General features: G+C 38.6%; 2 protein-coding genes across 2 annotated transcripts; one reads left to right on the plus strand and one right to left on the minus strand.

The window, feature by feature from the left end:
• Nucleotides 1-23,975: 23,975 nt before the first annotated feature.
• LOC104094123 (pollen receptor-like kinase 3) lies at nucleotides 23,976-26,774 on the plus strand. Its single transcript, XM_009599988.4, has 2 exons — nucleotides 23,976-25,422; nucleotides 25,922-26,774. The coding sequence occupies exons 1-2, from the start codon at nucleotides 24,147-24,149 to the stop codon at nucleotides 26,488-26,490; spliced, it is 1,845 nt and encodes a 614-aa protein (XP_009598283.1). The 5' UTR covers nucleotides 23,976-24,146; the 3' UTR covers nucleotides 26,491-26,774.
• A 292-nt stretch (nucleotides 26,775-27,066) lies between these two features.
• Nucleotides 27,067-29,459, minus strand: LOC104094124 (protein DEEPER ROOTING 1-like). The gene is made up of 6 exons (XM_009599989.4): nucleotides 29,211-29,459; nucleotides 29,048-29,120; nucleotides 28,477-28,964; nucleotides 27,671-27,839; nucleotides 27,450-27,505; nucleotides 27,067-27,364 (listed from the first exon to the last, which is right to left on the minus strand). The coding sequence occupies exons 1-5, from the start codon at nucleotides 29,214-29,216 to the stop codon at nucleotides 27,486-27,488; spliced, it is 756 nt and encodes a 251-aa protein (XP_009598284.1). The 5' UTR covers nucleotides 29,217-29,459; the 3' UTR covers nucleotides 27,067-27,364; nucleotides 27,450-27,485.
• Between the last annotated feature and the right edge of the window lie 42,630 nt (nucleotides 29,460-72,089).

Below are 72,089 nucleotides of genomic sequence, written 5' to 3' on the forward strand. Positions count from 1 at the left end.
GCGAGTGCTATCTTGTATTTGCGATGCTGGGAGGGAGTTGGGGCAGCTTTGCAAATGCGAAGCTTAGGTTGCTTTTGCGAGGGGTCGATCCTTCGCATTTGTGACTTCCGCAATTGCGATGACTCTGTTGCAATTGCGAGATCTGAGGCTTAACGGCTGGTTGCATTTGCGATCAGCTATTCGCTTTTACGAATACTGCTGTTGTGAACAATAGTTCGTAACTGCAATATCAGCAGCTGGGTAAAAGGCAAGGATTTAGGGATTGGCTTATTTTATTTAATCTTTGAGACCTAGACCACATATAGAGGCAATTTCGGAGATCAGTTTCTTTCCAACTTTATACGTTAGTAACTTTAACTTGTTATTGTTCAAATTCCATTATTTTTTATTGATTTTCATGCCTATATCTATGTTTTCATAAAATATAAATAGGGTTTTTGGGTAGAAATTTAGAATTCCGTATTTTAAAGATTCAGACCTAGATTTGAGGTCGGGTCTCGAAACAAATCACATATTTGGACTCGGGGGAGAATGTGTAAACATGATTTGGTCCTAATTTTGGATTTTGACTATGCGGGTCTAGGTTGACTATTTGTTGACTTTTGCAAATATGTTAAAGATCGAACCTTTTTTATATTAGGGTAGTTTCTAAAGCTTGTTTTAACTTATTTGAACATTAATTGGCTAGATTTGAGTAGTTTGGAGGCTTGTGGTAAAGAAAAGGCCGTATTAGAGAGTTGATTTCTGCCGAAAAGAGGTAAGTATCTTGGTTAACCTTGATTTGAGGGAATTAGGATGTAACTGCGCCTAATTGCTATGTGTTATACGTGTTGGGGGCGGCGTATATGCAAGGTGACAGGTGTATATGCATTTGCTATAGGTTGAGCAAGTGGGTAGAACTAGTTATTTACATTTTGTTGCTTTATGTATTATGTTTTTCATGCTTCATCTAGATTGTAAGATTCATTGACTATTTCCATTCGTATTAATAGCCATGTTAAGCTAGTTGTGACATTGGTTAGTAATACTATTGAATTGTTGATTTGGCTATTGGTGCAAAGTGATGATTATTCCCTATGTGGCAAGCTTTGTTTAATCACTCTTCTCGATATTGTTAGTGCTTCCCGCCTTGCTTGGTATTGCTTTACATGTTTATGCTTGGTGAGGAAGAGAGAGTTACACGAAGGGTATTTCTGTGTTTTCTTTATATATACATATATATTATTGCATGAAGGGTGTTACCGTGCTCGAAAGAAAAAGTGAATATGCACGAAGAGTGTTTTCTTGCTTGCTATTATGTTATACTTGTGAAGTTGAGAGTAAAAGCACGAAGGGTGGTGCTATTCCATTTGTTGATATCTCTTGTTTCTTATTTTTCTATATAGGTCGGGATTTGGCTATGTTGTTTCGTGGTTATTTTTGAAAGGCTTTTTTCGAGTTGCTTGTGGAAGCATAAACTATGGTTTATTTTAGTCATTTCTTTCTTTATTTTTTCTCGTTCTATATCTTCTTGCTTTTATACTTGTTATCTCTCTCTCCTGATATTTATGGTGTCATCTTACTTGTTATTTTACTTGGTATCATGTTGTTATATCTCTCATTATTCTCATTACTTAAAAGCATATGCTTATCTGTAGGTGTCTTGTATTAGCCTCGTCACTACCTCGTCGTAGTTAGGCTCGACACTTGCAGAGTACATAGGGTCGGTTGTACTCATACTGTACCTCCTTCACTCAGGTAGTGAAGATTGTAAGGAGGATTGCCGGCATTAAAGGCCAGGCGAGAGAGACGACATGTAATAAGAGGCCTCGTCATTTTGGATATTTTAGTGGTGCCTCGTATAGAGGCAGGGGTCCCTTTGGTAAAGTCCATTTTATCAGGCCGGTACAGTCAACACTCCTTGTCATACATGGTACATCAGGGAGCCATATTGCTTTTGGGCCTCGTTCCAAGCAGCCAGCATTCAGTGCACCTCCAGCTCCCATTAGTACACATCCGATGCAAAGTTACCATGGTAGTTATTTAGGTCATCAGGAACAACTCTAGGTTCAGCAACCACATCAGCAGAGAGGTTGCTCTGTGTGTGGGGATTTGAGGCATGTCGTGAGGTTTTGCACTAGGTCTCAACACAATATTCCAAAGTAGGATACTCGTGTCATGATCCCGACACCAGTTGCTACACCACCCACTCAGCTAGCTAGGGGAGGGGTCAGCCAGCTAGGGGTGGAGGCCAACCAGCGAGAGGTGGAGGTCATCCAGCTAGAGGTTGTCCTATAGGTGGATGACAGACTTGTGGGGTTCAGCCCCGCTGTTATGTATTTCCGGTAGGCTTAAAGAAGAGTCATCTGATGCAGTCATTACATGTATTATCTCTGTCTTTCATAGAGATGCTTCGGTGTTGTTTGATCCGGGCTTTAAATATTCTTATGTGTTTTCATATTTTGCATCACACTTGAGTAATCCTTGTGATTCTCTTGATGGTCTTGTTTCTGTGCCCACAACGGTTGGAGATTTTATTGTAGTAGATCCAGTGTATCGGTCTTGTGTCGCTACTATTAATGGTTTTCATACTAGAGTTGATCTCTTATTGTTTGATATGGTGGATTTTAAGGTTATTTTTGGTATGGATGGGTTGTCCCCATATCACGTCATCTTGGATTGTCATGCCAAGACCATGACTTTAGCCATGCCGGGGTTGCCTAGATTTGAGTGGAGAGGAACCCTCAGTCATTCTACTAGCAGAGTGATCTCAATCTTGAAGGCTCAGCTATAGTAGAGAAGGGGTTATTAGCATATTTTGCTTGAATTTGGAATTCCAACACTGATATTCCTTCTATGGATTCAGTGCTGATGGTGAGGGAGTCTCCAAAGGTATTTTTTGCAGACTTGTCGGGCATGCCACCCGATAGGGATATTGACTTTTGCATTATTTCGGTTTCGGGCATGCAGCTTATTTCTATCCCACCGTACCATATGACTCCAGCCGAGTTGAAGGAACTAAAGGAGCAATTACATGATTTTCTTGATAAAGGATTTATTGACTATTGGCATTTAAACAAGGTTACCATCCAGAACAAGTATCCATTTCCTAGGATTGCTAATTTATTTGATCAGTTTAAGGGTGCCAAGGTGTTTTTCAAGATTGACTTGTGATCGGGCCGTCTTCATGTGAAGATTAGGGCATCAGATGTCCCTAAGATAGCTTTTAGGACCCATTCTATGATCATTACGAGTTCTGGTGATGTCATTTGGTTTGACTAATGTTACGAGCCTTCATATATTTGATGAACCAAGTGTTCAAGCCTTACTTAGATTCCTTTGTGATTATTTTCATTAATGATATTCTGGTTTACTCTCGTAGTAGAGAGGAGCATGAGTAGCACCTACGGATTGTACTTCAGACTTTGAGGGATCATCAGCTCTATGCCAAGTTTTAAAAGTGTGTGTTCTGGTTAGACATAGTTGCTTATTGGGCCATATTGTGTCTTGTGATGGTATTAAGGTGGAACATAAAAAGATTGAGGTAGTTCAGAGTTGGCCATGACCTACTTTAGGTAATGAGATTCAGAGTTTCTTGGGTTTGGCGGGCTACCATCGCCGCTTTGTGGAGGGGTTTTCATCTATTGCAGCCCATTGACCAAGTTGACTTAGAAGGATATTATTTTTCTCATGTTTTGATGAGTGTGAGGAGAACTTTCAGAAGCTCAAGACTGCCTTGACTAAAACTATAGTGTTGGTATTGCCCTTAGGTTCGTGGTCTTATATTGTGTATTGTGATGCTTCACGTATTGGACTTGGCGCAATATTGATGCAGGATGGTAGGGTGATTGCCGATGCATCTCATCCGTTGAAGATGCATGATGAGAACTACCCCGTGCATGATTTGGAGTTGGCAGCTGTTGTGCACGCGCTCAAGAATTTGAGGCACTACTTATACGGCATGTCATGTGAGGTATAGATCGATTATCAGAGTCTCCGGTATCTATTCAAGCAAAAGGATCTAAATTTGAGGCAGCGAAAGATGGTTGGTGTTTATGAAAGTCTATGATATCACTATATTGTATCATTCGGGGAAGGCTAATATGGTGGCTGATGCCTTAGGAAGGCAGAGAGCATGGGTAGCTTGGCATTTATACCAATTGTGGATAGGCCATTGGCTATGGATGTTCAGGCCTTGGCTAACATATTGACGAGGTTCGATATTTCGAAGCCTAATAGGATTCTTCTTGTGTTGTGGTGCAGTCATCTTTGTTAGAGTGAATCAAGGCTCACCAGTTTGATGATCCTCACTTGTTGGTGTTGAAAGACACGGTGCAGTAGGGTGGTGCTAAGAAGGTTGTGATTGAGGATGATGGTGTTATGTTGCTTTAGGGTCAGATTTGTGTTCTGAATGTTGATGGTTTGAGAGAGTTGATCCTTGAGGAGGCTCATAACTTACAGTATTCTATTCACCCAGGTTTCACGAAGATGTATCGTGACTTGAAGATGTATCCAACCCTGATCCTTGTCCTCATCGATGCTCGAGATCAAGGTTTTCGTTACCCGGTGTTGGAGCCTGATTAGTCCTCGATAGATTCGGGGCCAGTACAACCACATGAGGTGATTTAGAGTAAACTCTAGCCCCTCGGCCTTGCTAGTGAAGAAGCGCAACATGACTACTATAAGCCATAGAGAGGGGTGGATTTGGCCGAGGGTGACTTGATATCATTTATAGAGATCAATAATCACTGGGTCGAGGGGACCCAATGTAAAGGGGTAAGTATAAACAATTAGGAACCCCTCCACATAAGCGGTGATGCTCTCTTCGGGTCTCGTTTCGGTCTCGTTAGTCTTAACTTAGTGAGGCAGGGTTGTCCTATGCATTCCCTATATACCCAAGCTAAAACCATCGGATAACATCCCAAGTTTATAATGATAGAACTTAAAGGACATGGTATGTTAAACATGGAGACTGCAGTAACAAACCTAAGTATGGCATGATAGAACTCAAATGATATGGCATGATGACCAGAAGAACCTAAGTAGGATAGCAGAACTTAGAAGGGTGCTGCATGTTAAGCATGATGACAATCACAAAATCTAAGTACAGAACTATCACATGCCAAAACCAAGGAGCGCGACCGGTGCTCAACCGAGTGAACCCGACCGAGCAAGCCTGTTAGATTTCATTCTACCCAAACTCATCCACGAATAGAGATAATACATATTTTCATTAATTAGACGAAAATGTGTTCATGTCTACAATACCAATTCATTTCCAATAGTTTCATCATTTTTAAAGTCTCAAATGGATAAGTAATACAACAACAACATAACATAGTTTGTCTTTCCCCAGCACCAATACACAACCCACACTATGTCTAGGGAGCCTCTATATATAAAGAAGAGTACAATGATAATGCCGGCAACAATGCCCCGGCTATACCTCAAGCCGAATACACAAAGTACAAAAGATACATGACCCCGGGATGAAGTGGGGCTCACCAAGTCAGTTGGGAAGAAGGTGTACTTCTATCGCTAATCAATATCTCCTGATGTGGAACCACCTGCATCCATTTAAAGATGTATTGCCCCCGGCAAAAGGGACGTTAGTACCGTCGAATAGCACTAGTATGTATAACTACTATCACTAATCAATATCTCCTGCTGTGGAACCACCTGCATCCATTTAAAGATGCAGTGCCCCTGGCAAAAGGGATGTTAGTACCGTCGAATAGCACAAGTATGTATAACTAAACACCCTCTCAATAGTATGATAAATCATACAAATAAGATTATCATAATATCAATGAAAGCCTTAATCAACATCAAACCTCAATTTAGTATCGAGACAGTGTTCAAATTAATTTCCATATCTCACATTGGGAGATTTTTAGTATCGATATACCATTGTCCACAATACCATTATTCACAATACCATTATTCACAAAACCAGTACCACCGTACTCTTAGCACGGAGTTCGATCATGACCCAATCGGCTAGGTCATCTCATTAGAGACATCAACAAAAATTTCTCTCAATATCAATACCACCGTCTTTAACACGGAGTCCGATCACGACCCGATCGGCTAGGCTATCTATTAGGGACATCGACCACAATCACAATTTCAATTATAATTTCCAGCACAATCACCACCATGTGTGCGGCATGGTGTCCGATCACGACCCGACCGGCTAGGCTGTCTTATTTGAGACATCAACCTTTTTATATCAATCATCTCAATTCATATTACTTTCACATCTTTTCATTTTATTTGCACTAATGGCCATAATTATAAGATCATTCTTGGCACATTGGCCATATTCAGTATTTCATGCCCACCTTATCAATTTTAAATATCATTATCATCATCAACAACAAATACAATTCAAATCAAGGTATGTAGTACACATGTGAGCAACTGAGAGTCTAAGTCACATAGAGATATTTTTCACAAAATTTGGCATAATAGCCTTCATTTGAACTTGACTTAAAGTCAAAACATTATTAATGCACAGCCCATATTTTTACACATCCTCAATTGGTAACATAACATGAATAAAGCATTTGGGATGCTTATTGAACATATATCTTTCAACCCAATCTTACTCGGAATAGCCAGTTTCATAATGAATCACTCGGGACTTACATAATTTACATGAATATCGTGGGATTCAATTCTAAGAAAAGAGTTTAGCCAACATACCTCACTTGAGCTTCCTTACACTCTAAATGTTCCGAAATTCTTAGCAACCTCAATATATTTTAGAAATATAACAAATTGCACCAAAACTAGGAAGATGATCATGGTTCTAGCTCACTTGAGCATTTTATCAAACACTAGGTGTGCATAAGGTTTCAATGTCCTTTTTATGAAAGATTTATCATCCCGCAACCCAATCTTTACCATTTTTAGCTCAACAATCTTCCTACACCCTTTGATAACACATGCATGTAAAATAAACAACTCTCATACCCAAAATTTATCTTGCTAGTTACTCATTTTCAGATGATTTCGAAACTAGGGTTTAGGGTGTAGAATCTTACCTCTAGGATGAAGACCTAGTTAGCTCCCCTTCTTAATCTTTCAAATCTTGAGCAAGAATTGAAGAACAATTATTGAAGAACACATTCTCACTCTAGGGCACTCTCTCTCACTCTAAAATATCATATTGTGTCTCAAAAATAGCCCAAAGAGTGTATTTAACGAAATCGGGTCGGGTTTTAAAAACCCAAAAATAGAGCTCAACACGTAAGCCTAGTCCGGCACAATGAAACATTATTTTCTTTGCAATCTGTACCGGGCTTTACACTTAAGTACTTCGAAATTTTTCGAGGTATTACATTCTCCCCAGCTTAGGATCATTCGTCCTCGAATGAGGGTAAAAATCCATCATTAGCATCTTATGCAACTCAGTTTGTTTCATACCACATTCGAGCAGCCCCAAATTTGACTAACTCCCAAAATTTCGCCAGAGTTTCCCTTGTAACTAGGCCTATCCACCTGTCAGAGAGCCCCAGAAACACATCCTAACAACATATACGTACTTCAACGATGTAACATAATACAAAATAACACAAAATGTGGTCTCATAAGCAATATATATCCAGAAAGGAACACCCTTAATGCCAATTGTTCACATGATACAAAATTCATAAAAGGTAAGTTTTATAATTTTCCTATATCACAATTTTATAAATACATGGTCATTCAAACAAATAAGGATACTTTTTCTTCATTTCTTTCCTCGGCATCCCAAGTAGCCTCTTCAACCTGTTGGTTTCACCACAACACTTTCACGGAGGAAATTTCTTTATTTCTCAATTTTCGGACTTGCCGATCAATAATAGAAACCAGAATCTCTTCGTAAGTCAATTTCTCATTTACCTCAATAGACTCAACCGGAACAATGAGTGTCGGATCTCCAACTACTTTCTCCAACATAGATACATGAAACACCGGGTGTACTAATGACATCTTAGGTGGTAGCTCAAGCTTGTACGCCACCTCACCGATCCTCTGAATGATTTTGTACGGTCCGACATACCTCGGACTCAATTTTCCTTTCTTACCAAATCGCATTACACCCTTCATGGGAGAAACTTTCAAGAATACCCAATCATCTTCTTTGAACTCCAAATCCCAACGACGAACATCCGAATAGGATTTCTGATGACTCTGAGCAGTCTGCAACTGCTCCTTAATGATTTTAACTTTTTCCATAGCCTGATGCAGAAGGTCTAGCCCTATCAAATCTACTTCCCGAACAACCCAATGGGAGATCTACATCTCCTACCATATAAAGCCTCGAACGGTGCCATTTGAATGCTAGCATGATAGCTATTGTTGTATGCAAATTCTATGTGTGGTAAATGATCATCCGAGCTATCTTTGAAGTCTAGAACACAAGCACACAACATATCCTCAAGCGTCTGAATAGTCCGCTCTACCTGCCCGTCAGTCTGCAGGTGAAAGGCTGTACTAAGATTCACCTGAGTACCCAAACCTTGCTGAAATTTCTTCCAAAAGTTAGCAGTGAATTGTGCTCCCCGATCAGAAATGATGGAAATTGGGGTGCCATGCAACCTGACTATTTCTTTGATATACAACTGATCATACTGCTCCACTGTGTCGGTAGACTTAACCGGCAAAAAGTGTGTTGATTTCGTGAGTTGATCCACAATCACCCAAATCGAGTCAAACTTACGTGGGGTGTGTAGTAATCCAACCACAAAATCAATATTAATCATTTCTCACTTCCACCTTGGAATTTCTATGTTTTGTGCCAACCCACCGGGCCTTTGGAATTCGGTATTCTCTTGCTGACAATTCGGGCATCTTGCCATAAAGTCCGCCACATTCCTCTTCATAATACTCCACCAATAGACTTCCTTAAGATCATGATACATTTTTGTAGAACCTGGGTTCACGGAATATCTAGAAGTGTGAGATTCAGTCAAAATTCTTTCACGGAGACTATCCACATTTGGAACACATAGTCGCCCTTGGTACCTTAGTGTACCATCATCCATGCCAAGAGAAAAGGCCATGGTCTTATGTTTATGAATCCCCTCTTTCAATTGTACCAACAATGGGTCACTGTATTGTTTTTCTCTGACTTCCACTACAAGTGATGATTCAGCCCTATTTTGCACAATTACCCCTCCTTCACTAGAGTACGCAAGACAAACTCCCAAACTAGCCAATCGGTGAACTTATTTGGCCAATGGCCTTTGATATGCCTCCAAGTGTGCTAAGCTAACTATAGATTTTCGGCTAAGAGAATCTGCCACAACATTAGCCTTCCCTGGATGGTATAAAATATCAATGTCATAATCCTTGAGTAATTCAAGCCATCTTCTCTGCCTCAGATTTAATTCCTTTTGTTTGAAAATATATTGAAGGCTCTTATGGTCCGTGAATATATTCACATGTACCCCATATAAATAATGACGCCAAATTTTCAATGCAAATACCACCGTCGCAAGTTCTAAATCATGTGTTGGATAGTTCTTTTCATGATTCTTTAATTGCCTAGAAGTATAAGCTATCACCTTTCCATGTTGCATTAATACACACCCAACCCCGATTCTTGAAGCATCACAGTATACCAAAAATCCATTTATACCCTCTGGTAGAATCAACACCGGTGTCATAGTAAATCTTGCTTTCAATTCTTGGACACTCTTTTCACAAGCATCTGACCATTGGAACTTAATTTCCTTCTATGTCAATTTAGTCAATGGAGAGGCAAGAGAAGAAAACCCCTTCACAAACTTTCTGTAATACCTAGCTAAGCCTAAGAAACTATGAATCTCTATTGGAGTTGTAGGACTCGGCCAATTTTTCACAGCTGAAATTTTCTGAGGATCAACCTTAATTCCCCCACTAGAGACTCCATGACCCAAGAATATAACCGATTCAAGAAAAATTCACACTTTGAAAACTTTGCATTTAACTGGTTCTGCTACAGGGTTTGCAGAACTACCCTGAGATTATCGACATGATCTTCTCGACTTTGTGAATATATAAGAATATCATCAATAAACACTATCACAAAAGAGTCGAGGAATGGCTTAAAAACTCGATTCATAAGATCCATAAAGGTTGCTGGGGCATTTGTTAGCCCAAAAAACATCACCAAAAATTCAAAATGCCCATACCGGGTCCTAAAAGCTGTTTTCGGAATATCCCATTCCCTGATCTTCAATTGGTGATACCCGGATCGTAAATCAAATTTGTAGAAGTACCTATCACCTTGCAATTGGTCAAAAGAGTTATTTATCCTTGGTAGTGGGTACTTATTTTTTATTTTTACCTTATTAAGATGACGATAGTCAATACACATTCTCAGTGACCCATCTTTCTTTCTTACAAAAAAGACCGGTGCACCCCAAGGCGACACACTTGGCCGGATGAAACCCTTTTCTAGCAAATCTCTTTATTGTTCCTTTAGCTCCTTCAATTCTATCAGTGCCATTCTGTAGGGTTGAATAGATATAGGATGTGTGTCTGGCATCACATCAATCCCAAAATCAATCTCCCTGTCTGGTGGGATCCCAGGGAGTTCATCCGGAAAGACTCCCGGAAATTCATTCACAACAGGCACGGACTCAAGTATAGGTGCCTCGGCATTGGTGTCCGTAACCCGGACCAAATGGTAAATACATCCCTTGTTGATCATCTTTGTGGCCTTAAGGTAAGAAATAAACCTACCTTTCGACACTACATCATCACCCTTGCACTCAATAACTGGCTCATTTGGAAATTCGAACCTAACAGTTCTGGTTCGGCAATCAAGCTTGGCAAAACATGAATAAAGCCAATCCATCCCCATTATCACATCAAAATCGACCATTCTCAATTCAATAAAATCGGCCATGGTACCCTGACCACGCAACGTGACAACACAATCCCTATAAACCTGCGCGGCCAAAATAGACTCACCAACCGGAGTAGATACAGAGAACGGCTCATAAGGTTGGTCTGTTTCTATCCCAAATTCCATAGTAACATAAGGTGTGACATATGACAAAGTGAAACCGGTATCAATAAGATCATATACATCATGAGATTGGTCGGTTAATATACCTGTGACAACATCTGGAGAAGCCCCTGAATTTTGGCGACCCCTCATAGCATAGTTGCACCATGCCATGCGGGTGTTGGAGTGCCTCTAGCTAGAGGAGGTGCTACGGATGTAGTAGCTGCAGAATTGGTTGGTTGTGCCATGCCCTTGCCCGCACCCTAGCGGGACGAACGATAATCCCTCTGAATGTGACCCCTCAATCTGCATCCATAGCATATGGGTAAGTCTATGTAGCATATTCCTAGGTGCATCTTTCCACACCTAGGGCATGGGGGCTTCCTCTGCTGCTGGAATCTACCACCATGACGACCCTGTTGATTGGATCCCTTGTTGCCCTGATTAGGCCTGAAACGGCTCCACTGCTGCTGCTGACTCTGAAGATTGAGCAAAGGACTGTGATGGCCCTAACAACCCTCCTCTAAAGGCTGACCTGTCGCCACCAGAAGAACCACCAAAGTTGCCCGTAGACTGGGCCTTATTACTACCCTCTCGCTCTATTCTGTTCCTTAATTTGCGGGTCTCTATGGCTTGAGCGAATGCCACCATCTTTCCATAGTTTATATCAGAATTCAAGGCAGCTGTAGCAGCCTCATTAATTACCAAGGGACTAAGGCCCTATACAATTTAGCGAACTCTCGCCTCCATAGTGGGAAACATGTAAATAGCATATTTAGACAGGTACTCGAATCTCATGTGGTAATCCCTCACACTCAAGCTACCTTACCTCAGGTTCACAAACTCAGCAGCATGGGCTGCCTTAGTCTCGGCAGGCAAGAAATGATCAATGAAAGCATAATCAAACTCACCCCACATCGCCGGAGAGCTCCCTTCTCCTTGGGACTCCTCCCATAGTTCAAACTAAGAATATGCCACCTCTTTCAGGCGGTAGGAGGCCAATTCCACTGCCTCTGTCTCAGTAGCACACATGACTCGGAGAGTCTTGTGCATCTCATTAATGAAATCCTGGGGATCTTCCTCTGGGTTAGTACCCGTAAACGCTGGAGGATCCAACTGGAGAAACCTGTTTACCCTGGAACCAGTAGAATCCCCTGGCTAACTGGAAGAAGTGGGTGCAACATTTGACCTATAGGTCTGGGAAGCCACTATTTGAGCCAACATCTGTATGGCTCCCCTAAGATTAACATCAGAAACACCAGAATCGGAAGCTGGAACTGGAGGTGGAACTAGTATATCAGTTGGAGGGATCGTTGCATCCTCAGTAGGTGTAGGGACAGGTGCGGTCTGATTAGTTGTAGTAGAGTCAGTCAGTGTAGTAGCTGGAGGAATATTCTCACTCCTCGGGTACTCACCCGCATCATCAATTATAGGATCAACTGTCACTCTTGGGGTGACATTGGCTCTTTGGCCAGTTCTTGCCTTCTTCTTAGGTGCCATGCACTGAATATTAGAGCAACTCAGGAGTTAGAGGAGGAACAATCTTACAACCAGCTTTATCGCACGATCAAGGACATGAAGGAAGGGTATTATTCCTAAATGCCCATGTAGCATCCTAATTATAGATGTGGTCGACAACACACCGATAATAAGGACTCTACTAGACATGGTTCTGAGACATCCTAGGACACTTTAAAAACTTAGGCTCTGATACCACGTTTGTCACACCCCAAAACCGAGGAGCACGACCGGCACTCAACCGAGTGAACCCGGCCGAGCAAGCCTGTTAGATTTCATTCTACCCAAACTCATCCACGAATAGATATAATACATATTTTTATTAATTAGACGAAAATGTGTTCGTGTCTACAATACCAATTCATTTCCAATAGTTTCATCATTTTTAAAGTCTCAAATGGACAAGTAATACAACCACAACATAACATAGTTTGTCTTTCCCCAACACCAATACACAACCCACACTACGTCTACGGAGCCTCTATAGATAAAGAAGTGTACAATGATAATGCTGGCAACAAGGCCTCGGCTATACCTCAAACCGAATACACAAAGTACAAAAGATACAGGACCCCGGGATGAAGTAGGGCACACCAAATCAGCTGGGAAGAATATGTACTGCTATCACTGATCAATATTCCCTGCTGTGGAACCACCTGCATCCATTTAAATATGCAGCACCCCCGACAAAAGGGACGTTAGTACCGACGAATAGCACTAGTATGTATAACTAAACACCCTCTCAATAAATGATAAATAATACAAACAAGATTATCATAATATCAATGCAAGCCTTAATCAACATCAAACCTCAATTTAGGATCAAGACAGTGTTCAAATTAATTTCCATATCTCACATTGGGAGATTTTTAGTATCGATATACCATTGTCCATAATACCATTTTTCACAATACCATTACTCAAAAAACCAGTACCACCGTACTCTTAGCACGGAGTATGATCACGACCCAATTGGCTAGGCCATCTCATTAGAGACATCAACCACAATTTTCCTCAATATCAATACCACCGTCTTTAACACGGAGTCCGATCACGACCCGATCGGCTAGGCTATCCATTAGGGACATCGACCACAATCACAATTTCAATTATAATTTCCAGCACAATCACCACCATGTGTGCGGCATGGTGTCCGATCACGACCCGACCGGCTAGGCTGTCTTATTTGAGACATCAACCTTTTTATATCAATCATCGCATTTCATATTACTTTCACATCTTTTCATTTCATTAGCACTAATGGCCATAATTATAAAATTATTCTTGGCATGTTGGCCATATTCAGTATTTCATGCTTACCCAATCAATTTCAAATATCATTATCATCATCAACAACAAATACACTTCAAATCAAGGTATGTAGTACACATGTGAGCAATTTAGAGTCTAAGGCACATAGAGATATTTCACAAAATTTGGCAAAATAGCCTTCATTTGAACTTGACTTAAAGTCGAAACATTATTAATGCACAGCCCATATTTTAACACATCCTCAATTGGTAACATAACATGAATAAATCATTTGGGATGCTTGTTGAACATATATCTTTCAACCCAATCTTACTCGGAATAGCCAATTTCATAATGAATCACTCGGGACTAATATAATTTACATGAATATCGTGGGATTCAATTCTAAGAGAAGAGTTTAGCCAACATACCTCACTTGAGCTTCTTTACACTCTAAATGTTCCGAAATTCTTAGCAACCTCAATCTATTTTAGAAATGTAACAAATTGCACCAAAATTAGGAAGATGATCATGGTTCTAGCTCACTTGAGCTTTTATCAAACACTAGGTGTGCATAAGGTTTCAATATCCTTTTTATGAAGGATTTCATCATCCCACAACCCAATCATTACCATTTTTAGCTCAACAATCTTACTACACCCTTTGATAACACATGCAAGTAAAATAAATAACTCTCATGCCCAAATATTATCTTGCTAGTTACCCATTTTCAGATGATTTCGAAACTAGGGTTTAGTGTGTAGAATCTTACCTCTAGGATGAAGACCTAGTGAGCTCCCCTTCTTAATCTTCCAAATCTTGAGCAAGAATTGAAGAACAATTATTTAAGACCACCTTCTCACTCTAGGGCACTCTCTCACACTCTAAACTATCAGATTATATCTCAAAAATGGCCCAAATAGTGTATTTAACGAAATAGGGTCGGGTTTTAAAATCCAAAAATGGAGCTCCAGAACAAGGTATACGATTGCATAACCGATATGCGGACCGCATATCGGTCTCATAATTGGTTACAAAATAGCCAAAAGAACTGTCTGTGTATGCGGTCCGCATAACTGTTATGCGATCGCATAATGCACCACATAACAGTTATGCGATCGCATAGTCGACCGCATAGCTGCTTCCAGAATGGCCCTCACCTGCTCCCTTCTGCGGCCATTATGCAGCCCACAGAGTGATTATGCAGTCACATAATGGACCGCATAAATGCACTTTTTCTGTGCATTGTTCAATCCAAAAAGTCTATAATCCTTGGCTCGCAGGCTCGCCGCGAAGAATTTCTATAATCCTCAACATGTAAGTCTAGTCCGGCACCATGAAACATTATTTGCTTTGCAAATTTTACCGGGCTTTACACTTAAGTACTTCAAAATTTTTTGGGTGTTACAAAAACTTAGAAGAACGTGATATAATGAGTCATAAGGACTTATAATAAAACATTAAGTGGAATAGAATTCATAATACAACGTGATGAGCATGAAGGTCATAACAGAGCATTAGGTGGAACAAAATGCAAAATGCAATATGAAGATTATGAAAGTTGCAAAAAGACATTAGCAGAACTCAAAATGTAACATGATAATCATAACAGAACATTAGATCAAGGTTTGAGGTTTTAGGCAAAAATATGAGAAATCATCAGGGTAAACAACTTAAACACATAGGTTGTTTAATACAAAAATTAAAATTAGTAAAGTCATACAACTTCCTAGTTAACATTAAATAAATACAACAGCCTATCATAGATCATTAAAAGGTCATAGTGAACAAAAATAAGTGATTAAAGGCTGAATAAATATTATAAACAAAGTAGTTAACAGGAACACAGTATCATCTTCATGATTTTCGAATGAAGCAATTAAAAGAGAAAGGATGGGGGTGTACTGACCTCCTCTTGAGCAACAAACCAAACAGGATTTTAACTTAGCCGTATGAGAATCAAAGTTTCAAACTCTTGAGCAGTGGAGGAACTCGGAAATAGAAGAGAATAGAAATTAATCATAAAATAAACCTAGGCTTCTAAACCGTTTATTCGTATAAGATTTTGATTCTTGTTAAGTTAGGTAGGTCTGGTTCGTGAAAGCATTTAAGGCCCTTATTTATAGTGGCCACTGAACCTTAGGATTTCAGCAGATTCAAGTGATGGTAGTGGAGAATGACGACCACTAGATGATGCAAGCATATCGAGTGAAATTAGGGGAAACAGAGATGGATTTTACCTAAGTGATGAGAGGTCGGTTTATGAAGATGAAGACCCATCAGATAAACTCTATAACCCAAAGGTCACTTCATTTGACACTTGGTAATGAGTTATCATGATGAAACCTATACAGAAGCTCCATGCATGCCCCGATTTGATGGATCATGAGAGATATCAGATGATTTTAAGTTTCATATTTTGGTCTGTGATTTCATAATTGGGGCTTTTGAAATTTCATCACTAAAACGAAAAGAAAACAACATGCTTCATAGCCAGGGACAAGATGAGTGGTTCTGTATGTTTGATTTGAAAGGACAAGGAAGAAATCGGATTAATGGTGTTTCGAGCTTAGGGTTTCAGAACTGGGAGTTTTAATTCGAGTGATTGAAAGAGGAAAATAGCAGCGGGATTCATGGATAGGGAGGCAGATTGAGTGTTTGGTGTTTGATTTGTGTGACCTTGCTCAAATTTATGCATGGATTTGGGATTGATAGACTAGAGACGGATGAGAGAAAAGAGAGAGTTTAGGGAAAGAGGGCGGCGGGGTCAAGGGAGAAATGATTTAGGGTTAGGGGTTTAGGAGGCCGTCTCTAGGGATAAGGTTAGGGTAAACGCTGACAATTCTAAGTTTAAATGTTTTATTGAGGAATTTTGGTGGCCGTTGGATTCTAGTGATCCAACGGCTATGATTAATTTAAAGAGAAAATAGAGACAAATTGCGAGTCGTTGATCCAAAGAACAGACGGCTTAGATCAGTCGTGTTTATTTTGTGTGTGTTGGAGATGGGTGACGTGGTGCACTGCTATTAGTTTAAAGGGAGTGGCATGGATTTCCAAGGTAGATTGTAGAGGTTGTTTGGAATGGATCAATTTCGGATTGGGCTTGATTTTTGGGCTAAAATTGATTTAAATAGTAGCCATTTTGTATTTAATTGAGGAATTGCAATTGTAACCTTTAGTTTTTAACCCTTTTAAAATTAATTTAATTAAACTTAAATAATTTCTAATAAAATGTAGTAAAGTTATAAATATCAAATATACTACTAATTATTGTAATTAATTGTTTATAAAATACGTTATTTTCTGAATTGCAACACTAATTTCGAACCTAGTAATCTAATTAATCATGAATTTTAAGAAGTAATTCGTTAAATTAATCATAAAAACTTCTATGGCATATTTAAAAATTATTTTACTAATATTAAAATTGTAAGTACATTTGTAATTACATATTCATAATGCTGAATGATTAATTTCAAAACTAATACTTAATTAATTTGTAAAATAGATATTTATTGATAAGAAATACTTTCAAAATATTTATTGTAAATTATTAAGTATAAGTAAATTAATTTTAAAAGGGAGGGTCAAAATTAACCGTCAACAATTGGTATTCTTGATTCTTTTGGAAAGTTGTGGCGTATGTGCATTGTGGTACGAGTTGTGATTATATTATGATATTGATACACATGCGGTGGTATAAGGCTAGGGGTCGATATACATGCGGTGAGATAAGGTGGTCTTGATATGCGTGTTGCTAGTAGGGGAACTACTTGAAGCCACGAGGTGTGATAAGGTGGACTAAAACGCGAATAGCTATTTCGGAAAAATAATTTTTAAAACTAAATTTAAGGCTCCCGCGGTGATATATGAAAAACTTGTGATTGAAATTGAGAAATGTGAATACGAGGCGGTACCTGGATTGTGATTCTTGTTGTACATCTCATGTTGAAAGAAGTTATTGGCTGAACAGCTCTTGTTGCTCTTATTCTTCCTTGTCTTACCAGTTTTGTTCGTATTTGATTATTTGGGGTTACTATTGTTTGCTTCCTTCTTGTTTTCTTTATGCCTAAAATTCTGTCATTAGTTTACATTATTAAATTGCTTCAGTATCATTCATTTCTCCGCTTTCCATTACTTCTCATTATTATATTTTTTTTTTCTATTTATTATGTCCTAGTAGGTGTCTTGACCTCGCCTCATCACTACACTACCGAGGTTAGGCTCGATACTTATCGGGAACCGTTGTAGTGTACTCATACTAAGCTTTTGCACATTTTTGTACAGAACCAGATAAGTCCGCCCATGCCGGATGCTAGAGGTTGATAGAGTAGATGCTTTTGGAGACATCAAGAAATTCCTGCTCGACGTCCGCAAGCCTCGGAGTCAACCTTTTATTTTAGACTTCTACCGTTTATTTCTTATTTCAAAACATTATTGTATCACGAGACTATTAGTACTTTCTTGCAGAGCTTATGACTCTGTTCCACCAGGTTTTGTGGAAGTGTTAGCTATTGTACTCTTGAGTTTTATTATAATAGTGTAAAGGTTTAATTTGAGGTTTTAGTATTATTTACGCTACTTCTTTGTGCATGTTGGGATTACCTAGTCTTAGGGACTAGGTGCCATCATGACATCTTATGGTGGGAAACTGGTGTCGTGACATGGAGGCTATTGCATTGCCAACCAATGATGCCAAGGTGGTGGCCACATTTTTGAAAAAGAACATATTCTCAAGGTTTGGGACTCCACATGCTTTGATTAGTGATGAAGTAACACATTTCTGCAATAGGTTATTGAATAACCTTCTAGCCAAATATGAGACTCGCCATAGAGTTTCCACTACATATCATCCGCAAACAATTGAACAAGTTGAAGTGTCTAACAGAGAAATAAGCAAATACTAGAGACAATAGTGAGTGTGAACAGGAGGTATTGGGCTACAAAGTTAGATGATGCCGTGTGGGCATATAGAATTGCATACAAAACGCAAATTGGGGAATCACCGTACAAGCTTGTGTATGGGAAGGCATGTCACTTGCTGGTTGAACTTGAACATAAGGCGTATTGGGCAGTCAAGAAGTTGAATATGGAATTGGAAGCTAGGGGCGAGAAGAAATCTTGCAGTTGAATGAGTCAGATGAGTTCAGACTGCACTCCTATGAAAATGCTAAGCTTTACAAGGAGAAAACCAAAAGATGGCATGACAGGCATATCAAGCCTCGTCACTTCGAACCAGGCCAAAAGGTACTATTGTTCAATTTCATGCTCAAGCTATATCCTGGGAAATTAATATCGAGGTGGTCAGGTCCATTTGAGGTGGTGAAAGTCACCCCTTATGGTGCAATCGAGTTGCGCGCTTTAAATGGAGAAATATAGTTTTTGGTGAATGGGTAAAGGGTCAAGCACTATTGGGGAGGTGTCATTGATCGTCAGAAGTACAAAGTGATATTCGTTGATGAGTAAGCAAGGCCCTGCGTCGTGCCGCGATGTTAAATCAGGCGCTTGTTGGGAGGCAACCCAATTTTTATTGCTTTCGTAGATTAGTTTTTCTCTTTTGGTTAAAGTAGAGTAGTGTTTTTATTTTCTATTGTAGTCTTAGAAATCGTAGGTAGGAGTGGTGTGGAATGTTTAGTAGCCGAGTGTTTTTGTATGCTAGTTTGGGCTAAGTGTGGGGTGGATTGACATCCCCCGAAGCTTGTTTTCAATGTTAGGAATGCCATAACAAGCCTATCCACGACCTTTGTATGAAATATTTATGTTGTATCATCTTGTTAGAATAGGTTAATGTCGCGTATTAGTTTTAGTTATTGGGGGTGTGTTCCTCGCTTACCATACCACTAAGCCTCATTGTTATAATCGACCACTTGCTTTTTTATGGTAAGATATTTAAAATATAATTGTGTGGCATGGGAAAATCTTGAGTACCCATTACCTTTGGGGTGAAACACTTGGGTGTTTGTTGGACAACTATCGTGAGTATATTGCATAGAGCCTTCGGTTCTAAGTGTGGGGTCATCTTAGACTTCGACTTTAACCTTAGGCAGATTCCTTGATTAGTCCTCTACTACTGCTCCTCCTCCTAAAAATCACAAACAAGGCGAGGGATCGTCGAGGCAAGCAAAAGAAAAATGAGTTGCTGAGGGGTCCGTAAGGGCACCCTTGGGAACACGACCCAAATTGAATTTGATTTAGGAGGATGTTGTCCAATGGTATCACAACTTTGATATGTATGGGAGATATGTATCTGAGATAGGGATCAATCTGACCGCTTTGGATAGGAACTTCCCTGAGGTGATAGCAAGGTTGAAGAGTTTGAAGATGGATAAATTGCTTGAGTGTCCTGGACATGCAAACTTGAGCATGGTGAAGGAGTTGTATGCAAACTGGAACGAGCAAAGGTTTATGTCATGGGCTAGAGTAAAGGAGGTTCCACTAGACAGGGAGTCGTTGTGCAAGTTCTTAGGATTGACTGTCCCAACCCGAAGATTTTTTCCAAAGTTTGTGAAGTGCCCGAGCTACACTACTATTCGTCACACTCTTTGTGGCGTAGATTCAAATACCAAGTGGACAAGGACCAAGGGTGATACCCATAATGAGCTACTCTGGGTTGATTTCAATAAGATAGCCAAGGTGTGGTGGAATTTTGTGCAAGGTAGATTGCTGCTTGTGAAACATAACACTGAATGCACTCGTGCTCGGGTGTTCTTGATTTTCTTTCTGATGATTGGGAGGCCGGTCAATGTTGGTGAGATCATTCTTGGAGAGATGGGCCGCACACGGTTTGGGTGGAAGATAAAGAGGTATTTCTATGGTAATCTTCGGACACAGTATATGCTATCTCGTGAGGTCCCTAAGTACCCTGGGTACGATGACGTGGTGAAATCTCCGAAGGGTTTGATGGGCATCACATCATTGCTGGATACCACTACCAAGCTGAGACCAGTGGCTCGGAATAAGCGTGAGGAGAACTTCAACAGAAATATCTATGGTTCACTGAACTTGATGATGAGCCGGATGGGAGTGACTGATGAGGAACGGACACCTGCGCAATGACTTATCTTGCGTTTCGAATGAGATGTTAGGGATCGCGCCTGGCAGTCCCATTCACCCATACGATGATGAGAATATAAAAAAGGATCGGATGATGAGGGCGATGCTGCTGCTGAGGTTACGAGGCTGATGGCTTTGGTCCCGCTTGGTGCAGATGATGATGAGCCCGACGCTTCAGCTGGTGGGCGTTCTGATGATGAAGGATCCAAGTATGACCCGGATGGGTCAGAGTTGTGGGGAGTTTTTCTCTCCACCTTACTGTTTTTTTGATATTTTATATGCATCACGACTATGCATGATATGAGTATGGGACGGGGGAATTACTTTCTGAGTAGTGTAATGGTATAAACATTGTCATTATTTTTCTTTTTAATAACCTGTAGTTAGTAGTAGTGTAGCTTAGAGTAGTAGATACATATTGAAATATAACCCAAAAAAATGAAAAAAAAAAAAGAAAAGCTCAGACTTCTCCCAACGATGGATCTCTTTGACAACTTTCTTAAGGGATTAAGGTCCGATTAAAAATACCAAAAAAAATTTCTTTTGCTTTTATTAGGATAATTAGGTAGTAATTCCCTTGGTTTTTCTTTGGGCGCCGATTCTTTTCCAAGGGTGCATCTTGAATAGGGTATTCTGATTTTATATTTTTAGGAGTAGGTTAGAAAGAAAAGTGAGTTGTTCTAGATACTTGTTGACATGTTTGGTGCTTATACAATTAAGCTATGGCATGCGCTTTGTCTTCATGTTGTATTTTATTTGAAATGTGATGCCTAAGTGAAAATGAATAGCCTATTATGTGACGTCTTTTCTCAGTTGTTTGACTCGTATGACATTTAGTGCATTATTGCTTAAAATTCTCAACAATGTGTGGTTGCTTGACTTGAGAGTTGAACATAACCGTCTTGATTGAGTTATGTTCAATGTGTGTGAGGTGTTGTTAATCATTTGGAACTTCTTTGTGAGAGTGAGTGACTTTTGTTCGGTTGTATGATGTCCTTAAAATATGTTCAAAATTATACTTAATGTGTGAACTGCATTTATATTCAGTCTCTTCATTATTGGTGGGGGCACGTGGTCTCATGACGGATTGGTAATGTTGTTAACTTCTCTTGTTGGGTGATTACGCGAGTAAAGGGTTCTTAGTGGTAACGAGTCAGCTCTTGAGGTAGGGTAGTTATGGGTAAGTTGTTTGAATTTGTTGAATTAAAACGTTTATACTGTGGCATGTTAAAACGGGAAGAATGTAAATTTCGTACGCTTATGCTTGATTATCGGTATCGACCATAGTCTAGGGTAGAGTGTATGATTGAAAGTGAGTTGTTCCTCCATAGTTGAGGTTTGTTGGGGTATAATTGAGAGTTACATTGCTCGAGGGCGAGCAAGAGTCTTAGTATAGGGCGTTGATATTCGCCTTAAACTATATATACTTATATGCATATCGCCTCACATTTTATTCATATTTCATGGCTTTTGTATGTGTAATGTAATGATTTATGCTCATTCGACCATTTTTATGTGTAAGAGTCACCCGGAAGCAATGTGGGACGAAAGGGTACATGTTGAAGCAAAAAAAAAAAAAGCGAAAAAATGCCCAGTCTAGCGCCCAGGTCGGCGTGTCGCGCTGCCTAGGCGCTAAAACCAGTCTTGAAACATTCTGGGCAACAGCCCAACATAGGGCCAATGCGATGCGCTGCCCTGGACGTTAGGTGACGAGATTTTTTCTCACTTTATTCGGGACAAGCTCTTTTTCGGTCATACACACCCCCAACTCAAATAAAAAGAAGTCTAAACCTATTTTGGAGGGGGAGACGCCACTTTGAAAGGAAAACACAAGCACGAAACACTCGGGAGCAAGGATTCTCAGTTTTTCTTCATCTTTCTTAGTATTTACAACAATTCAACACTTGTGATACTGTTTAACATTATCATGAGTGGCTAAGATCCGTTAGTTCTGGGGCTGCGATTTAGCCATGAATATTATTGTTCGAAGTTGACTTTACCTTGATTATAATTTGCTAATATATAGTTGTTTCTTCAATCCTGTGTTTAATTACTTGATTGTCTGGCCAACAGTTGGGTTATGTTTACTATCTATGCTATACTTGGGAAAGCTACGTCTAAATTAGAGAAGAATTGAAGAGGGCATGATCTTAACTCTAAGTAGAGGGCGGATATGTGGGGGAGGGATTTCTGGCTAGGATATGAATATACTTAATCAGCATGCTTAATTTAATATCGGGATCTTAATGCGTTCTTGATAGATTGATTCAATAAGAATATATGCGTTAATCTATTTTGAATAGGCGCAGAGTAATTCAGGAGAAAAGTACGAGATCAATTACTCGATTAATTAGCAACCATAAGCGAATTGCATGAAAGGGAGAGTTAATTAGAACACAATAGGATTGGTGAATCGATCACAACCCTGGAATGTTTATCTCTACTGAATTCTCAACAACCATTTTCTGCTTGCTTAACTAGCTAATTGTTACATTCTCTGCATAGTTATAATCACACCATTCAATTCTGATTAACCCGACTAAGTAGCAATTTGAGTGAAATTAGTGGGTAGTTAAACACAAGTCTCTGTGGGTTCGACACTCTACATATATTACTTGTTGACGACGTATACTTGCACGTGCATTTGGGAGCAACACAAGGCTCTTGCAGATGCTGCAACTGAAATAACTCAGACACAATCAGTTCTTTTTTAGCTTGGCTTTCAAGTCCCACAAGCTCCAACTCTATGGTGTGACAATATTAGAGCTGCTTATCTCTCCATTAATCCTATTTTTCACTCGAGAACCAAATATGTGGAGATTGATTTTTCATTTTGTGCGAGACAAAGTTGTAAGGAAATCTTCAAATTCAATTCCTTTCTACCAAAGATCAATTGACAGATACATTTACCATGCCAAAGATCAATTGACAGATACATTTACCATGCCTTTGTCTGCGGCGAGATTTTAGTTTCTCATAGACAAAATAAATGGCAAGTCCACCTTGACTTTGCAAGGGGATTGTTAGACCATCCTGATCTTCTCACCATTTGTATTAGATTCTCTTCATAATGATATGGGTGTATATATAGTCAAATTTTCCCTAATTAGCGACTATGCCTCTACACCATAGACAAGGTAAATGCAAGGTCCACCTCTCTTTCTATCCATCATTCTGAATCTGTTCTTAGACAAGCATTCTGTGTCCACTAGGAGTATTCAACTCTGACAACAAATCTTTGTCAAATATTACACCACCCACCTTAGTTCCCTCAAACACACACCATGACACACCTATTAAGAAAAAAATCAGAGAAATTCTCTCTCTATTTACAGCGGCACATTGTTTCTCCACAATTATGGCCGCTGTCCTCTTCCCCTACCTTCTTTCCTTAATCTTTTTCCTCCTTTTTCTATCACATCCACCTCCTTGTTTTTCCATTGGAGGTGATGAGGCCCTGGTTGAATTTAAAGAATTGTTAACAAATACCTCAGCTCTTGATTCCTCTTGGAAAAAAGGAACAAATCCTTGTGACAATAACAAGAAATGGGTTGGTGTTCAATGTGATAAAAATGTTGTCCAAGGTCTAATTCTTGGTGGATTTGGCCTCTCAGGGGATATTGATGTTGATTCATTGGTTAGCCTTCAAGGCCTTAGAGTGCTCAATCTTGCAAACAACTCTTTCTCAGGGTTCATTCCTGAATTTTTTATTCTTGGTGCCCTTAAGTCTCTATTCATTGATGGGAATCAGTTTACAGGGGAAATCCCTGGGGATTTCTTCTCCAAAATGTCATCTCTCAGGAAAGTCTGGCTTTCGCGAAACAAGTTTTTAGGGAAAATTCCTGATTCTTTAGCTAGTTTGAAATATCTTTTAGAACTTCACCTGGAGAATAATGAATTCTCAGGAACAATTCCATCTTTGTCACAGGGGACTCTGATATCTATCAACCTGTCAAACAATAAATTACAAGGTGAAATCCCACAAGTTTTGTCAAGATTTGGTTCAGACCCCTTTCAAGGAAATCCAGAGCTATGTGGACAACAATTAGGGAGAGAATGCAAGGCTGCAGCCTCAGGGGAAAAATCTGAAGGTTCCAGCATAAAATGGATAATTATAGGCTTAGTGGTTGTTTTGTTATTGGTGGCTATATTTTTTAAGACAAAGCGCAAGGAAGATCACTTCGAAAAGCTTGAAAAAGAGAACCTTGATGAATCTGTGAAGCTGAATATTCCAAGCTCAAACAAAAGAAGCATGAGCTTGCGCAACTCCATGCGCTCATCAAGGAGAGGACGCTCGCGAAGTGGCAGCGATATGGGTGATCTTGTGGTGGTAAATGAAGAAAGAGGTATATTTGGGTTGCCTGATTTGATGAAGGCATCAGCTGAAGTCCTCGGGAATGGAGGATTAGGATCAGCTTATAAGGCAGTACTGGGAAATGGTTTGTCACTCGTTGTGAAGAGGTTGAGGGAGATAAACAAATTGAATAAGGAAAGCTTTGATACAGAGATCAGAAAGCTTGCCAAGTTAAGGCACAGGAATTTATTGCAACCATTGGCATACCATTACAGGAAAGAGGAGAAGCTGGTGGTGTCTGAGTACATTCCAAAAGGCAGCCTGTTGTATTTGTTACATGGTATGGACTTCTTTGGCTCTCTATCTTTTTGTAATTGTTAAGGAGTCCATGAAAACAGCCCATTTTGTGTACAACTTATCTTGATGCTAGCTTCTTTTCTTCTTTTCATGTGCATAAGTAGAGATTATCTCATGATGGAGATATCATTTATCTTTATCAAATTAGTCTGTTATTTTTTTCAAGTTCCTTTGGAATGATTCTTTTTAAAGTCTCAGCATTCACATAGTTCATAAAAATGTTCTTAGATAGCGCTAAACATTTGCATTATTTCTTGTCATTGATTCCCCCTCCCCCGGAAAAGAAAAAGATAGAAATAGTGCAACTGTAGATGTTTGAATAATTATGAAGTTCCAGAATTTTGTTAAATTGGACTCTTAGAGTGCCTCAAAGTAATTTTCACATTATATATTTAACATGTCCATTTCGGAGCTGCTTCTATAATATATACTCTTTTTGTGTTTATTTATCTTCTGAGATCTTAGCCGGACGGAATTTTCAGGTGATCGCGGCATAGCACATGCTCAGTTAAATTGGCCTACTCGCCTGAAAATCATCCATGGAGTTGCCAATGGAATGAAATTTCTTCATTCTGAGTTTGCATCATATGATGTACCTCATGGGAACCTTAAGTCTAGCAACATTCTTCTTACTGCAAATAATGAACCACTTCTCACAGATTATGCTTTTTACCCACTAATCAACAATTCACAAGCTGTCCAATCCCTTTTTGCTTATAAATCACCTGAAGCCATAATAAACCAACAAATCTCTCCAAAAAGTGATGTCTATTGTCTTGGAATCATAATTCTTGAAATCCTTACTGGGAAATTCCCTTCACAGTATCTCAGCAACCAAAAGTGTGGAACCGATGTTGTGCAATGGGCGCAGTCAGCAGTTGAAGAGAAGAGAGTATCAGAAATGATTGATCCACAGATAGCAACAGCAAAAGATTCTCTTGAAAAGATGGAGACGCTCCTTTATATAGGAGCTGTTTGCACTGAAAGCGACCACGATAAGAGAATTGACATGAAGGAAGCCATAAAGAGGATAGAAGAGATAGAAAGTTAACTGGATGGATTTCAACTTCTGAAAAGTGATTTGTTAGCCGGGAGGCTCAATTTCTCCGGCTAATGATCAATGCATGAGCTCTACAAAGAATTAATTAGTTGACAAAGTGCTTGTTTATGACTACCCAGTAGAGGCTTATGAAGGGCATCTTACAAAGGAATCTCTGAAGATCATCAAAGAAGCCCCGAGGCCGAAAGGATTTGTTGTAAAAGTATCCAATTAGATAAAAAACTAAGATATAGTTGCGGATTTTATGTTACATGGATGCTTCATTTGTTTTGAAATATCTGTGTCAAACTGGTGTGACATGGTTGCGGATTCTTCAACATGCACTAAGTGTTACTAAATCTGAAAATAACTCTATGAAAAATCACACACTCATATCGGATACTAATCATTCTTGAGACCATGTAACATAAAGCAATTTCAATTTTTCTCTCTATAGTTTACTGTATTCAGATTACCGATGCAGATATTCTCTATGTAAAGCTTCAATCTTACACTTACACATAATCTATCTCTTTGAATTGAATAGAATATGGATGTTAAAATAGTGACTATATTAGAGTAAAAGTAAAGATTACCGTCTCTGCGGAGCATCAAAGAAGCCCACCTTTTATTAGATCTGCTAAAATATTTAAAAATACACCCTATATTTTCTCTCATCTTGAAAACACTAAGCTTACAACCTGGAAAAAGCAGAAGCCATGGAAAAAAATCATGTCCCATTAGAACAGGACCGTGAATGAAGTTTAGTTTTGTCGTGGGATGGTGCCTGTCAACTCTTCCATATCATGCAGTGGCAACATATTCACCGCTACCAAAATCTTATAAGAATTTGAATTTTGTACAGCCAAAAGGAACAGAATTGAATCTGCAAAAGCAATAAACATTGATGAGAAGTTTTGATGGATAATGACTGATGACATACAAATACAATATATCAAGTTTAGTGTTACCTCATCTTTCCAAGAACTGGCTATGGAATAGATCAATCATATCTCTAGTACAATAACTGCACAACAAGAATGAACAAAGTTTACATCCTCACAAAGTTATTAGCCCCAAAACTAGAAGATTTCATTTGTTTAGGTATTCATCCTGAGAGCTTCTTGCAAGTGCTTGTCATGTTAATGTAAATAGTAGATGGAGAGTTATCTATGTTCATCATTAAACTTACAATCAGAATCAGAGTTGTCCCATTTATTTCTATCCTTCACAGTCTCAAATGCTTCATCTTCACTATCAATCTCAAGTATATTTCCATTGTCCAAGTATTTCTTTTTCATGTCACCCCTTGGACTGGATGCTTGCCGGAATATCTTTTTGTGAATTATGGCCCTCAGAATCTGCAGATAGCATTATTTCTCACCTTTAAAATAAAATCACTAAGTTTATTTGTGAAAATAAAATCTGCATAAGAACAGAAGATCAATACATAAATAGATGAGGTCTCCTTAAAAATATGTTGATGAAAGGATCAACTATTCACAACCAAAATTTAAAGCAACTATAAGTACAGTTCAAGATTGATTATGTCTATCATTGTCTACTTGAACTTTGAGATCCAGGACGATTCCTTGAAAAAACATGCTTGACCCAGCCAAAACATATAAATATCCAGCACATTAATCAACATGCTGCAAAGTTTGTAAACATGTAAGAAATAAGAAAAGGGAACAGTTACAAGATTAATGTCATACCATATGCTCCCTCTCATATTTTTTAATACACTTTGCTTTTTAATCTTTTACGAAAAGAATATTTAGGAACTTTTTAAATTTGAACTTTTCATTTTACCACTAGCGAAATGCCCTTATAGCCACATAAATATAATGGCACGTTTAGAAATACAAGTTTTAAGGATACTTTTGGCATATTGCAAAAGTAGTTCTTTTAAATACAACCGTATGAAATGAAATGGAGGGAATATAACATATCTTTTGTAAGGTTTTTTTAAAAGTTCAATTCATAGAGTGTACAAACCTTCTCCAATCTTAATTTCTCAAACTTTGACTGAGAAATGGGATCTCTCAAAAGAGGGGGGGAAGGGACTGTGAATCGACCTCTGCAGGCAAATGCCTTCTCAAGGAGATAAGACAATGTCTTTGTACTTATGCCACTGTTTGTGTTTTCCAATTGAACTTCTTGTTTTTTGCCACATACAATACTGTTACTCTGCTTGAGATGATTCTCTTTATCATCTTCCAAACTTTGTAGGCAGTCAAAGAATTTCTCGAGATCCTTCGTTGAACCTTTAGCCGGATCAGGGGAAGTACTATCACACAGTAGTAGTTTTAGTTCTTTTTGAAGTTCTCCAACTTCTTCAGGTGTAAGCTCTTCTAGGTGATAAGGCTGATGATTCAAGTTCCCAACATCTTTATTCAAACTGTTATTTCCAAATGTACCAATAGCAAGAAGTTCAATAGGCCAGTCACTGAATTCTTCTCTAATGGGTTGATGCAACATATGATCTATTTTAAGGACAAAACACTTATTAGAAACACACGAAGGATCAAAACTAATGAAGAAATCAAAGGAAATCATGAAAGCTTACTTGTAACTCTCACTGCTTTTTGTTTGTTGGTCCCTTGCTTTCCATTCTTCTTGCTTTGGAACCAATTAAAGATCTGCAATCAACATAAATGATTATTTTCAAGGTAAAGAATACAATCGTCATTTTTTGCTATACGAGTGTTAAATTTGTCCAACTTAATCACCTTCATTCTTAGGCTCTGTCAATGTGATTAGGCCGGGCTTATAGGAATGTTTGTTTGAAAACAAATCCCGTAAGACAAAGGATGCTGAGCTTCTTGACTTTTATATAGAGATGGGATAGCACGGATTTCCAGAGTCATTGTCAAGATGGAAGCATTGGTTCAATGTCCCACACGGCTGTACCTGCCGACTTTTGTAGTGTCTTCTTTCCATGGCATTTTCTTCGACTTAACAAGGTTTTCTTAGGCCTCATGTGTTTCCATTTAATTTAACGGAGGTCTCGGTCAGTATGTGTGCTTGTTTTTTAGATCTGAATTTTAATCCTTTAGATCTTAACCATTAAGTTCATTTATTTTTAAAATTTTACAATTAATTAATGGGTCTGAATATATCTTAATGACTAAGATTTATAACAAAGTCTTAATATCATTGAGATGTTGTATCTTCAAGAATTTATACAATAATGACATTTCACCACTACTCCATACGCTTTCATGGCTAAACACCATCACACTGCCATTGATGTCCACCATTATCACCTACCGCCGCCGCCGCCGCCCATTATAGACTACCACCACCCCCACCGGCACTCATAACCATCATCATTAGTCACAACCACCATCGCTGTCAATCACCACACTCAGGTGTCACCACCACTAATCACCATTTACTACCATCATCACCAACCACCATTGCCATAACAACCACCCATTACTACTAACCATTATCACCATCAACTACCATTATATATCACTAACTACCGTTGCTAGTCACAACCTCCATCAACCACTGTTGTTAACAGCTACTACCATCCATCATCACCATTAACTACTACCCACAACCATACCATCAGCCAATACTACCACCAATACAACCCCAATTAGCACCCGCAACCAGCAGCGCTAGCCATCACCACCATCAATCACTATACTTTTTAAAAATATTTTTTAATGTAATATTAGATTAATTAGTATTTTATTTTGAATTTATATTATTAATTTTTAAATAAAAATAATTTTTATACCTTCAGATGCTAAGAAAACAAACAATCTTAATTATTCAGCATCCAGTTCTTAATTAACATCTTAATATTCGATGTGTATTCAGATTCAGGCGTCTAAATCTTATTGCGCATCTTAATATTCAGATGTGTATTCAGATTCAAACGTCTTATTCTTAATAAAAACAAATGAGGCCTTAGTATAACATGCAAATCGAAACCCTACCTAAATAAGAGATGCACCACTTCTTGATGCACTATTAGTATTGAAAAATAATTAAGATAACTAGGTTGAAGTATATGTGTCTGACGGGCTGGGTCAACCCATTTACGGTACAGACCTAACTAGACCGGTACAAGGGGGCTATGTTACGGCAGGGGGAGGGGGCCTATTGCGATTAATTCTTAGGCACCGGGTCTTCGGTGCTCGATAATGTGTTACCGATTAATTAGCTGGCTCCCGCCCGATATTAACAGTCCAATTTTAAATAAAAAAGTGATTTGATCCATTGGCAATGTTCAGAATTGGCCTTGACCGTTGCTCAATGGTCATTTTTACTAAAATAGGCACTTTTGGCCTCCCAATTTTAGAAAATACCCCCCCCCCCCCAATTCTTAAAAAATGAATAATTAAACCCTTTATTCTTTTAAAAATCTATAAATAACCTCCCTCTTCTTTGTTTTTTCCTCGCAACTTTTTGTCACGATCTAAAATCTCACCTCAGGTCGTGATGGTGCCTAGTCGTACTTGCTAAGCAAACCAACTCACAATCAACATAATAAAGTCCAATTTTTTTTAATTAACAGAGTTACATCATAATAAAAGCATGAATAATCTCAAAGTAGTAAAGTATCTGATACAAGTATAACATGGTCTATGCACGACCAAAACAGTACAACCCCCAAGAACTAGGTGACATAAGTACACAAGCAACTACCAAATAAGTACAAGTCTAAATACATGATCACAACTATGGGTGAGAAGGAAAATAGAAAAGAGATAAGTAAGGACGGGGATTCCATGTGTTGTGGGTTGAAAAAGTATGTCAGCTCACCACGAAGTCTCCAATACACACTCCTACTTAGCTAAAAGGGTACCACAATAACAACCTCAGAACCTGTTAAAAAATGTACAGGATCGTAGTATGAGTACACCACAGTCGATACCCAGTAAGTATCAAGTCTAACCTAAAAAAAGTAGTGGCGATGCTAGATGCATCTGAATACTTACAACACGGCAATAATAACAAGCATGTAGCTGATATAGTAAATATCCTCATGATCAACAAGTATCAAGATATAAAACAGTCGAAAGACCTAAAGCATGCCTTTTCGATTCAACATATAATCATAACGCTGCTCAAGTATGGCAAGTAACGTTGGCATTCTTCAATCAACAGAGTCGGGGCTCCTAACTAGCATGTTTACATGGCAAGCAATAGTTAGCATTTAAATGAATGCCTCTAAATGAATCAAGAAAATGAATGCATGCTCAAACTGTTACAAGATCTATGTACCCAGATACAAGATCCATGTATCCCGATACAAAATCTATGTATCACAATAACCCGATAAAAAATTCATGTATCGGCCCGGTATAAAATCCATGTACCGACCACGCTTACATGACCCAAAGTAGCATGGGCTATCACCTAACTCTGGAGGGATGGTACCAAATCCAAGCGCAAAGAGGAGCTTAATAGCATCACTCATAATCAAATATCCGCCCATCATGTCTTGTGCCATAACTGTATTTCAACTGCACCACCTTGCCTCTCGTGCCACAATTTCAATCCAAATCAAGTATCTAAATGTTATATTTATGCATATGCCTATGAATTAATTGAATAAATATGCACAAAGACTTAACCATAATCATGCGGATATGTGCTTATAAAATTTCTATTTGATTACAGATGATTCAGGCAGTGCAACATATCAAGAACAAGTTCCCATTCCTTCATAAATAATCATAAACCTAGGCATGATCTCTAACATGAATAAGAGAGCTAGCGTAGTCATATAAGCCAAACAAATCATTAATCAAGATGAACACATAATCACAACAAGGCATAAAGTATATTAATTCTACCCCATGCATGATATAAACTTGGTAAGTGCATATACGCTTGCTACCACGTATATACATCACCTCCGATACCTTAAACTCATAACAATCAAGTCAAATCCTAAGGGTTTCCCTTTTAACAAGGTTAGCCAAGAGACTTACCACTTTCTGGGCTAGCTTCAACCACTAATCACGTCAAAACTTCTCTCTAACTGTCCAATCATGCAAATCCAAGCCAAACATCATCCAAGGAAGTCAAATAAGCGATCCAAATCCATAAAGTTTTGACCTTTGAAAAATTTCCAAAACATCAACAAAAGTCAACCCAAGCCCGTGTGCCCGACATCCGAAATCAATACCAAAATTCAATGACCCATAACTTGCCGAGTCTAAATAAATAATTAGTTTTCAAATCCGGATCCAAATCGATGGTCAAAATCCCAAAATACACTCTCTTAAAGTGTAGACAAAAACTCTCAAATTTCCTTTCAAAATTCCATGTTTAATATGTAGAAATCCATGTAGATCCTTAAAATATAATCATAAATAGGTAAAGATCACTTACCCTCTTTCCTTGTGTGAAAATCTCCATGAAATATTGCCCATCCCCAACTCCAATCTCTCATTCGCGAACGTGCTCTACCCATCGCGAACGCGTATACCAACTCTCACCTAATGCTTCCTCAACACGAACGCGTATCTTTACTCACGAATGCACTTCACAAATTCATGCCTGCCAACATCTCCTCTTCGCGAATGCGAGCACTTTATCACTAACGCAATGAACAAATCACTGGCGTCCAAAACACATTACGCAATCACGAAGCTTCTTCCACGATCATGATGCTCATCGAATGCACTAGAAAAACCAGCAATGCAAACTCAACCAAAATAGTCCGAAATTATCTCGAACCACACTCGAGCACCTCGGGACCCCATCCAAGCATACCAACAAGTAAAAATAAAATATCTAAACTTACCCAAAGGCTAAAAACACCAGAATTTACATCAAAACCGCGAATCGAAGATCAAAATTATTCTCTTAACTTTCAAACATTCTAACTTTGCCGAACTCGTCCGGATTATACTTAGACATTCCGGATCACAACCAAACATTGCACACAAGTTCTAATCAACAAAAAGAGCCTATAAAAGGTCTCAAAACCACAATCCGAGTACGATAATACCAAAGTTAACTCCCTGTCAAACTTATGAACTTTCCAATTCTTCAAATTGCAAACTTTCGACAAAAAGAGCAAATGCCTTCTAGGAACATCCAAATACAAATACAAACATACACACAAGTCAAAAATATCATAAACCTATTGCAACCATCAAATCCCGATTTCGAGGTCTTTTACTCAAAATTTAGACCTTGGTAAACTCTTCTAACTTAAAACTTCCAAATTGAGAATCATCCTATCAAATTAATCTCGAACCCTGCGAACATCAAAACCAACCATATACGCAAGTTATAATACATCATATGAAGCTACTCAAGGTCTTAAACTGCTGAACAAAATACTAATGTTCAAAACGATTGGTCGGGTCGTTACATTCTCCCCCACTTAAATATTAGTTCATCCTCGAATGTGCCGAGAGTCGTTCTAATGTTGCCCAGACTGTATAGATCATCATACATGTACCCATGGGTGATCTCACATCACCTCACTCCATATAAGTCCATTAACAGAATCTGACTGAAGATTCTTCCTTCCACTTTAGCTTACAGTCCTTAAAACAAAATTCCAATATCCAGAACTTCTTCCTAGCTCTGATTCTTGCATATATCCACTGTATCAATCTTAACCATCTATATCAAACTATATATATCCTCCCAAGATGTAACCACATGACATACCCCATCGCTCAAATGCTCTTAGCAATATCTCTCTGACCATAATAGTTGCCTATTACCAAACCCGATACCGGTAATATACCTCATATCAAATAGAACCTCTTTCCAAACCTTCACAACTCTGCTAACGATGAAAGGGACCTACAGAAACTCATAACCACTTGTCCAATTAACAAGCCATGGAGTTCTTTCCCCCGGCAAATACCACTACTAAAATCGGAGCTAACAAGTGACATTCTACTTCTAAACACACATTATCCAATTTCGATTGCACTAACTTTACATCTAATAACCTCATCTCAACCAGTACAAACTTCCGGACCAACAAGCCATACCAACTCTCATCTAGAACCGCATACGACACAATCCATGCACGAAACAAGCGACAACTCAAATGTAGCCAATTACGAAAAGAGAACCAAATGAGAGATTTGTCCAACAATCCTAGTAGATAAAATCACAAAAGCACAATGCTGTGAATCCCTTCCACAAGGAATAAACAATACACCGGAGTAAGCAATATAAATTGCATCCAAACAAAACACTACTATGGCATGCAACCCGATCCAATCATCATACCGCTCCACAAGGGAATACTCATTGACCTAAAATCATCATGCTTACCAAATACATGTTTATCAACAACTAGCACATACCGTGCATAAACATAACCATGAGTGACAAATAGCATAACATGCTGCATAAATGATAAGCACGCCTGAGGTGCAATACGCAAATCAACATCTTAAGAGACATCTCGCTCATATAATGTCACGAGGCCAAAACAGAACTACAACATGCGTATAAATAGTCAAGTAGCTTCACAATCCATCATGGCATAAGAGACTAACACATGAAATAGTTCAGGGCAAGAATATGATCCATTCTACCCGATGATATGTCCATAGCAAAAGCTGCGCCGAGTAAGCAAATTCAATCTAGTATAGAATACTCATCATCATTAGGCCTACCAATAGGGCCTAAAACGGATTCTGATCATCCCAAAATAGGTAAATAACATCCTAAAATCTACAATGATCTCATCAATGACACATACAATCAACTGTCTAGCCCTTGATACACTTTCACAATCCACAACTAATGGAACAATCTGCCTCCACAAGATCAAGTCACAAAACCTCAAGAATACAAATCTCCATACTTGATCTCTATATATCTCTCACTTAAATGACTAATACATCACGCATACACAATTGCCTTTACAGGAAATATTTTCTTAAACATTCCGTACCAAGTAGCAACAATCCAAACATCCACGGTCACCATCCACACGATCTCTGTAGTACTCGCCAAACATCCGCAAATCGACACAATGGGTCTCTACCACACACACTCTCCTCAAGCGATACAAGATAGTGCTAGCATTCTCTTAAACATCTGAAATCCTCCATGCTCTCTAGAACTCATGACATTCCTCTCAAAACCAAATCTCAACCTTGTCCATTAAATCTCAATATCACACGGCTAACCGCATCTATCATATCTCAACACAAAAATACGAGAGTCCCATTATAAACTTTGAATCACGAATATGATATACACTCCATCGGTCAGAAATCTTCTGCTAAACTCAGTTTTGGAAAAAAATCACAACACACAATAACCTCCCCATACGCGTAGAATACATCAACCTCAAGTCGTGACAAATCATCACCACTATTTGAAATCTATTTACACCTAACCAAGCCATCAAAACTGAATCTCTCTAAATCAACCAAGTCACGCAGATTGCCAGACGCGAAAGGTATTGCCACAAAACATCTATAAAGTCCTATTTTACCAAAGGAATTGATCATCTCTATTGCCATACTAATCCAAGACACTACTAAACGGAACCAACTTCTTCAGATTAATCATGACCCACCTTCATGGAAACACTACTCTTTTCCCAATATACTATGGACCTCGATCGAAGCTCATCCCAAGTGATCCTTCTGTGAAAGCTTGTGGTCCTAAGACTCGTAAGCCACTTTACTCTCTCTTATAAACCCAATAGTACCTAAAATTGCTCTGAAGAGATTGAACTCACTAGAACCACTCTCGATAGCCACCCAATCAATGCTAGACACGAATATATAGCCAACCATGCCGAACGATTAGTGCTGTGTTAGCACATGAATACTCATGAAGAAACAACCAAGCGAACCCTTTCCCTTACATACTATATCCATAAAGGACTATCCAACTTGAGCCATTCCATAACCTACATATGACAACTAGGTGAAATACAACACGCCTCCAGCAAATTCCATGCTCGAAGTCATCCTTAAGCCATAACTAATCCACACGCGCCCTGAAGTCCAGAAATACAACCACACATGACCACGTGATTCAAACGTCAATGATAGGATCCCCCACTTGGCCTTCCGCCACAATCACATAACCCAAGAACACACGATGACCGTTCCTCCTTGATTACCATGACCACACACTATTACTCATAAGCCCATGTTGCACTAATCATAACACATTCTAAATCATCAGCCCAAATGTATAATCAACCTCGTGATAGTCATGTAATCTTCCTCGAAGCATGATTCAAGAAGTCCACGTAGGAATAGACACATTTCGAAGTAAAGCACTCACCCCGTATTGCTCATCTTTGACATGCTAATAATCAGACACCACGAGTCATGCCTACTAATGTCCCCCTTCATCCTCCATCACCGAAAATGCTGCCTCAAATCACAATATTTCTCTACACCATCCGTACGAACAAAATACCATAAACTACGAACCTTCTCAATGATCATCTTCGTCGAACCATAAACACGGGAAATATATATCCGACACTAAAGTTGCAAAACACTGTTTCACTAAGAACCACCTCCCTAGAACCACCCCACACACCATATCCCTAAGGACATGCAAATGTATATCATCATACTAAAGAGCTCTAATACACTCAAAAAAGACAACCGTGCACACAAGCATGAACTCCATTATGTTAAAAGCTGCCCAAATTTCATAATTCTATATACCAAGGTCAGAACTTTAATAGCCAAATGCCTATGGCAAAACAAATGCCAAATCCAAATCATGAACCAGATAGTTCCCTCATGGGGATTCAATTATCGAGACACGCGAGCAATCACCCTACCACTCTGCACTAATATTGTGCCAAAACTAACACATGAAGTATTATAATATATCATGCAAGACCCCGAACCCGTAGGCAACACCAATACTGGGGTAGTTGCAGATGGAAACCCCCCATAAAGCGATGATAGTAGTCAACCCTCAACGCCGGATAAACATCCCATACCACAGGTGCAACATCACCACAAATTATCGTATCTTAAATGATAACGAGTCTTCAATATTGCATGCAAACAAGTATGAGGGAATTGAAGATATAGGCATAAAGTCGAGAAAAAGTCGCACGATATGGAATCAAGAAAGGAAAATTTCCTAACATCCTGTAGCTTCTCAAAGATAAGTACAGACATCTTCGTACCGATTCATAGGAATATACTAGACCTGCTCGTGACTTGTGAGACCTATATGAAATTAGAGCTCTGATACCAACTTGTCACGACCCAAAATCTCACCTTAGGCCATGATGGTGCCTAGTCGTACTTGCTAAGCAAGCCAACTCCCAATCAACAGAATAAAGTCCAATTTTGTTTAAATATAGATTTATATCATAACAAAAGCATGAATAATATCAAAGCAGTAAAGTATTTAATACAAGTATAACATGGCCTAAACACGATCAAAACAGTACAACCCCAAGAACTAGGTAACACAAATACACGAGCAACTACTAAATAAGTAAAAGTTAGAATACATGATGACAACTGCCTGCGAGAAAGAAAATAGACAATAGATAAATTAGGACGGGGACTCCATATACTCCAGGTCGAAGCAGTATGGCAGCTTACCATGAAGTCTCCAATGCACACTCCTACTCAGCTCAAATGGTACTGCAATACCAGCCTCAGAACTGTACAAAAAGGTGCAGAAGCATAGCATAAATACACTACAGCCGGTACCCAATAAGTATCAAGTATAACCTAAAAAAAGTAGTGGCAAGGCTAGATGCATCTCAATACTTACAACATAGAAATAGTAACAAGCCTGGAGCAGGAACAATAAATATCTTCATGATCAACATGTATCATGTTATAAAACAGACGAAAGACCTAAAGCATGCTTTTCCACCTTAACAGATAATCATAACACTAGTCAAGTATGGCAAGTAAGGCTGGCATGCTTCAATCAACGGAGTCGAGGCTCCCAATTAGCATGATACATGGCATGCAACAATTAACATTTAAATGAATGCCTCTAAATGAATAAAGAATATGAATGCATGCTCAAAACGGTACAAGATCCATTTACCCCGATACAAGATCCATGTATCCTGATACAAAATTCATATATCATAATAACCCGATATAAAATTCATGTATCAACCTGGTATAAAATCCATGTACCGACCACACTCATATGGCCCAAATTAACATGGGTTATCACCTGACTCCAGAGGGACTGAATCAAATCCAAGCGCAAAGAAGAGCTTTATAGCATCACTAATAATCAAATATCTGCTCATCATGTCCTATGCCATAATTGTACTTCAACCGCATGACCTTACCTCTCTTGCAACAATTTCAATCCAAATCAAGTATCCAAATGTAATATATATGCATATGCCCAAGAATCAATAGAATAAAGATGCACAAAGACTTGTACAATAATCATGCAGATATGTAAATAAAATTTCTATATGACTACAAATGATTCAAGAAGTTCAACATATCAAGAACATGTTCCCATGCCTTCATAAATAAGAGCTCTAACATGAATAAGAGAGCGAACGTAGTCATATAAGCCAAACAAATAATTATTCAGGATGAGCACATAATCACAACAAGGCATAAAGTATCTCAATTATACACCAAGCATGATATAAGGTAAGTGCATATACGGCTCGCCACCACGTATATACACCACCTCCAATACCTTAAACTCATAGCACTCAAGTCAAATCCTACGGGTTTAACTCTTAACAAGGTTAGCCAAGAGACTTACCTCTTTCCGGGCTAGCTTCAACCATAAATTGCGTCAAAACCTCAGTCCTTCAATAATGCAAATTCCAGCCAAACATCATCCAAGAAAGTCAAACAATGCTATAGGAAGCGATCCCAATCCATAAAGCTTCCATCTTTAAAGAATTCCCAAAAGGTCAACCGGGGCCTGCGCACCCAAATTTCGAAATCATTAGCAAAATCCGATGACCCATAATTTAGCGAGTCCAAATATATTATTAGTTTCCAAATTTCGGTCCAAATCGATAGTCAAAACCGCAAAGTGTATTCTCTTAAAGTGTAGACAAAAACCCCAAATTTCCTTTCTAAATTCCATGTTTAATATGTAGAAATTCATGTAGATCCTTGAAATATAATCACAAATAGGTAGAATTCTTACCTTCTTGCTTTCCTACGCGAATCGACTTTTGAACGGCTCAAATCTAGTAAAAAATAACTCAATAACATCAAATAAAGCCAAAGTGTTATGAAATAAAAGCAATTTAGTAAAACATGAACAAGAACAAGTTATGAAATAAAAGCAATTTAGTAAAACATGAATAAGAAATAGAGATAGAGAGAAGGAAGAGTATTTCTTCTTCAATTGTGTGTATTTTCCTATCTATTACAAGGCCTTTATATACGCATGAAAAGTGAAGAAAAATATGTCATTGAATATGTCATTAAGCATAAAAATATGTTATTGAATATGTCATTAAGCATTTGAGAAGATCATGGAGGAAGAATAGACATCCACCATAATTTGATTTTTCTTATAATACTCCCCCTTGGATGTCCATAGATAATGTGCCTCGTTAAAACCTTATTAGGAAAAAACCCTATGGAAAAAAAAATCCTAGTGAAGGAAAAAGAGTACACATGTTTAGAAATACGCTTTTGATTGCCTCGTTAAAAAAAACATACAAGGAAAACCCAGTGGGACAAAACCTTGTAAGGGAAAAAGAGTACAACACGCATTAACTCCCCTTGATGAGAGTATCAATTCACATCCTTGAGCCTTCGCATCCCAATCTTGTACACTAGTTTCTTGAAGGTTGACGTCGGTAGAGATTTGGTGAACAAATCAGTCATATTATATGCGTGAAAAACAACTCCGGTGAAATTTGTTTTGTCCTATCCCCTTTTATGAATCCTCTATTCAATTGGGCTAAGCATGCTGCATTGTCTTCATACAAAATTGTGGGTAGTTTGTCACACTTCAAACCACATTTGTCTCGATAAGGTATATTATAGACCTCAACCATACACATTCTCGACTTGCTTCATGAATAGCAATTATCTCAACATGATTAGATGACGTAGCCATGATTGATTGCTTAGTCGATCACCAAGATATGGCAGTGCATCCATATGTAAACACATAGCCTGTTTGAGATCGAGCCTTGTGTGGGTCAGATAAATACCCAGCATCGGCATAACCAACAAGATCGGGACTGCAATCATTGCCATAAAATAATCCCATATCGGTAGTCCCTTTTAGATACCGCAATATGCGTTTGATTCCATTCCAATGTCTCCTTGTAGGAGCAGAGCTATATCTTTTTAAGACATTAACTGAAAAAGTTATGTCAAACCTTGTAATGTTAGAAAGATATATTAGTGCACCAATTGCACTAAGATATGGTACTTCGGGACCAAGAAGCTCTTCATTATTTTCTTGAGGTCGGAATGGATGTGCTTTATCCATATATAATCGCTTTAAAATTTTTGTAGTGTATGCTGATTGATGAACAAAAATTCCATCTTTCATATACTCAATTTGTAGACCAAGACAAAATTTTGTCTTTCCAAGATCTTTCATTTCAAATTCTTTCTTTAAATAGTTTACTGCTTTAGGAAGCTCCCTAGGAGTTCCAATGATATTTAAATCATCAACATACACGGTGATTATAATAAATTTAGATCTATATCTTTTTATAAAGACACAAGGACAAATTGAATCATTCTTATGCCCTTCTTTCAACAGGTACTCACTCAGGGGATTATACCACATGCGCCCTGATTGTTTCAAAACGTATAAGGATTTTTGAAGCTTTATTTAATAAATTTCTTGGAAACCTTAATATGCTTCAGAATAATTTAAATCCTTCAATGATTTACATTATACGCATATCACGTTTTTCTTGTATTGCCAGATTAAAACCTGAAATGGCGACATCCACCACAGGAGAACATGTCTCTATATAATCAACGCTAGGATATTTACAAATCTTCTTGTGACACAAGTCGTCTTTATGTCTATCGACTTGACCTTTTTTTTGCACAAGAACACATTTATACCTCCACTGGCTTTATACTTTCAGGTGTTGGGACTATCCGTCCAACTTCATATTTTTCAGGTGAAATCAATTTTCATTGCGTATTTTTCATTTGACCAAACTGTCCAAATTTCATGACAGATTTGAGCTCAAGATCCTCGTCAATATTAATAATATTGAGCGCTACATTATATTAACAATATCGTCGACGATCATTTTATATCAGTTCTACTATTACCCAATAAAGACATAACTTATTGAGATCTTTTGATCTTATTATTTTTAGGTATCTGAAACTCTCCCATGAGGTCTTATGAAGTGTTATGTCGTGGTGCTCTTTTAGAGCACTTACCTCCTTATTATGACCATCTTGAACATTTGCTCCTCTCCTTCTTCAAGGAGTTTTATCTTTGGAACTGATTAGTCTATTATGCTTCATGCATGCCATAGACTTTATTCATTATGAACTTTATTTTATTTGGAGCATTAGCAGCTGAATATGACATTTAGCTTTGGGTCAGCAAATACGTCCGGCAATATTTTGCAAATGAATTATCACTTAAACTTCAAGTTCACATTTTCTCGTACGAGGATCTAGATGCACTCATAATAATTCATTACATGCATTACTTTTTCACCTGCCTATTTTCTCTCCTATTCTTGGGATCACCAACACATATCCCTAGCCTTATTTGGGGATCCATCTTTGTGCATTGTGGTGGAACAATTAAATCATATAGCACATTCATATTTCTAGATGGAAATTATTTGGTTCCTGACCCTGAACCGATTGTGATAGGGAGAACTTATCATAACTTGGCTAGATGCGTACAACTGTTGTTGTATATTAAATAATACATCACATATCAAATTTTATTTTGGCAGTTTTGTTCTCATAACCAATGGTTTAGATATAATTGGAGGCATACAATTTTTGCTAAACCAACTTGGATTTAAATCAGTATTATCAAGATAAATCATCATGATTTGTATTCTGGAACTGTACTATAATAATTTGAGCAATCAATCTTGCAAAAGTCAAACTGCAAGTTGATAACAAATGCACATGTTACCATAGAATAGATACATCTATTAAAATCATATAATAGTAAACGGTCCACATGAAAGGTGACTGGGCCCATATATTTATCACCTTTTATTCCTTCCAGAAATCAAGGGATTCAATCCCAACCTTAACTGGTATATCATGAGAATAAGCAGCACAATTGTTGAAGAATCTTATATTTCTTCAATATATGCCAATTAATTTTCAATTAATTTTTCGCATCATGAACCGAGATGGTCAATCGGTCATGCCAACTAATATTTATTTCAGTAAACCTCTAGTTTACTTGTAGCTTGTGATTGCATCATCATGCTTATACTTGTGTAGTACAAATAGAAGAAAAGTCAAGTAACCTTTCATATTTACCCGGTATGATTATAGTAATATAAAGATATTTAATCTTCTTTTCATTTATAGTCTCAATATGCCAACCACTTTGGCTAATATATTTGTAAATCAAAATGTTTCTTTTGAGACTTACTACAATATTAATGTCATGAACATTTTGATTCATCTTGGTAGTAACAAATTAGTTCTTTCAGAGCTCTTAACTGCTTTTGTACTACAAGATCTTTTATCACACCATCCATATAATGAATGTCTCCTTCACAAAGAGAATCATATCATAATAATTGTTATGTTCAAAATCATCATAAGCAAAATAATTTCTTGCTTTAATTTTGCTTTTAACAACTTTCATAAGGCATGACAAAATATTTTTGGCGTATCACCTGTATGCGACCAATGATATATTCATGTAACTACACAGTAATATTCATTATCTTTCTTTGTCTCAAACCTCCCTTAGAGGGGAGTTGTGGTATGTATCCAATCATGTATTGCACGTCTTTATTCATTACTTTTATTACATACTGCTACATTCACCTTCAGGAATGAGTCTGCATTCTCAATGCTTATCACAAGTCACATTCTCTTTAAAAAAAATGGAGTATAATTATTGTGACATGCTTTATAAACTTTTCATACCATTTTTATGGTAAATATTTCCTTCACCTTTTTGAAGGATTACATCGAGAACCCTAATTGTTCTCCTTTTATAGTTACCATAATGAAGACAAATTATTATTTCGTCCCTTGCCATGTCTTCGTACATTCATACAATCATGAAAAATTATTTTGTCGTCTTTCAAACTTATCATATATTGTTGCCATATTCGCTTCACTGAATGGAGCATATCAAGTAGGGCGGGCTTCATGATTCTTTCATCGATATTGTGCATTGTGACTCAAATCCAATGCCTTACCCATATAAAGGCATGTTAGGCAAAATATGTTGGGACTCAAACCCAACTCTTATCATTATAGTGCACCAGAACTTAAATATGTCTTAACTAGTTGCATAATAGGCCAAAGTACAAGATTAAATTATCAATCTTGTGGTCAGAAACATAAACAAAATTAGTTATAACAAGATTTAAAAATATAACCACTTTTTAAGGTTGTAGGACGAAAACGTTTCATTCCTTCTAAGTGTTTTCACTTTTAGATTTACGTGAATTCAAATAGAAGTGCATTCAAATAAATACTAGATAATCTGTTAGAACACTTACCAATTTTGTAAACGATAAACCAAATCAATAAAGTAAGAATGAAGACTAGGACTTGGAAGCATATATATAATTCATGTAGTACTTCTAGTATTTACATATGCGATCCAATTCACATCATAATATATGGATTATAGATGATAGTCAAAGGCTAAGATTGACGGTAAATCAGAATATCTATTATGCTTACAACTATCCTGCCACAATATTATATTTGTTTATGCATGCATTTAACCAACTATGCAGGAATAGTACTAGTTTAGTTCTATTCATTAAATATTACCATAGTTACATTCATCTTAGCGTGAAAAGGGTAAAGGGCACATTGGTTGTCTGATATCAGCGCACATATATGTAAGCACTATTCAACACGTTAAATATAAGTTAAAGAATTAAGTAGAGAGTATCGGTTTCAAAACTTAATTACAAAATATATATTCATGCATTTTGATTTGGATCATGAATAGATCCCTTGAAGGATAGCCAAACGATAACTAAAAATTCATATCAGACGTCAAGAAAGAATAAGCAAAAACTATACTTGCCAATGTAGGGCTCACACACTTTTAAGCTATAACAAAATGGAAATAAAATACTGAAAGCTTATTGTGAGTTATCATAGCAAAATAGAAAAAAATTGAGATTAGTGGAAGATAAAAATAAAAATATGAATAAGCTAGAAAGATGAAAACTTATCTTGTATTAGTATCTAGCCCATTGGATTCTATCTTTATTTTGTTTGATAGCCACAGAATTGTTGGTATAAGGATAGCAAACACAAAGCACAGTCTATGACTATATGGAGGTGTACGAAAATAGGAGCACAGTCGTGCTGATAACGTGTTATGAAATAAAAGTAATTTTAGTAAAACATGAACAAGAACAAGTTATGAAATAAAAGCAATTTAGTAAAACATGAACAAGAAATAGAGATAGAGAGAAGGAAGAGTATTTCTTCTTCAATTGTATGTATTTTCCTATCTATTATAAGGCCTTTATATACGCATGAAAAGTGAAGAAAAATATATCATTGAATATGTCATTAAGCATAAAAATATGTCATTGAATATGTCATTAAGCATTTGAGAAGATCATGGAGGAAGAGTAGACATCCACCATAATTTGATTTTTCTTATAATACAAAGGAAACAATCTCAAATAATAAAGCTTCAATCTTTTACACAAATACACAAAGTCAACCCGAACCCGCATCTCGGAACCCAAAAGAACTCATAAATCTTGAACATCCATTTCAGTATGAGGCCAAATATATAAGTTTCATCTAAAACGGACTCTAAATCAGGGTTCAAATCTCAAATATTCATTCTCCAAAATTTCTTACAAAACCTCAACCTTCTCCTTAGATTTCATCATCCAAAAGCAAAAATAATGATAGAATCACGAATAATAATCAAATCCAAGTTAAGAACACTTACTCAATCCAAGTGGGTGATAATCGCCTCAAATATCACCCCAATCCGAGCTCCAAATCTCAATATGATAAAATAGGCCAAACCCTCGACTAAAAGAACACTGCCTAGCAATTATCGCTTCTGCGGTCAAAATGTCACTTCGGCGAAAAAATGCTCGCACCAGCGAGCTCCCTTAAAATCCCAACCTTCTGCCTCTGTGTACCAAGGCCCACTTTTCCGGGGCCGCTTCTGCGCAACAAGTCTCGAAGATGTGCCTTTGCTCTTACGTTGTATCCCCCACAGATGCGGACTTCCAGCTTTCCAGCCAACATCACTTCTGCGACCTCCTCTTATGTGGACTCATACTTGCGGACCAAACCTCGTAGGTGCGAAAAACACCAGAACCATACTGCTATCCAAATTTTAAAATGTTCTGAAACTCATCTGAAATACACCCGAGGTCCCTAGGACCCCCACACCAACAAGTCCTAATACTTTCCCTAAACCTATCCTAACCATCAACGGAACTAACCAAACATCAAATAGCCACCGACTCCTCATCATAAATCAATTCCCTATCCAACTGCACCGAGTTGAAATCCAACACATGTGACGGATCCTCATAGTACTTCCTAAGCATGGAAACATGGAACATCAGATGAATCTCCGATAGTGTAGGAGGAAAAGCAAGCATGTAAATCACTCCACCAACTCTCTCCAAGACCTCAAATGGACTAATATAATGTTGGCTCAACTTGTCGTTCCTCCCAAACCACATCATGCCCTTCATAGGCGAAACTCTAAGTAGAACCTTCTCACCTACCATGAATGCCATATCACGAGCCTTCCTATCAGCATAACTCTTTTGCCTGGACTTTGCTGTGGGAAGCCTCTCCTGAATCAACTTCACTTTCTCCAAAGCAGCTCAAACCAAATCTGTGCCCAATAATCTAGTCTCACCAGGCTCAAACCAACCAACCGGAGAACGACATCGCCTCCTATATAAGGCCTCTTATGGAGCCATCTCGATACTAGACTGGTAGCTGTTGTTATACGCTAACTCCACTAACCGTAGAAACTGATCCCACTGGCCTCCGAAATAAATAATACATACCCTAAACATATTCTCGAAAAACTAAATGGTCCGTTCGGACTGTCGTCAGTCTGAGGAAGAAATGTTGTTCCCAACTCAACCTGTGTGCCCAACTCACGTTTGCACAACTCTCCAAAAATGCAAGGTAAGCTGAGTGTCGCGATCCGAGATGATAGAAACAGGTACACCATACAAGCAAACAATCTCCCAGATGTAGATCTTAGCCAAATATTCTGAGATATAGTAAGCCATGACCGGTATCTGATGCTCAAACTTGACCTGTTGACAATTCAAACACTGTGCAACATGACTAACAATGTCTTTCTTCATCCGTCTCTACCAATAATGCTGCTTCAAATCATGATACATCATCGTAACACCAAGGTGAATAGAATACCGTGAACTATGAGTCTCCTTAAGAATCAACTCTCTTAAGCCATCCATATTAGGAACACATATCTGACCTTGAAGCCTCAATACCCCATCATCACCAACAGTCACCTCCTCGGCATCATCGTGTTGCATTGTGTCCTTAAGGACAAGCAAGTGGGGATCATCATACTGATGTGCCTTAATGCGCTCAATCAAGAACGAACGAGATACAACAAAAGCAAAGACTCTGCTCGGCTCCGAAATATCCAATTTCACCAATCTGTTGGCCAACTCCTAAACATCCATAGCTAAAGGCCTCTTCCTAGCCAGAATTAATGCTAAACTCTCCATACTCTCCGCCTTCTTACTCAAGGCATCTGTAATCACATTAGCCTTCCCTATATAATAGAGTATAGTGATATCATAATTCCACAATATCTCCAACCATCTCCGCTGCCTCAAATTCAAATCTTTCTACTTAAATAGATGTTGGTGACTCCGATGATCCGTATACACCTCACAAGACATGCCATAAATATAATTCCTTCAAATCGTGAGTGCATGCACGATAGCTGCCAACTCCAAATCATGGACTAGATAGTTCTTCTCATGGGGATTAAACTAGAGTAACGCATAGGCAATCACCCTACCATCCTACATCAATGCATACCCAAGACTAATCCGTGAAGCATCACAATAAATCGTGAACAACACTGACCTTGAAGGTAATACCAAAACCGGAGTAGTGGTCAAGGCAGTCGTGAGCTTTTGAAAGATCTCCTCATACTCGTCTAACTATTTGAATGAAGCACACTCCTGAGTTAATTTAGTCAATAGAGCTGCTATAGATGGAAACCATTCCACAAGCCAATAGTAATACCCATCCAAGCCTAGAAAAATTCTGATCTCAGTAGCGGTAGAAGGTCTGGGCCAACTCTGGACTACTTCAATCTTCTTAGAATCCAACTTGATCCAATCACTAGACACCATATGGCCCAAAAATGCCATCCAATCTAACCAGAACTCACACTTAGATAACTTGGCATATCAGTTATTCTCCCTCAAAATCTGAAGCACAACCCTCAAATGCTGCTCGTGCTCCTCCCTATTGCGGGAATACATCAATATATCATGAATGAACACAATAACGAAGGAATCCAAATAATTTTAGAACACATTGTTCATCAAATACATGAACGCGACTGGGGTATTAGTCAAACCAAAAGACATCACCAAGAACTCATAATGCCCATAATGGGTCCAGAAAGCTATCTTAGGAATGTATGAAGCCCTGATCTTCAGCTGATGATACTATAATCTCAAATCAATCTTCGAGAACACCCTAGCACCCTGGAGCTAATCAAATAAATCATCAATGTGTGGTGGTGGTAACTTGTTCCTAATGGTAACCTTGTTCAACTGCCTGTAGTCAACGCACATCCTCATGGAACCTTCTTTCTTCGTCATAAATAGCATCGGTGCACCCCAATGTGACACACTAGGTCTGATGAAACTCGTATCCAATAGCTCCTAGAATTGTTCTTTCAATTCCTTCAACTCTGCTGGTGCCGTGAGATACAGTGGAATAGATATGGGCTGAGTACCCGACATAGTCATTACTGAAATTAATATCTCTGTCAGGTGTCATGCCTGACTGGTCTACAGGCTACACATCTGGAAACTCCCTCACTATTTGAACTCATTCAACAGTAGGAGTATCAGAATTAACATTCCTCACAAAGGCAAGATATGCCAAACACCCTTTCTCAACCATCTGTTTAGCCTTCAGAAAAGAAATCACTCTACTAGGAGTGTGACCAATAGAACCCTTCCATTCTAGCCTCGGCAACCCCTGCATAACCAATATCACGGTCTTAGCATGCCAATGAAGAATAACATACTATGGAGATAGCCAATCCATACCCAAGATCACCTGTAAATCAACCATAGTCTTATAACCCCCAACGGTAACCACAGAAGACCAATACACATGATCTACCACAATAGAATTACCAACAGGTGTAGACACACAAACAAGAATATAAAGAGAACAACGAGGCATTTCCAAGCAATGAGCAAAGTATGATGACATATAAGAATAAGTAGAACCAAGGTCAAATAACACTAAAGCATCCCTGTGGCACACTAAAATAATACATATGATCACGACATATGAAGAAAAAACCTCTGGCCTAGCCAAAAATACATAGCAATGGGCTGGTCCTCCACCTAACAACCTCCCCCTCTAGGACGGCCTTGAACAGACTGAGCTCCACCCCAAGATGACTGTACGGGTCGTGTAACTGCTGGCTCTAGAACCATGGACTAGGTGACCTGGAATGGTGCACTGCTCAGAAGTCTTGGGCAATCCCTCTTGAGATGACTCAAGTACCCACACTCAAAACAACCCCTCCTTTGTTGAGGCTGCTGACCCAGTGACTGACCCTAACAACCCGAATATCCGCTTGTGGACCCTGAGCAGATGGAGCATGGTAAGAGCTCTGTGATGGCAAGGCACTGAAAGATGACGGTCCTAAGTGCAAACTATATGAACCGTGGCTGACTGAAGAACCATGATGAACTTGTTGAACTGGCTGAACATGCCTTCAAGGATGACCTCTAATATGATGTCCTTGGACTCCAAATGAGGCACTACTAAAACCACCTGAGCCACGATCTCTCTTGGTGTCGGGCTTCTCCCTCTCCTGCCCGCGAATCTGCTCCAAGCGCCTGACAATCTCAACTGCCTGAAGAAAAGTATGATCAGTCTCGGACTCTCGATCCATCCTATACCAGATACCAAAGTTGTGGTCCTCAATGAACCTCCTAACCCTCTCTCTCTCAGTAGGGATCAAGAACAGTGGATGACGTGCCAACTCTGTGAATCTCCTCTCGTACTGAGTCACGGTCATACCCTCTTGGTGTAGATGCTTAAACTCCCTATGCAATTCCTCTCTTCGAGTCTACAGAATAAACTTCTCTAAGAAGAGAACTGAGAACTGATGCCATGTGATTAGTGTTGCGCAAGCTAGCCTGCCCGGCTCATAGGTCTACCACCATAAGTAGGCTGGCCCTGAAAGCTAAAAAGTAGTGAAGTCAACTACATTTGAGTCCAGAAGACCCAAAGTGCGTAGAATTCGTTGGCATTGATCAAGGAAACCATGTGCATCCTCATTAGGATCACCACTGAACTGATGAGGACAAAGCCTCTGAAATCTCTCTAACCTCTTTTGCTCCCCAACAGTCAAAGATGGTCTAATCTCAGTCTGAGCTCTAACGACTGGCGGTACTAGCAGAACCCTCGGTGTCTGATAACCCTGAGCTAGCTGCTCTGGTGTGCAGACATTGGGAGTCTGGGCTCCTATCCTAGCCTATAGTGTAGCGAGTGCTACTAGTATCATACTTGCCTGGGTAAAGTGTAACACTCAGTAAATTTGAATTAGTTGTGGATGCATTAAATGAGTATTAACGTGACCTTTTAACATGTTAAGTCCTATCCGGATGAGTATGGGTAGAAAAAATTGTTTTGTAATCAAGATAGGGAGTGAGGTCCATAAAATTTGATAGAGTCGACTAATTTTATGGGAGGTCCGTCTTACAGCCTTAGACAGTGCAAGGCCATGAAAAATCACAGCCTTAGATAGTGGAAACCAATAAAACCTCACGGCCATAGACAGTGCAAGTCACTGTCTAGGGCATTAACCTTAGTTTCCGTGACAGTGCAAGGCACTGTCAAAGGCATTAACCTCAGTGCCCCTAACACTGCAAGACACTATCCAGGGTATTATAGTTAGCGCCCCTGACAGTGCAAGGCACTGTAGTTTTGGCGCCTCAGATGATGACCCGCGTCGATGATGTTTATCCGAGCTACTTTTATTTCCTCCTCAAATTTGGGACGCGTACACTTATTTAAACCCTACCTCGTTCCCTACAACCCTAAACATGTACATTTGCTCTAGAAAGGGGAGCTCTCAAGAACCCAACTTCCCCAAGGTCCCACTATCATCCAAGGTGAGTTTTAAAGATGATTCTAAGTTAATTTCAATTCTCCAACACCTTATTAACATGGGTAAATCCTTCAAATCATTAGATATTCGATCGAGACACCATTGTTTATACAAAAAAACCTAGAACTCTAATTCAAGAGGATTGAACGTCAAAAAGGTAATGCTTCTACTCCCAAATCATTTATAACTATGAATTTTGAGAGAATAGTAAATGGGTTTGATAAAGAGAACCATATAAAATATTCTAGGGTTTTGGGTTGTTGACTTATGATTGTTGTAAGCATTTCGGTGATGAGAAATAGTGTTAGCTACATCTATTTGGGATTGTAGAATCACCTAGAAGTAGTAGAATAAGAACTTTGTGAAGAAAAGACCATTTACTGAGGGCTATGAGGCTTTATGCCCATAAGGTGTTTGATAAAATGCCTAACTGACTAAAACATGAGAATTAGTGCTAATATTGGTTCCTCTTGATATATATTAACATAGATTATGTTGAAAGAGCTGACGAACATTGTGATATGCTTAAAAGGACTAGAGTCAAGGTATGTGAGGCTAACTCTCTATGTTTTGGAATGTTAATAATTATCCCTACACTACGTTTCTTTTACGATATTACTAATTGCCTCAGAAATATAGTTAAGCTTAGTTCCTTGAATAGTTGCTAAACTTCTATTCTCTAGCTTCGTAACTCGTTCATGACTTTCATTCTGAACGTTGTGAGCTCAGTGCATGTTCAATATAGACTTGGGTTTGATGTTCACGAGTCTCAGTCTAGATTGCTCGGCATGTCATAAACAATTAAAGTTTCAGTGTTCATAATCAGTTCAAGAATACATGTCCCAGTCTAGTCCTATTCAGTATTCTAGTATCATGTAACTCAGTGTGATTTAGATTTCAGTATCATGTATTGCAATATGATTCTAAGTTCCTGATTTTAAATCCCTGAATGTTGAACACCTATATTTAGGCATGAGGCCACAGTTTATGCTTTATGCCTCTTTGGGCCTGAGGCCGCAGTTTATGCTTTATGCATATTTGGGCCTGAGGCCACAGTTAAGTATACGTATACTTAGGCTCGAGGCCGCAACTTGTGCACATATATATTGCGCTTGAGGCCGCAGTTTAACATTCAGATAAATAGGTGGTTCACCATTCATAAGAGGGAGTATTCCTATTCTTACTTCATTTGTTCTGTTTAGTTATCGGTTATTAGTTATCATTTCAGTTTTCTGTTATCAGCTCAATTTTAGTTCCAGCATTTACTATTCTTTCTTTCAGTTGTTTTACATACGAGTGCAATTCAAATGTACTGACGTCCCTTTCGCCCGGGGCCTGCATTTCACGATGCAGGTAATGATTTATAGATTGACGATTCAGAGCGCTAGGATTCTCGTACCAACTATTGGGTGAGCCCCAGTTCTTTAGGGGCATTATCAGTATTTTACAATCTTTTAGTATTTACAGACAGTCAGTATTTTCAGTACTTCATTAGAGGCTTTATAGACTAGAGTAACAATTAGACAGAGTCACAAGCTTTTCATGTTAAGCAATATTGACTACAAATATGTTTCAGACCTATATTAGTGTTTCCACACTTTGATTTATGCCATTCAGACTTTTAGTATATCAGCATGTGTTAGTTTATCTTCCGCATTCAGTATGTTATGATATAACATGTTGATTCAGCCAACCAATTGGTTCCCTCGGTCACATATAGTCAGGCACTGAGTGCCATGTTATATCCAGGATCAGGTTCGGGGCGTGACACAAAGCTCCAATACACACTTAGAATCAAAGCCAAAGTCTCCTGAAGATCAAGCATAACAGCAGGTACTGCCGGAGCCTGAGTTGGTCCCACTGGCTTAACAAAATTCGGAACCTACTACTCAACTAGAGCAATTGGTAGCTCCACAACTACTACTCTATCTGGGGTTCTAGTTGCGGTGCATGCCCTACCTCGAGCTCTACCTCGGCCTCGGCCCCGGCCCCTCACGGCCTTGATAGGAGGCAGTGGTGCCTGCTCAGCTGATCTGGCGGATCGTGTCCTCACCATCTGTGAGAGAACTGAAGAATAAAGATTAAAATTCTCTATTAAGCAAATCCACACGATATAGAATGAAGGAAAGAGAAGTTTTTCTAATAGTTCGGTAGCCTCTCGAAGATAAGTATAGACGTCTCCGAACAGATCTGCAAGACCTTATTAAACATGCTCATGACCTATAGAACCTTTGAACATAGGGCTCTGATACCAACTTGTCTCGAACATAAACCACCATCTGATCATGATGGCTCCTAACCTACCTGCTAGGCAAGGCAAGCATAATAATAATTAATTAAGATAACAAATAAGGAAATTATACATGTCTAAAAGCCAGATATCATAAATAAATACTATGCTGATACGGATAATCCCCCAGAACAGATAATACAGAGTTGTGAGCTCTATAATAGGAGTACAAGTCTAATAATATAAAAATATTGTCCAAATAACAATAACAGTAGTAGAAATAGAAAGAGACGCCAAGATCTGCGGATGGGATGTAGCTCTACCTTGTCTCTCAGCAATTCAGAAAAAAGTCCAGCATTGATCTCAACTAAGTCCCAACCCTGGATCTGCACAACTAATTGCATAGTGCGATATCAGTACAACTGACTCTATATACTCTGTAAGTATCATGACTAACCTTAGAAACGAAGTTGCAAGAATCATCCATGATACTCACGTGATATAATTCTGTAGAAGTCATGAATATACATACGAATACGCAGAAACAATGCCAAAGTCTATGCCTAGATGCAGGTAAAGCTCATGGTGCACAAAGAGATGATATGCACAAACGTTTAACAGGAAAATAGTACAGCATATAGAGGAGATATGCATAAAATGGCAAGTCAAATTACACAAAAAGAGATATATAGAGATGATATGTACTGTGTATTACATTATTAACAGAAAGCAACATATAGAGATGATATGCATAAAGGGGCATGTAAACAAGTAAAGAGCCAAAAAATAGAGAAGATATGTAGTAAAATCGTATATACATCCAAGGAATTTGTATATAGAGAAGATATACAAAAACCCAACACTGATCAGTTTTCCATGACCACGTGTATGTCATCAAGGAGAAACATAAGAGGACGACCCTAGGGGAATGGATCCTTATTCAGACGCTGCACAAATAACTCACGTGCCATAACAACTGCAGTAACAACTCACGTGCCACAATCAACTTAACCCACATGGACCACAAGTGTTGTCAAACCGATCTAGAATACATAAAGCATATACAAGAATACATGTATACAGTCAATGAACATCAAATCAAGTACTCCTAGACTGAAAAAATAACATGTTAAAGTGTATGCATATTCAAAGTGAACAATTATGACTCAGATTAGGTGGATACACCTCAAAATAACAGTTATCATGTTTGAACAGGAGATTAACCTACACATAATCTCTAACATAATTCACGAAGTCACATACTCTTACAATGTATAAAGCATGATAGTAAGAATCACACATATTAAAATCAAGGCATAATATAGCCTAAAAACTATCCCGAACATGAATAAAACATGGTGCACGCACATGAGATCAATCCCTCGCATATACGCCACTCTTAACACGTAGCTTATGTCAATAACTCAACCAACTAGTTGTTCAACAGAGTTTAAGCCATATACTTGCCTCAAATAAGCCAAATCAACACTCCAAAAATGCCTTTCCATGTTGTCACCTCCGAATGGCTCTAATCTAGCGAAAAAATAACTCAATAATATCAAATAAAGTCAAAGGAAACAACCTCAAATAATAAAGCTTCAATCTTTACACAAATATACAAATGTCAACCAAAACGTCAATCCGGGACCGCACCTCGAAACCCGACAAATTTATAAATACCGAACATCCATTCTAATACGAGTCAAAATATACAAGTTTCATCCAAAACCAACTCCAAATCGGGGTTTAAATCTCAAATAATTACTCTCCAAAATCTCTTACAAAAGACCAACTCTTTCCCTTAGTTTCCTATTAACCAAAAGCCAAATTCAATGATAGAATTATGAATAATAATTAAATCCAACTTAAGAACACTTACCCAATTTAAGTGGGTGAAAATTATCTCAAAAATCGCTCCAATCTGAGCTTTCAATCTCCAAATATGATAAAATAGGCCAACCCCTCGATTAAAAGAACACTGCCCAGCGATTATCGCTTCTGCGGGAAAAATGTCGCTTATGATACTATGCTTCTGCGGAAAATTTCTCTCACCAGCGAGCTCCCTTAAAATCCTGACCTTTCTCTTCTGCACAACAAGCCTCGCAGATGTGCCTTTGCTTCTGCGATGTATCCTCCACTGATGCAGACTTCGAGCTTCCCAGCTAACATCGCTTATGCGACCTCACATTCGCTTCTGCAGACTTGCACGTGCGGACCAAACCTCGCAGGTACGAAAACACCAGAGCTAGACTGCTTTCCAGACATCAAAATATTTCGAAACTCATTGAAATCACACCCGAGGCCCTCGTGACCCTGTCCAATCACACTAACAAGTCCTAATACCTTCCCCAAACCTATCCCAACCATCCTTGCAAATCAACAAACATCAAATATACATATATCGGGAATATCAAATAGGAAAAAAGAGACTAAAATACACACAACGACCGGCCGGATCATTACAAATACCAATAGTGTTAATTGTAATATTTGTGGAGGTGATTTTAAGCATGAGACGGGGTAGTAAAGGGGGGAGGGGTTCACTTAGTAGACATATAAAGGAAAAAACACCCTAGAAGTTGTGGTATTAATTTAAATGAAAATCAAGCAACTCTAAGCCCATCTACTAATAGTTTACATGGTAAATATGACAAAATGAAGGGCCGTAAGGAGTAAGAAAAACTAATTGATATGGGTTGTCTATCTTTTCCAATTACTTCTTCAACAAATCTTGTTACTTATATTCATAGAATGTATAATCCTCTATTTAATGGTGTTCCTATAAGTACTTACAGATTTGATATCTTTAAGATACAAGAAAAATATTATACATATATATGTTATTTAATTAACCACCTTCCTTGTAGAGTTTTTTCTACTTATGATATTGGTCATGCCGTTAATGGATATAATTTTTTGATAATTACATGTCATTTGATAGATGATAATTTTATAATGCAAAAATATATTATTGCTTTTGAATATAATGAAGATCAAACCGTATTGGCATATGTATAAGTAACACAATTGACAACGTTGCTAAATTTTAAAACCTTACTAAAAGCGTTTTATGTATGTATTTTGGTAATGCTTCTAATAACACTAATGCTATTTCACTATTAAAAATGCACTTAAACCTATCACTTGCGGACGTTATTCATGTTAAGTGTACATGTTATATTTATAATTTAATTGTTAAATGTGACCTTGATTTATTTAAGCCTGAGATTACTCTAGTTAGTTGGTATTATTCAAGAAAATAATAGGCAATCTAGAATTAAAAAATATAAAGATAAGTGTAAGTATATAATCTTAACCCGAGATATTATAAAATATATATTGTTTATGACTGAAGTTACTAGTTGGCACTGTACCAATCCTATCCATATGTAGATAATTAGTACTTCTGAATGCCATTGACGATGTTGATAATTTTTTACGTAAATTTTATTTGGTTACTCTTGGGTTTTCTAGATCTTATTACCTTGTTGTTGCTAGTATTTGATACATAAAACTGAAATTTCTCTTCTCTCTCACAATTCAAGAAGAAAAAAATATATAAGGATGTCGCAAAAATGCAAAACAAATCAAAAATATTTTTATTAAGATGTTTTAAATCCTTCTATTAAGATGTCAACTTGTAATTAGGGTTGAGCATAGTTTGGTCAAACCCTAAATTTAAAATCGAAATCTAACTTTTTTGAATTTTGATTTAGATTTTTGGATTACAAATTGAATTTTGAATTTAATCTTTAAAAATTTTGGATTTCAGCTTTGAGACAATTGATTTTTGGATATATAAAAATCTATTTTTTATACATTGTATTACCCTTACCCATTAGATATTAGTATATACTCCCTCCGTTGCACTCTTCTTCACCATTCATAAGTATAACAGAACCAAACAAGGAAAAGACATATAGCTAACACTAACAATAAGATAGGAGACATAGATGTAGCAACAACAAGCAAAATAGAAGGCATATAGATGACAGTAACAAACCCGGAATTTGAGCTCATTTCCAAAACATGGGAAATTTGAGCATTTGTACTTCGCTCGGTAGTTTACGGGCGTGAGGAGCTCCGTATGATATATTTTGACTTGTGTGAATCGTCGGTTTTGGTTTTCAGGTATTTCGGAATCGAATTGGAAGAATGAATTTCATTGTTGAAGCTTTAAATTGGGAGAGTTGACCAAGTTTAACTTTTTAGCATTTGACCTCAGATTGGAATTTTGATGGCTCTGTTAGCTCTGTTGGGTAATTTTGGACTTAGGAGCACGTCCGAATTGTGATTTGGACGTCCGTGGTTGAATTTTGCTCGAAATGGCGAAAGTTAAAATTTTGGAAAGTTTGACCGGGAGTGGACTTTTTGATATCAGGGTCAGATTCTGATTCCGGAAGTTGGAACATGTCCGGAAATATCGAATGTGACTTGTGTGCAAAATTTGAGGTCAATCAGACGTGATTTGATAGGTTTCAGCATCGGTTGTGGAAGTTGAAGTTTCAAAGTTTATTGAATCCGAATTGAGGTGTGATTCGTCGTTCCGATATTGTTTTGTATGTTTTGAGAGTTCGAGTAAGTCCGTTTTATGTTGTGGGACTTGTTGGTATATTTGGACGGGGTCCCGAGGGGCCCGGGAGTGGTTCGGATTGATTACAGATCATTTTTCTTCATTTTGGTACTGCTGTGTTCTGCTATTTTCTGGTATCTCAGTTCTTCATCGTGTTCGCGTGGCAAGTGTCGCAAATGCGTAGTGCATTTGGATGGCAGCAGCAAATTGTTCTTCGCGATTGCGAAGTATGTCTCGCGTTCGCGTAGAGTTGGGGCAAGTCCTCTTCGCGTTCGCGTATGGAGGATCGCGTTCGAGTAGTGTTGAGGTTGGCAGCTGGGAATTTGAGAGTTCTTCTATGCGATCGCATAAGGTTAGTCGTGTTCGCAAAGCTTCGGCAGCAGTGTTCATCGCGTTCGCATGGGTTGCATCGCGAACGCGTAGAGGTTTTTGTGGCAATGTGCATTTTGTTCATCTCGAAAGCGATGGTTTTCTAGCGTTCGCGAAAGAGGACGTCTGGGCAGTGTATATAGTACTCTATTTCGAAGGTTTCAGATATTTTTACATTTTTGGAGCTATGGAGCTCGGATTGAGATGATTCTTGAAGTAATTTTCACCATATGAATTGGGTTAAGTGTTCTCTACTCGATTTTTGTTATATTTCATGAATCTGCCTTCGTTTTTGGTAATCGGATTGTGAATTTTCAAGAGGAAATTGGGGATTTTGGCCTAAAGTTTCATAATATGAATTTTTGAGTTTTGAACATCGAATTGGAGTCGGATTTGAGTAAAACTAGTATGGTTGGACTCGTAATTGAATGAGTTGTTGGATTTTATAAATTTTGTTGTGTTTTGAGGTGCGGGCCCTGGTTGAGCTTTTAACCGATTTTGGGCTTTTGATTCAAGATTTGAGTTTTTTCGATCGGGATTTGTTCCTTTAGCATTGTTTGATGTATTTGAGTAGTTTTTGGTTAGTTTCGAGCTGTTCGGAGATCGTAACACGCAGGATGGCATTCTGGAGCATCGCTTGGCTTGCTCGGTCTTGGAATTGGTTTATTAGAGGTAAGTAACTCTTCTAATCTTAGCGCTGACGGTATGAAACCCTGAAATATATGTTATGTGATTAGTATTAAGGTGACGTAATGCTAGGTGACGGGCGTGTGGGCATGCATCGTATGAATTGGGACTTTGTTGTTTCCATGGACTGTATAGTGGTCCTACTTCATTGATATCCGTGTTTTCACTATGTGATAAAGTAGTTAAGTTTCAATCATGCTAGATATCATGTTTAGGAATTATGCTGATATTGTTTGGACCCATAGTGGTCGTTTCTTTCTGTCACCTCACCGATTTCATTGATATTTCATACTCAGTCATATCCATGCATTCATGCCATATCTCAGTCCTAGTTATTATTTGTTGATACATCATATCATTGTTGTCGGGCTAGTTTCATGACATTGTGAGCCCGTGAATGAGACTGGAGAGATTGATGACTGAGTGAGGCCGAGGGCCTGAGTGAGAGTGATAATTTGCGATCGGGCTGCACGCCGCAGCATGATACATTGATTACATTTATGGGATCGGGTTGTACGCCGCAACGAGCCTTAGGGCTGTATATGTATATGGATCGGGTTGCACACCGCAACGAGCCTTAGGGATGTATATGTATATGGATCGGGTTGTACGCCGCAACGAGCCTTATGGCTATTCATATATTATGGTATCATGCTGCACGCCGCAGTGATATAGCACTTGGGCTGAAAGGAGCCCCTCCAGGAGTCTGCACACCCCCAGTGAGCGCAGTCGACTATAAATAGGGATCGGGCTGCATGCCGCAACGGGTATTGTACAGCGCTGAGTGATTGCGTGTGGTGAGAATAGTGAGAGAAAATGCGAGACAGTTAGATTGAGTACTCTGCGAGTATGACTACATGAGTTCATCCTTGAGATGTATTGCATTTGTCATTCGTACTTGAGATATATGCATAGAGATGCATTTCCTTCTACTACTCGATTTTTGGGACATTTATGATTTTACTTGTATCTTGACATGTAGGCATAGAGAAGTACTTTACTCATGCTATCTGAAAATGAAACATCTTACTATTTGTTGAAAGGAGTTTTTGGGAAAAATCACAGTTTTCAAACTTTCTCGTATTTTGGTTTTTTCGTTAAAAGATTTGGATTTTCATTGAGATACTTGAAAAGAAATGCCTATTTTTTTGGAAACTGTGAACGAACTGAGCCTTTTATTTTTGAGATACTCTTTTGTTACGTGTACTATGCTATTATGAACTGTTGTGAAATATTGGTGTTGGACCCGACCTTTCTGTTAGCTCATCACTACTTTCAACCTAAGGTTAGGTTTGTTACTTATTGAGTAAATGGGGTCAGTTCTACTCATACTACACTTCAGCACCTTGCGTGCAGATGTTGGCTGATGATGTTGCTATGCTCGATGGGAGCTGGATTGAAGATGTACCTGCGTCCCGGTTGTAGCTGCCTCTTGTTCGTGGTAGCCTTAGATCTATAAAACTCTGTTTATGTACTTTTCAAACAGACTATGTATGTATTTTATTTCCGCTTTGTAAATTTTATTCTTAGAAGCTCATGATTTGTATTACCAGTTTTTGGGGAATGCATTAGATTCAGATATTTCTTTACTTAATTGCTTTATTGATTGTTATCGAAACTTGTTAGTGGTTAATTGAGTTACCTAGCGGGTTTGGTTAGGTGCCATCTTAATAAGTCGGATTTTGGGTCGTGACACGGTGGTATCAGAGCTCTAGGTTCATAGGTTCTACAAGTCATGAGCAAGTGTCTAGTAGAGTCTTGTGGATCGGTATGATGACGTTCATACCTATCTTTGAGAGGCTACATGACATTTAGGATGTACTTCCCATCTTTCTTTCCTTATCGTGCATTGATTCAGCTTGAAGCATAACTCTTTGAATTCCTTTAACACATTCGTATGCGCATGTGAGCGCTCGGTATCAGCTGTGCATTCGCCAGTTTGTGATTCTATGAACGGGGTGCGAGATGTGATTTCAGTATGCTGATGATGGGCCAGTCTGGAGGACTTGCGGCCGGGTTTTGACTGTGACTTGAGCGTAGAAATGTTGATTGTATGAGCACATGCTTTTGGATATATATGTCCGGTAGTGTCCCTATTAGTAGAATTTGTGGCATAATGAGTGGTGGAATGGCTATGTGGTGAGTATGATGTGACTGCGAGATGCGTTCATATGGTTTGAATGTGACGAGAAGAGTTTACTTGTTATGTAGAAAAAACTATTGAGTATTTGATTTCTGTCTTGATTTGCCGTATGGTCTCGAGTTATTGATGTATTGAAGGACCTCTCATGTTGTTTAGTTGTGGAGTGCAGTAGATTTTATGTCGTATTATGAGTTCCGACTCAGGAAGATTAAGTGATTGCGTAATAGCTATGACTGCGGAAGAGTATAGAGAGATGTCACCTTGAGGTAGAGCCGGTAGGCTATCTCCTGCGAGGTGTCCTGAGATTGTGTGGTCCTTATGATGTTTTGTAGAGAGTTCTCTTTTACCAGTGAATGATATATATTGCAATTTGAGTTTGGATCGCTTGGGGAATTTGGCTTGACTATTACAAGGGTCAATGCGAGATTTGCAGACAATTTGAGGTATTATATGGTTTGTGTTAAATGGGCTTGCTAAGGATTTAGTTAAATTTCAGTGCGGGATTCTGGCAGTAATAGAGTATGGGTATCGTGATGTTATCGACTGTTTTGTTCTATGGCTTTGAGCCAAGTAGGGGAGTCTGCTATCGACAAGTTGATTGCACGATTATGTGTTGTATTTGTTTCTCTTTGAGGTATACTGGTGAATCAGCTATGACTGCATGGGTTGAGATTGAGGATGACTCGAGTAAGGGAATTTCTGGATACGGGTTATATTATACTCTATGGGTATATGGGGATCATAAAATAATTGAGTGGTTATTCGCAAAGGATATAGTATACATGGAGTAGGAATTTTCTCGGTTGCTTAGGAGCGTGGGTTACTCTTTACTCCCTTGGGTGTTATTGTGCTAATGGGGCACAGGTCGTTCGGTCCGTTTGGTCGGTTTAATTGAGATTTGAGTAGAGTGGTTGACTCTCGAGAATGGTTCTAATGGATTCAAAATTTATATGTAGTGATTTGGAATTTTCAAGATTTATATATGGCTAGAAACTGGGAGTTGCATTGGATGGTATCGAGACTTGTGGCATTTTATATCATTGCGGATTGTGCATTTCAGTATCAAGAAGGTGAATGAAATAGTTTTAGGTTCACATAAGGTCTCTTTAGAGTGGGTGTCTCGATTGTGGCGCCTTGGGGTGCTTAAGAGGGGAGTCAGCAGCTTATGGGCCTTAGGGCGTTGTGGTTTTATACTAGGGTCTCTTGTGCGGTGAGTCTTGGTTAGGGATCGTGGTGTTCTAGCAAGGAGAAATATCAATTTGAAGGCAATTTGGAAAGGACTTGGAGAAATAGGACTGCTTGGTAGTACGTTGGGTTAGCACAATAATGGGTATGATCGGCTCTTTGGGTACTTATGACGTGGCTAGTCTCTACAGGTATTTCGTGGCGATGCTCTTGGGTTTTGGCAACCTGCGTGGCTGGGTTGAGTTAGAGAGATTTGATTTAGATAGCTTAGTTATGTGCAAATGGATTTCGAAGAGTTCTCAATGGTCTTTACCAAGGTTCGATGGGTATATTTCCTGCTGGCATGAGAAGCATGTGGTGTATAGTGAATTTCTCCTGGATGAAATCAAATGGAATGTCCTTGGTTAATTAAGCATGTTGTTTCTTGTGACTCAGAGTGGACTATGAAGTTCTCGTATTTTTTTTTCATATGATGGCATGGTATATGCGGTTTGTTGTGTGGAATTGAGATTTGCCTGAGCAAGGTCACAATTCAGTTTTGAAGGGAAGGTCCTAAAATTCTTAGGTAGCATGGACGGTTTTAGATGACTAGGTAAATGATATTACTATTTAGTATGGCTTGATAAGAGTGTACATTTCAGAAGGGGTAATGTGTTTTGATTTATGGATACTTCATTGGTCTTGCGGCACTCTCCTGGTTGATCAACTGCTGATATCCAAATTTTTCCAAGTGGCACGGAAGAATTTTAAAAGTATTTCTCGTGTATGATAGATGTGTTAGGAATTCGGGCGGTGGAGATGGAATCAGAAAAGGTGATTCGTGTGTTCTATGGATTTGGAGACTGGATGTTCTCAGGAGCAGACTGTTTCATAATTGTGGACTGTGAAGTCGTGGCCGAAGCTAGCCGAATGATATTATGTGTTACGGTTCAGTCATTGTGGATTTTCGGAGGGTTATTTATCTATTTGTGGGTGACCAGAGTCGATTTGAGGGTCCATTGGTAGGCCCAATTAGGATGTGTATTCTACACCGAGCCGGATTTGTTGGCTCCATACTGCTATTGTTGAGGGATATTCCATTCGGTTGTTGTTGAGCTTATTCGTGTTCTGAGATGATTTGTGAGTTACTCTTCTATGCTACAAGGAGTTGTGATCCGTTGATTATAAGCACACCTGATGTGGTTCTATTTGGGCTTTATAGAGGAATTTGAGCGAAATGAGTAATTGGGTATTGCATGGTTGATGGTGTATGGGTTATGTTCTTTCTGGTTTTGCATGGCATTGTGTCATCTGCTTCTCCGTGGTTATGGTAATGCACTTTGAGTACTTGATGTCGAATTGCGCATGGTTATTTATTTTTTTGTAGGGTGGCTTGAGGTATTTCATATGGACCAGTATTTGGATAGGGTCGCGTATTGCAACAGAGTTATGATGTGTTCTTAGAATTGCGCCGGGGTGGTACCCGTCGAGTTTGCGGGACGGTTCTCTTGTTTGAGTCATTTTCACGATTGAGTACATTTGGAAAGTTGCTATTTGGTGCACGGATTGCATGGGTTGTAGCTTTAGATTGTATTGATGTGTCATGTCACTAGAGTGGTCGTGTTGGGTGAGATGTGGTCATTGGACCTAGAATGGATGCTATTAGATTTGATTGTGGTATATTTGGGAGGATAATATCGAAAATCGACATAGAAATTGGCTATAGTTCTTGTGGAAGGAGCGGGAGCTCCATGACCTGTTGGTCTGATGAATGGTTATGAATTATGTATGTTTCTTTCATCATCGGCAGTGTACAAAGGTTTTAGAGTGAGGCTTTGTTTGATATGAGGTCTATTACTGGTATTGGGTTGTTTTGAGCAGCTACTGTGATTTGAAATTTTGTCTATGAGTATTTGAGTTATGTGGTACATCATGTGAGTTCATCTTGGGTTATAGATATGGCTTAATACATCTGATTCAGAATTATACAGTGTGTAGATGCGAGATTCTGATCTTATAGAAATTGGGGATGCTGGAAATTGGATTTTAAGGTTTATGGGCTAAGTTGAATTAAAGAACTACAGTTGTGTTGTGTTGTCGGGCCTATATGGGATAGGGTGACGTGAGATCACCCCCGGGTATGTGCATGGTAAGGTTATACGGTGGTTTGATGGCTTTGAGAACAACTCTGGACACGTTTGAGGACGAACGTATGTTTAAGTGGGGGAGGATGTAATGACCCAACTGGTCGTTTTGAGCATTTGTACTTCGCTCGGTAGTTTACGGGCGTGAGTAGCTCTGTATGATGTATTTTTGCTTGTGTGAATCGTCGGTTTTGGTTTTCAGGTATTTCGGAATCGAATTGGAAAAATGGATTTCATTGTTGAAGCTTCAAATTGGGAGAGTTGACCAAATTTGACTTTTTAGCATTTGACCTCGGATTGAAATTTTGATGGTTCCGTTAGTTCCGTTGGGTGATTTTGGATTTAGGACCGCGTCCGGATTGTGATTTGGAGGTCTGTGGTTGAATTTGGCTTGAAATGGCAAAAGTTGAAATTTTAAAAAGTTTGACTGGGAGTGGACTTTTTGATATCAGGGTCGGATTCTGATTCCGAATGTTAGAGCAGGTCCGTAATGTCGAATGTGACTTGTGTGCACAATTTGAGGTCAATCGGACGTGATTTGATAGGTTTCGGTATCGGTTGTGGAAGTTGAAGTTTCAAAGTTCATTGAATCCGAATTGAGGTATGATTCGTCGTTCTGATGTTCTTTTGTGTGTTTTGAGGCCTCGAGTAGGTCCGTGTTATGTTGTGGGACTTATTGGTATATTTGGACGGGGTCTCAAGGGGCTCGGGCGTGGTTCAGATCGATTTCAGATCATTTTTCTTCATTTTGGTACTGTTGCGTTCTGCTATTTTCTAGTATCTCAGTTCTTCATCGCTTTCGCGTGGCAAGTGTCGCGAACGCGTAGTGCATTTTGATGGCAGCAGCAAATTGTTCTTCGCGATCGCAAAGTATGTCTCTCGTTTGCATAGAGTTAGGGAAAGTCCTCTTCGCGTTCGCGTATGGAGGATCGCATTCGCGTAGTATTGAGGTTGGCAGCTGGGAATTTGAGCGTTCTTCTATGCGATCGCGTAAGGTTAGCCGCATTCGCGAAGCTTTGGCAGCAATGTTCATCGCGTTCGTGTGGGTTGCATCGCGAACGCGTAGAGTCTTTTGTGACAGTGTGCATTTTGTTCATCGCGAACGCGATGGTTTTCTCGCGTTCGCGAAAGAGGACATCTGGGCAGTGTATATAGTACTCTATTTTGAAGGTTTCATACATTTTTACATTTTGGGAGCTATGGAGCTCGGATTGAGACGATTCTTGAAGCAATTTTCACCATATGAATTGGGGTAAGGGTTTTATACTCGGTTTTGGTTATATTTCATGAATCTACCTTCGTTTTTGGTAATTGGATTGTGCATTTTAAAGAAGAAATTGGGGATTTTGGCCTAGAGTTTCATAAAATGAATTTTTGAGGTTTGAACATCGAATTGGAGTCGGATTTGAGTGAAACTAATATAGTTGAACTCGTAATTGAATGGATTGTTAGATTTTGTAAATTTTGTCGGGTTCCGAGGTGCGTGCCCAGGTTGGGCTTTTGGCCGATTTTGGGCTTTTGATTCAAGATTTGATCTTTTTCGATCGGGATTGGTTCCTTTAGCATTGTTTGATGTATTTGAGTTATTTTTGGTTAGTTTTGTACCGTTCGGAGGTCGGAACGTGCAGGATGGCATTTTGGAGCATCGCTTGGCTTGCTTGATGTTGGAATTGGCTTGTTCGAGGTAAGTAACTATTCTAATCTTTGTGCTGAGGGTATGAAATCCCGAAATATATGTTATGTGATTGGTATTGAGGTAACGCACATATTAGGTGACGGGCGTGTAGACGTGAACCAAGTGAATTGGGACTCTGTTGTTTTCATGGCACTGTATAGTGGTCCTACTTTATTGATATCCGTGTTTCCACTATGTTATAAAGTAGTTAAGTTTTCAATCATGCTTAGATATCATGTTTAGACATTATGCCAATACTGTTTTGACCCATAGTGGTCATTTCTTTCTGTCACCTCACTGTACTCAGCCATATCCATGCATTCATTCCATAACTCAGTCTCAGTTATTACTTATTGATACATCATATCATTGTTGCCGGGCTAGTTTCATGACAGTGTGATCCCGTGAGTGAGACTGGAGAGATTGATGACTGAGTGAGGCCGAGGGCATGCGTGAGAGTGATAATTTGGGATCGGGCTGTACGCCGCAGCATGATACATTGATTACATTTATGGGATCGGGTTGCACGCCGCAACGAGCCTTAGGGCTGTATATGTTTATGGATCGGGTTGCACACTGCAACTAGCCTTAGGGTTGTATATGTATATGGATCGGGTTGCATGCCGCAACGAGCCTTATGGCTATTTATATATTATTGGATAGGGCTGCACGCCGCAGCGATATAGCGTTTGGGCTGAAAGGAGACCCTCCAGGAGTCTGCACACCCCCAGTGAGCACAATCGACTATAAATAGGGATAGGACTGTACGTCGCAGCGAGTATTTTACAGCACCGAGTGATTGAGTGTGCTGAGCATAGTGAGAGAAAGTACGAGACAGTTAGATTGAGTACTCTGCGATTGTGAGTACATGAGTTCATCCTTGTGATGTATTGCATTTGTCATGTGTACTTGAGATACATGCATAGAGATGCATTTCCTTCTGCTACTCAGTTTTTGGGATATTTATGATTTTACTTGTATCTTGTCATGTAGGCATAGAGAAGTACTTTTCTCATGCTATCTGAAAATGAAATATCTTACTATTTGTTAAAAGGAGTTTTTGGGAAAATTACAGTTTTCAAACTTACTCATATTTTGGCTTTTTCGCTAAAAGATTTGGATTTTCACTGAGATACTTGAAAAGAAATGCCTATTTTTCTGGAAACGGTGAACGGACTGAGCCTTTTATTTCTGAGATACTCTTTTATTACGTGTACTATGCTATTATGAACTGTTGTGAAATATTGGTGTTGGACCCGACCTTTCTATTAGCTCGTCACTACTTTCAACCTAAGGTTAGGTTTGTTACTTATTGAGTACATGTGGTCGGTTGTACTCATACTACACTTCTGCACCATGCGTGCAGATGTTGGTTGCTAATATTACTGTGTTCGATGGGAGTTGGATTGAAGATGTACCTACGTCCGGTTGTAGCTGCCTCTTGTTCGGGGTAGCCTTAGATTTATAAAACTCTGTTTATGTACTTTTTAAACAGACTATGTATGTATTTCATTTTCGCTTTGTAAATTCTATTCTTAGAAGCTCATGATTTGTACTACCAGTTCTTGGGGAATGTATTAGATTCAGATATTTCTTTACTTAATTGCTTTATTAATTGTTATTGAAATTTATTAGTGGTTAATTGGCTTACCTAGCGGGTTGGGTTAAATGCCATCACGACTAGTTGGATTTTGGGTCGTGACACAAAATCAACCATACACGCAAGTCATAACACATCATGTGAATCTACTCAAAGTCTCAAACCACCAAACAAAATGCTCATGCTCAAAATGACCAATCGGGTCTTTACAATAATCGTATAATCAGAATGATTATACAGACGAGTAATTGGATATTCTTTTAGATTATCAACGAATTTGTAGACCATGTACTCGAATTGAATATTTTTTTATGTTAGGGAAAGCAACACTATATATGATATATAAAGAAGCAACGTTGATTACCCCAAATAGTATTTGTTTTATAACTATAGATTACTCGAGCTTCAAGCTTATAATTGTGGGTGATGAAGGTCCTTGCATATTTATTTTTTTGGCTTTGATTGTTTCAGATGTATGAAAACCATTAGTGACTGTTGACAAAAAATATTGACGATTACAAGAAGATTGACATCAGTTTTTAAGTATAAGAAGGAAAAAGAATAGGTAAGATTTGAGTCTAATTGTCACGATCCAAAATCTCTACCGTGGGGTCGTGATGGTGCCTAATGTTCACTTGTTAGAAAAGCCAACATTAGTACATAATTAATCATTTTAAAACTAATTTGAAAATAATTAAATAAGAAATAAAGCTGCAGAAATTCAAAATAGATATAACATCTCCAAACGCACACTAATCAATCCCGGAACCTGGTATAAGAAGTACATGAGCATACTAGAAGTGCTACAATCAAATGTGTGAATAAAAATACAAAAGTTTTGTCACGTCCAAAATCCCTCCTTAAAAATCGTGATGGCACCTAGTCTCTAAGACTAGATAAACCTAACATATAGTGAGTTATATAACAGATTTTAACCAATTAATCATTAAACCAGAACTGAAAATTCCTTTACAAAGCCAGCAACAATCAATAGATGTACAATATCACAAAACCGGTAGTACAAGTCATAAGCTTTACTGAGTTACTAGAAAATCTATAAGTACAACTGATCCGAAATAGAAATAAACAGTACAAAGTAAAATTTTAGAAAGTGACTCAGAGGCCTACGAACGTGACGACATGTATACCTTGAAGTCTCCACAGCAATACTCGATCAGCTATCTAATGATCAACATGCCCCGAGGTACTTGGATCTGCACAAAAATGTGCAGCAAGCGTATCATGAGTACACCATAGCGGTCACAGTAAGTATCAAGACTAACCTCGGTGGAGTTGTGACGAGGAACAATCAAGAAACCTACTAGACATAATAGCATGTACAAGTGTGAATATAAAACAAGTAGGGAACAATATGTAGCTAAATATGGAAAGGATAATATTACAATACTTGCAATAAGAACGAGAACCAATAATTAACAACAAGGAGCAAACAAGTAATAATCTCGTATAGTAAGCAGAATACAATTAAAGTCCGGTGAAACAAAGTGAGGGAAAATAAGTAACAACTCAATAAAATCAACCGCTTTCACACAAGTTTATACAAGAATTTCCCTGAGGTTCCAAGCCTCATAATCTCAATCACGGGTGCCAAATCACAAACTCTAATCACAAAACATCTTGTGCCCACATTACAAATCACATCCGTATGGACAACTCACGTGACAATACCATTAATACCTCATATCTGCACGAACAACTCACATGCTAAGAGAGTGGCAATATCTCATATCCGCAGGGATAACTCACGTGCTAGCAGTAACAATACCTCATAACCTCACGGACAACTCACGTGCCAATAGTACAACTCACGCACAGAAGGCAGGTATACAAGAATACATGTAAATGATCCACAAAAATCAAGGTTCATATTCCTAGACTAACATAAATGACAGATTATAGTATCTGCTTATGCAAGTGTACTATCACAGCTCGAGTCAACAAGTAAGATCAAAGACAATGAATGGAACATAGGAAACAACACAACAAAACCGTAATATGCATGACTAACAAAAGGCAGACACACCACTGAACAAAGATCATCAATAACAATGCCCCCAGGCCATCATAATTCCCCGACATATCCCCCCATATCTCACCGCGTGGGCAATAATAAATTAAATGCCCGCTTTGTCTCACCACACACGCATATAATCATCATACGTTGTCTCGCACATGCGCAAACCCACATATATGGCCTGCCTTGTCACGACGCATGTGCAAATATCAATAATAATAATAGCATGGACAACTCACGTGCGAATACCCCGACAATCCTCTCAACAATATCACATGTGCCAAAAATATAACAACACAATATAACGACTCGCACCACATGTGCCCATGAGCCACAACATTTCCTTAAAATAATTCTAATACCACAACCACACATAGACCTCGGCTCAACAATATTGAGTACAACAACAACAATAATAACACTAGAGTACGGCAAGTAAATCAACACAAGAATTACAAAACACAAGGAAACGGAAGAACGAACACACAATGAAAGACATAACAAGTAATAATGGTATCAAATAAGAATAACTCTTCGATGAGAGAGATAATGTATAACAACGATATCAAATAAGGATGGGTCAACAATGGAAAAGGTAACATATAACTTCAATTAAGGATAAGCAACTACGGAAGAGATAACATGGAAATAAAAGAGGGAACAACTTCAATTAAGGCATATAATAGTATATTTTGTCAATAAAGGGGAGAACATGAACCACTCAACTTCAAATAAGACATGTAAGAGTAAATTTAGCAATCGGGGATATAACATGATAAGACAATTTTATTTTAATGTACATAAGAACCTAAGAGTCTAAATCGGTTAAATTTCCACATATAAGTCGTGTATACACTCGTCACCTCGTGTACACATCTTTCACGTAGTTCAAATAGTGCAAACAACCAATCGCTATGGGGTAGTTCCCCAACACAACGTTAGTCAAGATACTTACCTCAAAAGCCCTCAATCATTACTCTAAAATAGCTTTTCTTTACAATACATCTCCGCTCGGCTCAAATATCAAAATCGACTCAATAACATCAAATAATGCAAGAGAAATTAATTCCAATAATTAAAGCTATGACTTTTGCACAATTCCTCAAAAGTAAATAAAAGTCAACCCCAGGCCCGTCCGGTCAAAACACAGGTCCAAGGGTAGATTCTAACTATCCATAACCCCACGAGTCCATACATGTGTTTTGTTTCAAAATACAAGTCCAAATCAATTCTCAAAACTCAAATTCTCATTTTTTAAAATATAGACAAAGTTTCTCAAAATTTCACTTTGATTCTCATAATTTTGATGTTAAAACTCACATATAATCATGTAAAATAGTTGAAAATTGATTAAAATCACTTACCCAATGATTGTATATGAAAATCACTCTTCAAAATCGCTTTCTACCGAGTCTAGGGTTCAAAGATATGAAATGAGACTAAAATCCCGTCCCTCATCTTTTATATCCAGGAGCAATTGCGATTTGCGAACCCCACAAATGCGAGGAAATTACTGCAAAAGCGAAACCTCTCCCATCCCTGTTGTCATCGCAAATGCAACGACCTGTTCGTAAATGCAAACTGTGGACCATCGTCAAAGTTATCAAGATGATCGCAAATGCGATCACTGCTGAGCCCAGATCACCTTCGCAAATGTGAACACAGGGTTTGCAAATGCGAATCTAGTAGACTAAGCCACTTCTCGCAAATGCGATCTCCCACCTCGCATATGCGAGTACCACAAATGCGAACATATTCTCGCTCGTGCGATCAAATCATCTGAAACTCTTCCAAACGCGTCTGAAACTCACCTGAGCCCTCGGGGCTCAAAACCAAACATCAACAAAAGTCTAAAAACATAACACGAACTCGCTCGTGCGATCAAATCATCAAACTAACATCCAAAACCATGAATCTGGCCTCAAAACACATGAATTCAACATGACACTCAAGAATTTCTAAAAACACAACCGCGCGTCCGATTTTTATCAAATCAACTCGGAATTACGTCAAACTTTGCGGACAAGTTCCAAATGACAAAACAGACATATTTCATGTCTCGAAACAGAAATTCAAACACGATGGCTATGAAGTCAACCTACGGTCAAACTTATCAAAATTCTAAGTCTTTAAATTGCTAATTTTCGGTAAAACAACACAAACCAACCTACGGACCTCCAAATTCGATTCCGGGCGTACGCCCAAGTCCAAAATCACAATACAAACCTATCGGAGTCATCAAAACACCGTTTCCGGGGTCGATTTCACAAAAGTCAAACCTCGGTCAATATTTTCAACTTAAGCTTCTAAAGTGAGAATCCAAATAGATCTCGAAACATTCGAAGATTGAATACAACCATGCACGCAAGTCTTAATACACAATATGAAGCCACTCAAGACCTCGAACCACTGAACGGGACCTTAAAGCTAAAAATGACCGGTTGGGTCAATACATTCTCCCCATCTTAAACAAACGTTCGTCCT

Source organism: Nicotiana tomentosiformis, chromosome 5 (genome assembly GCF_000390325.3).
Source record: "Nicotiana tomentosiformis chromosome 5, ASM39032v3, whole genome shotgun sequence".
NCBI lineage: Eukaryota > Viridiplantae > Streptophyta > Magnoliopsida > Solanales > Solanaceae > Nicotiana > Nicotiana tomentosiformis.

Bases quoted from the DNA above. Each gene is read 5' to 3' on its own strand.
- LOC104094124 (XM_009599989.4), bottom strand. The intron at 27,840-28,476 runs GTTTGTACACTC...TGCTATCTGCAG, and splicing joins AGAAATTAAGATTGGAGAAG to ATTCTGAGGGCCATAATTCA. The intron at 27,506-27,670 runs GTAAGTTTAATG...CTTGTTGTGCAG, and splicing joins GGACAACTCTGATTCTGATT to TTATTGTACTAGAGATATGA.
- LOC104094123 (XM_009599988.4), top strand. From the start codon at position 24,147: ATGGCCGCTGTCCTCTTCCCCTACCTTCTTTCCTTAATCTTTTTCCTC. The intron at 25,423-25,921 runs GTATGGACTTCT...CGGAATTTTCAG, and splicing joins CCTGTTGTATTTGTTACATG to GTGATCGCGGCATAGCACAT.